General features: G+C 38.0%; 1 protein-coding gene and 1 non-coding gene across 2 annotated transcripts; one reads left to right on the plus strand and one right to left on the minus strand.

Moving 5' to 3' along the window:
* The first annotated feature begins 23,167 nt into the window (after positions 1-23,167).
* On the plus strand, positions 23,168-24,436 carry LOC130934235 (uncharacterized). Its single transcript, XM_057863822.1, has one exon. It carries the CDS (start codon positions 23,168-23,170, stop codon positions 24,434-24,436), a length of 1,269 nt encoding a protein of 422 aa, XP_057719805.1.
* Positions 24,437-57,769: 33,333 nt separating this feature from the next.
* On the minus strand, positions 57,770-57,877 carry LOC130938586 (small nucleolar RNA R71). The gene has a single exon (XR_009069746.1). It is a non-coding gene; the product is annotated as a small nucleolar RNA R71 (small nucleolar RNA).
* Positions 57,878-72,089: the final 14,212 nt, after the last annotated feature.

Raw genomic sequence — 72,089 nt, forward strand, 5'->3', positions numbered from 1 at the left:
CTAAACCTTCATGCCACGTTCTTCAGTAGATTCTCCACATGAATGGTTGTTGATAGTCCATTGGAGGTGGTTGTTGCCATGAGGGTTGAACAAATTCTTGTGGCTCCTCCCATCTTTGAGTGTCCCAACCTTGATGCATGTTCTCATTATAATCTCCTCTTCCTGCAACATAGTTGTAACCAGACTCATAGCCAAAGGGGTGAGAGTTCATAGTAGTAAGAGAAAATAAAAACAAAAACTAATAAAAAGAAAATATTTTGAAAAATATAAGATTTTGAAAAAGATAAGATAGAATTTTGAAAAAGATATGATTTTTGAAAAAGGATAAGATAAGATTTTGAAAAAGATATAATTTTTGAAAAAAGATAAGATAAGATTTTGAAAAAGATATAATTTTTGAAAAAAAAAATTTGATTTTTGAAACTTAAAACTAAGATAAGATAAGATAAAAAAAATTTTAAATAATTTTTTTTTGAAAAATATTTACAATAACCAATAATAAGGCACACGTTTGCGATTCCCCGGCAACGGCGCCATTTTAAAGAACGGATTTTCTATCGGTAAAGAAATATAAAAATATATAATCGCGTTGTAAGTATAGCTTCTAAACCAACAGAAAATCCTTTCTTACAAAAGTTTTGGTTGTCACAAGTAACAAACCCCTTTGAAATTGATAACTGAAGTATTTATACCTCGGGTCGTCTTCTCAAGGAATTGCAGGGAGGTGTTCCTATTATTGGTTATGAGTTTGTGTAAATTGGGGTTTTGGATTAAGAAGAAGAATGAATTGCAGAGAAAAATAAAATAATAACAATAAAAAGCCTTGACTAGGAGAAGATTAATCGGAAATTCTATCCTTGTTGGAATTTTCTCAAGATCAATTAATAATTAGTAGTTGTTTCTACTTAGTTAACCCCAAACGAATGAAGGAAAGTCAAGTTAAAAGTCAACTTCTATTCACAAGTCCTAATCCTCTCCCTTGGAAAAGATTAGAGATAGTGACTAACAAGCCAACCAACAACGAACCAATTACAATTGAACTCTTGAGTATCCCAACTCAAGGGTCTGCTAATATTAATCAACCCCCATGTCAAGTTGGGAGTCTACTCTATCAACATGCATACCATCTTCGTTGTTGGGAGAAGGGAGTAGAAAAGAGACATGATAATAAAATTGAAAGCAATTAAATAAATAATAAAATTAAATGAAAAAGTACTCTTTGCATTAATAATTTAAATGAACATTGAACATGTGATAAAGAAGAAATAAATCCTAAATCCTTTAAGAGGAATCCTAATCCTAAGAGAGAGGAGAGAGCCTTTCTCTCTAAAACTACATCTAAATTATGAAAAGTGAATTATGAATTGTCCGCTTCATTCCTCCACTTTGCAGCCTTTAATCTGTGTTTTCTAGGCTTGAAACTGGGCCGGAAATAGCCCAGGATTCGCTAGTTGCGAAATCTGCCACGCTGATTTTTGTCACTGCAACGCGTCCGCGTGGAGCACATGTTTGCGTCGCTTAGCTGTACGGCTACTTTGGCAGATTATATATTAAATCAAAGCCCCGGATGTTAACTTTCTAACGCAACTGGAACAGTTTCATTTAGATCTCTATAGCTCAAGTTATGACCGTTTGAGTGCAAAGAGGTCAGGCTGGACAGCTTAGCAACTTCTTCAACTTCTTGTATTTCTTCCACTTTTGCATGCTTCCTTTCCATCCTCTGAGTCATTCCTACCCTGTAATCTCTGAAATCACTTAACACACATATCAAGGCATCGAATGGTAATAAGAGAGGATTAAGATTAGTTAAATTAAGACCAAAGAAGCATGTTTTCAATCAAAGCACAAAATTAAGAAGGAAAATGTAAAATATGCAATTAGTTTGAATAAGTGTGCAAAGACATGATAAAAACCACTCAATCGAGCACAAGATAAACCATAAAATAGTGTTTTATCAACCTCCCCACACTTAAACATTAGCATGTCCTCATGCTAAGCTCAAGAGAAGCTATAAAGGAGTGAAGAGGAATGATAGAGAGTATGCAGTGCAACCTATCTATGTGAATGCAACTACATGCAAAATGTTTCTACCCACTTGCTTAAAAATAAATAATTTCTCCAAGACAAATATGAATCAAATTCCACTAATTCAAATTACACAATAAAAGACAAGTAAACTTGCAAGAAGATAGCTCATGAAAGCAGGAAACATAGAATCAAGCATTGAACCCTCACTAATAGTGTATATCACTCTAGTCTCTCAAGTGTATAGGGTACTTCACTCTAATCTTCTCTAATCATGCTTTCTAAACTTTGTTCTTCAGCTAACCAATGAACAAATATTTAGTATACCAATGCAAACATCATGAGGTCTTTTCAAGGTTGTAATGGGGCTGAGATAAAGGTAAGGATGTATATAAGGCTAAGTGAGCTAACAAAGTGAATCCTTGATTAGTCTAAGATCTCACCTAACATATACATACTTTATATAATTTAAAATGCTTTACCTAGCTACCCAAATTTTTCCCACTTTTGTATTACATGCTCATGTATCAAACTTATTTTTGAATTTTGTCCCATATGTATTGATTCTTTTTATTTTGTATTTGGGGTAATATTTTTTTTTTTGTATCCCCTTATTTAATTACTTAATAATTTTTTTATTTTTTTTATCAATACACATGGTAATTTAATTATTTTGATTTCACATGAACATGCTTTCCAAATTTTCAAATAACTTATTTAATTTAATTTCCTACTTTTTTCTATTATCCCATGTTCCCATAAAATTCCCCACACTTAAATTATACACAATATCTATCTTAAGCTAACCAAGGATTCAACTTGGGATTTTTATTTTGTTTTTCTGTTTAAGGCTAGTAATGTGGTTATAAAATGAAGGGGGATTAAAAAGCTCAAGGGGGCTAACAAGGATGGAATAAAAGGTAGGTTTATTTGGGACAAGTGAGCATAAATACAAATAATGGCCTCAATCATATGCAAGCATGTAAATATACTAAACAATGGACATATAGACTGGAACAAAATTTAGATTGCAGTTATAGAGAAGGAAAACACACAAGAATAGAATATTATGGTTAAATAATGTAACCATATAAATAAGCTCAACATCTCACGGGTTGTGTGTTCTTTGGCTCAAAGACCATGTTCCAATTTACAATCTTCAAACAAATTTGACACATAGAAAATTTTAATTTTTTTTTAATTTAAATTAGTGAAATTTTTCAAAAATAGGATCATAAAAAGAAAGTTATTATTTTTCAACCAAGTAGTACTTAAATGCAAACAATCAACTACACATGCAATCTATTATGCGATGCAACAATGAACTAATAAAGAAAATAAGACATTGGTGTTGAGAAGAGAATAACTAACCCATGGAGATCGGTATCGACCTCGCCACACTTAAAGGTTGTACCGTCCTCAGTGCATGCTAAGATGTACAAGTGGACGGGTTGCTCCAACTGATGCTTTTCTCTATAGATTGTGCAGATTGACTTGCCTGTCTCCCCATATAGAAGTTCTTCCTTTTCCCTTCCTCGGTGGCCATCCTGAAAGAAGAGAAAAAGGAAGAAAAGTAACCCAGAAATAAAGATAAGAAAATAAATAAAATATGGATTGGTTAATGCCAAATAATAAAGGTCTCAATTACATGGAAGCTATAACATGCAGTGAGAAAATAGTAGAAGCATACGGCATATCAATAGTGCAAGAATTGCAACAATTGGGAAGAGGGTGTGGGTAATACAAAATAGTATAAGTGCGTATCAATGCAAAAGGAATATCAGTATTATAAAAATTAGCATTGACTTATGAATAATAATGCCCAATTAGAATAAAACAAGTCATGAAGCACTAGAATAATACAAGAAAAGATGCAATAGTTGAAGAAGAGGATTTTAACACCAATGGAAAAAGAAAAAGAAAGTAAGAAAGAAAGAAGAAAGAAATAAGAAGGGAAAAGAAAAAAAATTAGATTTGGGGAAGAAAAGATAAGATATCTTGGCCGATCTGGATAAGCTGTGCAACGCAGGCGACGCGAACGCATAGGTCACGCGTTCGCGTGGATACTGCTTAAATGAGGTGACGCAGACCCGTCGGTCACGCGGACGCGTGACATGATTAATGCTAGTGGCGCGAGGGCAGCCTCGCGCTCGCACAACTCTCTGTGTGAAAACTCATTTTGCCAAATTTCAGGGTGGCGTGTTTGCGTGGTGGACGCGATGCGTGAATGGCCAAACTTTGAAAACGGCACGGACGCGTGGGGCACGCGTACGCGTGGTGGGGCTTGTGCGTCTAGCATGAGTTCAGCCCAACTCCAGCTCAACTTATTGCTATACACCCTTTTTACGTCGATTTTACAGGGCCACGCATTCGCGTGGGTGACGCGGACGCGTGGGAGGCATTTTTCCCACATGACGCAGATGCGTCAGTGACGCGGTCGCGTGGGTCAAATTGTGCCAAAAGAACACCTCCAGCCACACTTTCGCGTGACTCTCTGTTCAATCTTATTTTCTTCCTAACGCACATTTGACGCAGACGCGTCAGTGATGCTGTCGCATCGCGTGCGTTTTTTTTTTAAAATATGCAAAATGCAGAATGCAATGCTGCTATACGTGATTCCAGGTTCAATGAAATAAAATAAAAGTCAAAAACAAACAAAATAAAACAGAATTAAAATGAAAAAGAACGATCATACCATGGTGTGTTGTCTCCCACTAGCACTTTTAGTTAAAGTCCTTAAGTTGGACATTTGGTGAGCTCTTTGTCATGGTCGCTTATGCTTGTACTGATCCAGGAATCCCCACCAATGTTTGTACTTCCAATAGCCTCCGGGATCCCAAACTAGGCGCAGAAAGCCTTCAAGCAAGTTAAAGCAAGTGACAAGGCCCCAAGAGTGTTGATTGCCAAAATGAATTCTGGGGTCCCAAACCTTGCTTTTGCACCCGTCTTCTTGTTGATCATCATGATTCCAACCGGGTAGCAAGCAATCTGAATTCTCACCCAAGCGGCCAAACAGCTTCCTAGACCAATTCAATTGAGCTCTACACCAAACTTTGTGTTTCAACATGGAGTATACAACCATGTTGAACCTTGCTTGACAACTACAACCACTAACCATCTTCTTCTTGCTCTTTATGCCACAAAGAGCTCTAAGTTGACCATCTGTCTCTAGAAGCCCATATTCAAGTGGGAAAGTAAAGGTCAAGGATAAGAATTTTACCCACTTGAACGTTGTGTTGGATGGTAATGGCTTCGGGAGAGGTGTTTCTAATGATCTTGCAAGCTCCACTCCCTTGTGCTCTTCTTTGACAAATTCCACCTCTTTGCAATCTTCTTCAATATCAACCTCTTCCTCTTGGTGGATATCTTCCAATTCAATCTCTTTTTCATTGTTCACCAAGGGCATGGGAGGTTGTGCTTCCTCTTCTTTTATCTCCACGTCAAGTCCAATGGGAGAGGATACAAATGTAGATAAGAATTCATCAATGATCAAATCTATCTCTTGACCATCCCTTTCAAAGTCTTCAATCATGAGATGCCTTGGAGGTTGTACACCCTCCTCAACATCAGTTTCAAACGTCTTTGAAGGAGGCTCTATAACTTGACTTTCCCATGGAGGTTCAGCACGCCCTAAGTCTTGAACCACTCCTTCTTCTTCAATAATTTCGGCTTCCTCCACTTGTTCCAGTACAAAATGACGCTCCTTATTGTCCACTGGAGTTTCTAGCGTCTCCTTCATGCTACGTTCTTCATTAGATTCTGCATATGAAGCCATGGGGGTACCTTGAATGTCTGAATGCGGAAAGGTAATCGATTTATCGCTTGATCCAGGTGTTTAAGTATGAAATCGTATTCCTCCTTGATGGCTTCTTTTCTATGATAACTCCCTTCAACTACTCCGTCATCTGCAAAGGTCTCTTCTACCTTCACCTTTAGTGCCTCCTCTAGCTCCTTATGAAGTATGAATTCGCGAAGATGATCCCTTCTCTCTTGTTCCATGTCAATAGCATCAGTGGGATCATGTTGCTCTTGGATTGATGGGTGTTGGTGCTCTTCCATGGATGGTGGTGATGGGATGGGGTGATCATTCTGTCGTTGAGATGGAAGTGCATTGGAGCTTGAGGGTTGAACATTGGAGGTGGAGGGTTGGTCCATGCGGGATATAAGATTTTGAAGTGTAGAGTTGAGACTAATGAGAGAAGTAAGTGTGTTCTCCATGGAAGTTTGGGGTGGATAGGAGGGTTCATTATTTTGGTAAGCAGATTCATAATACGGAGGTGGTTCTTTTTGATAAAGATATGGAGATGGTGAATATTGAGGTGGTGGTTCTGGATATGGTTCATATGGTGGTTGGTGTGGTGGATAAGGATTAGGGTCATATGGAGGTGAATGGCGGAAAGGGACTTGTGAGTATGGTGGTCCAAAGTCATGTTGAGGAGGGGGTTCATAGGTATATGGTGGTGGTTGTTGATAATCAAAAGAGTGTTCACCATAGCCATTGCCTTGATATGCATCACAAAACGGTTGTTGATAGTCCATTGGAGGTGGTTGTTGCCATGAGGGTTGATTAAATCCTTGTGGCTCCTCCCATCTTTGATTCTTCCAACGTTGATGCCCGTTCTCATTATAGTTCACATTCCTAACAACAACATTGGAATCAAACTTGAAGTCAGAGGGGTGAGAGTTCATAGTAGTAGGAGAAAATAAAAACAAAAACTAATAAAAAGAAAATATTTTGAAAAAGATATAATTTTTAGAGAAAAAAAAAAGATAAGATAAGATTTTAAAAAAGATAAGATAAGCTTTTGAAAAAGATATGATTTTTGAAAAAAGATAAGATAAGATTTTGAAAAAAAAAAGATTTGATTTTTGAAAAATAAGATAAAATAAGATAAAAATTTAAAATCTGAATTTTTTTTAAAAATATTTACAATAATAAAATAATAAGGCACACGTTTGGAATTCCCCGGCAACGGCGCCATTTTGACGTTAGGATTTTCTATCAGTAAAGAAATTCACAAATATAATCGTGTTGTAAGTACAGCTTCAAAAACCAACAGAAAATCCTTTCGTATAAACGTTTGGTTGTCACAAGTAACAAACACCTTTGGAATTGATAACCGAAGTATTTAAACCTCGGGTCGTCTTCTCAAGGAATTGCAGGGAAGTATGATTTATTATTGGTTATGCAAAGGTTTATTTTGGGGTTTTGAAAAGGGTTGAACAAATAATTTAATTGATAAGAAAAATAAATTAATAATTAGAAAATCTCTTGGCAAGTATAAGAATTGAAAGTCCTATCCTAGTTATCCTTACCAGGTATGATGAGAATTGGATTTTGCTCCCACTTAGTTAACCCTTACTAAATAAAGGAAAGTCAAGTGGATTGAATTAATTTGACCCTCAAGTCCTAGTCAACTTCTGTGGAAAGACTAGCTTTAGAGCGATCTAAATTAATCAGCAATCTGCCGATTTCAACCACTGCTGAGTTTGATAACTCAAGTGTCACCAATTACTTAACCAAAGCCAAAAGGGAAAAATCTAAATTATTTATATAAATAAAGGAAGCAATCATAATTCTGAAATACCTCAAACTACGTTTAAACATAAATTCAGATCTAACATGGAAAGGTTTATAAGCTAAATTGAAAAGATAAATATCAATTAGAGTAATAAAATAAAAGTAGAAAATAAATTAAAGGAACATTGAACCTGTAATTAAAAAGAAGTAGCCTAAACATAATAGAAATCCTATATAGAAATCCTAAATCCTAATCCTAAGAGAGAGGAGGGAGCCTCTCTCTCTAAAAACTACATCTAAATTGTGAGAAGTGAATTATGAGCCATCCTCGAATTGTCCCCTTCATTCCTCCACTTTGCAGCTTTTAATTTGTGTTTTCTGGGCTTGAAACTGGGCCGGAAATAGCCCAGGATTCGCTGGTTGCGAAATTTGCCACGCTGATTTTCGTCACTGCGACGCGTCCGCGTGGAGTACGCGTTTGCATTGCCTAGCTGTACGGCCACTATGGCAAATTATATATCAAATCGAAGCCCAGACGTTAGCTTTCCAACGCAACTAAAACCGTGTCATTTGGATCTTTTTAGCTCATGTTATGACCGTTTGAGTGCGAAGAGGTCAGGCTGGACAACTTAGCAACTTCTTCAACTTCTTGTATTCCTTCCACTTTTGCATGCTTCCTTTCCATCCTCTGAGTCATTCCTGCCCTGTAATCTCTGAAATCACTTAACACACATATCAAGGTATCGAATGGTAATAAGAGAGGATTAAGATTAGCTAAATTAAGACCAAAGAAGCATGTTTTCAATCAAAGCACAGAATTAAGAAGGAAAATGTAAAACATGCAATTAGTATGAATAAGTGTGCAAAGACTTGATAAAAACCACTCAATTGAGCACAAGATAAACCATAAAAGAGTGGTTTTATCAGTCATGTACTCGTACGTGTTGCCATGCGACGTCACTTCTATGCGTGCGTGTCAACTGCACTTGTGCGTTGATGAGTTCATGTCAAATCTTTGATTTTCTATGATTTCTCCACTTGCATGCTTTTCCTCTTCATCCCTTTGATCCATTCCTAGCCTTTCCATCCTGAATTCACTAACAAACATATCAAGGCATCTAGTGGAATCAAAGGTGAATTAATAATGACACATTAAAGGTCTAAAGAGCATATTTTCACACTTAAGCACAAATTAGGAGACAATCACGAAACCATGCTATTTCCTTGGATAAATATGTGTACATGGTCATAAAATCCTCCAAATTAAGCATAAGATAAACCCTAAGAACGGGATTTATCACCTTTCTTGAGAACCACCTGTACAAGACTTACCCATGGGCTATCAGAGATAGGGTGAATGATCCCGTCTTCCCAGAGCTTCATCACTTCTTTCTGGACCACCTCTTTCATTGTTGGATTCAGTTGTCCCTGTGGTTGCACAACTAGTTTAGCATCATCCTCAAGTAATATCTTGTGCATGCATTTGGTTGGACTGATCCCTTTTAACTCACTGATAGTCCATCCGAGAGCCGTTTCATGACTCTTGTGTACCTGAAGTAGCACCTCCTCTTTCTCTTGTCTTAGAGAGGAATTGATGATCACCGGATAGGTGTTTTTATCTCCTAGGAATGCATACTTCAAGGATGCAGTCAAGGGCTTCAACTCAAGTTTCGGAGGCCCTTCCTTAGTGTGAGGCATGTGGCATTCCTCCCTCTGAGGTAATGACTCATCAATCTCAAGCAGATTATCCTCAGAAAGAGGTTCCAAAATATCTTCAAGCTCTTCAGCTTCAAACATCTCTTCAATTAGAGGTTTAATCATATCAATCCGCAAACATCCTTTTGAATCAACAGGGTGTCTCAAAGCCTCTAACACATTGAGAACAACTTCCTCGTCATTGACCCTTAGGGTTACTTTACCCCTCTGAACATCAATAAGGGCTCTTCTTGTGGCTAAAAAGGGTCTTCTAAGAATAATAGAGGCATTCTTGTCCACTTTCATGTCTAGTACCACAAAATCAGTAGGGAAGTTAAAGGGTTCTACTTTCACAAGCAGATTCTCTACAACTCCAAAAGGATACTTAATATAACAGTCTGTTAGTTGAAAAGACATGCATGTTGGTTTTACCTCATCAATTTGGAGCTTTTTCATCAATGAAAGAGGCCTAAGATTAACGCTAGCTCCAAGATCTAACAAGGACTTCTGAATGGTGGTGTCACCAATGGTTCAAGGAATGAGAAATCTCCCAGGGTCCTACAGCTTTTCTGGGAGATTTTTCTAGATGATTGCTCTACATTCGTTAGTTAATATCACTGTCTCAATGTCTTTCCAGTCCCTCTTGTTACTCAACTCCTTCATGAAATTGGCATAAAGAAGCATTTTCTCAAAGGCCTCTGTAAATGGAATGTTGATTTCAAGCTTCTTAAAAATTTCTAAAAATTTGGAAAATTGCTTGTCCTTATATGCTTTCTGAAGTCTCTAAGGGTATGGAATTTTAGCCTTGTACTCTGGAGCCTTGGGTAAAGGGTTATCTAGATGCCTTGTGGGGAAATTCTTTGAGTTTTTATTGGTGTCCAGCGCCCCTCTTAATGGGCATTTAGCACCCTCCCTGGTGCTCCTTGCTAGGCATTCAGCGCCCTCTCTAGCACTATCTGTCTCTGCAATTTTTCTCTCTGGTGTCACTTTTTCAATTAGCTCCTCACTACTCTTAGGTTGAGTGACTACAGTCTTGCCACTTCTCAGCTGAACAACCTGGCACTCTTCCCTGGAATTTGAAACCATGTCACTGGGTTTCTCTGGTGTTTACTTGTGCACTTGATCCATTCGCATCTCTAAATTTCAGAGTAAAGCTCTAATTTCTTGCATAAAGCTGTGTTGGCTCTTAACGAGTTCTGCAATCATGGAGGCCATGTCAGGGCCATTCTAGGGTTGAAGGGGATGAAAAGGAAGATTGTTAAATTGATTCTGATTGACCCTGCCCTGAAAATTGGTTGGTAAAGAATTCATAAATAAATTTTTGTTACAAGTATAATTTCTAAACCAACAAATAATTCTCTCGTTGTAATAAAGTGTTCTTCTTATTGGCTATGAAGTATGTTTTAGGTTTTTGAATTGAGAGACAAGAAATATAAATTGCAAAAGAAATAAACTACCACTAAGAAAGCTCTTGGCAAGGTATCAAACTAGAAGTCCTATCCTTATTAACGGCCTAAAAAAGCGTGTTTTCACACTTAAGCTCAAATTAAGGAAGAATCACAAAACCATGCTATTTCATTGAGTAAATGTGGGAAAATTTGATAAAATGCACTCAATTAAGCACAAAATGAACCACAAAATAATGGTGCATTGACGAACGAACTTTTGCCGGTAAAGAATTTCACAAAAATATAATCGCGTTGTAAGGATAGATTCTAAACTAACAAAAATCCTTTCGTACAACAGTTTGGTTGTCACAAGTAACAAAACCCAATAAAATTTATAACCGAATTATTTAAACCTCAGGTCGTCTCTCAAGAAATTGCAGGGAGGTGTATTTATTATTGGTTATGGAAAAGGTATATTTTTGGGTTTTTTTGAAATAGGGAGCAAGGAAATAAATTAACAATAAAGTAAACTAATTATTATGAAAACCATTGCAAGGGATAAGAACTGGAAATCCCATCCTAGTTATCCTTATCAGGTTAGATGAGGATTGGATTTTGCTCCCACTTTGTTAACCCTTACTAAATAAAGGAAAGTCAAGTGGACTAATCAACTTGATTCCTCAAGTCCTAGTCAACTCCTATAGAAAGACTAGCTTTAGAGGGATCCAAATCAATCAGCGATTTCTAAATTTTAATCAACCACTGAGTTTGACTACTCAAGTGTTACCAATTACTTAACCAAAGCAAAGGGGAAAAATCTAAATTAAACTAAAAGCATTAATAACATAAATTTGAAGAAAAGCTATCTTTAGATCTGAAATACCTCAATTTATATTAAATAAGAAAATCAATTCTAACATGGAAAGTTCATTAGCCAAATTGAAAAGATAAATAACAATTAAAGTAATAGAATAAATAAAGTAGAAAATAATTTAGAGGAACATTGAACCTGGAATGAAGAGATGTAGCCTAATCATAATAGAAATCCTAAATCCTAATCCTAATCCTAAATCCTAAGAGAGAGGAAAGAGCCTCCCTCTCTAAAAACTACATATAAAACCTAAAATTGTGAATTATGAATGTTGTATTGTGAATGGATGCATTCCCCCATTTTTAGCCTCTAATCTGTGATTTCTGGGTCGAAAACTGGGTCAGAAATAGCCCAGAATTCGCTGGTTGCGAATTCAAATACGCTGATTTTCGCAGATGCGACATGTCCGCGTGATGCACGCGTTTGTGTCACTTACCCTCAGAGAAAATATGACAAATTATATATCATTTCGAAGCGCTGCATGTTAGCTTTCCAACGCAACTGAAACCGCCTCATTTGGATCTCTGTAGCTCAAGTTATGATCGATTTAGTGTGAGAGGGTCAGGCTGACAGCTTTGCAGTTCCTTCAATTTCTTGTATTCCTTCCACTTTTGCATGCTTCCTTTCCGTTCTCCAAGCCATTCATGCCCTGTAATCTCTGTAATCACTTAACCCACGTATCATGACATCTAATGGTAATAAGAGAGGATTAATATTAGCAAATATAAGGCCAAAGAAGCATGTTTTCAATCATAGCACAAAATCAGAAAGGAAAACGTAAAACATGCGAATTGTATGAGAAAGTGTGAGAATAATAGATAAAATCTACTAGATTAAACACAGGATAAATTGTAAAATAGTAGTTTATCAACCTTCCCACACTTAAACATTAGCATGTCCTCATGCTAAGTTTAAGAGAAACTATAAGAGTGAAGAGGAATGGTAGACTTATTAAATGAAACCTATCTATATGAATGCAACTACATGCTAAGATGTTTCTGTCTACTTAGTTAAAAGTAAATAAGCTCTTCAAGACAAACATAAATCAGATTTCACTAATTCAAATTATACAATAAAAGACAAGTAAACTTGTAAGAAGATAGCTCATGAAAGCAGGGAACATAGAATCAAGCGTTGAACCCTCACTAGTAGTGTATATCACTCTGACTCTCTCAAGTTTCTAGGGTTAATCACTCTACTCTTCTCTAGTCATACTTTCTAAACTTTGTTCTTCATCTAACCAATCAACAAGTATTTAATGTACTAATGCAAACGTCATAAGGTCTTTTCAAGGTTGTAATGGGGCTAAGGTAAAGGTGAGGATATATATATGGCTAAGTGAGCTATGAATTAAATCTTTGACTAGTCTAAGCTCTCACCTAATATACATACACTCTATATAACTCTAGAATTATGCCTAGCTACCCATAATTCCCACTTTTGCATCATATACTCATGTATTAACTTTTCTTTTAATTTGTATCACATATGCATTGATCTTTTATTAACTTAACATTGGGGTAATTTTGTCCCCTATACATACATACATACATATATATATATATATATATATATTTCTTTTTTTTTATTAAAAATATAAAAGTAAACATAACATATCAATGCACATGGATTTTTAATTTTTCTGGTCTCACATGAGTAGGTACCCAAATTCCCAATATTTTGTCAATGAAACACTGTACACTTTCATCAACCCAAGTTCCCATAGTTCCCCACACTTAATTGATACACAATCTCTATCTTAAGCTAATCAAAGATTTAATTGGGGTATTTAATTATTTTTCTGCTTAAGGCTAGTGATGTGGTAAAATATAGAACAAATGGGGATTAAAAGGCTCAAAGTGGCTAACAAAGGTAATTGAAAGGGTAGGCTATTTGGGATAAGTGAGCAAAAACAAGTAATGGCCTCAATCATATACAAGCATGTAAATACACTAAATAGTGGACATATAGAATGGAACAAAGTAAAGTCTACAATCATAGAGGAGAAAACATACAAGAATAGAATATTATGGTTAAATAATGTAACCATGTAATTGAGCTCAAATCTCACAGGTTGTGTGTTCTTTAGCTCTAAACCATGTTCCAAATACAATCTTCAAACAAGTTTAACACAAATTTTTCAATTTAAATTAGTGAAATATTGTAAAAAATGGTCTTGAAAAGAAACTCATTACTTTAACCAAGCAAGACATACATGCAAACAAACATGCAAATGCAACGACTAACAAGGAAAATAAATGATTGGTGTTGAAAAGGAGGTAACTAACCCACGGAAGTCGGTATCGACCTCTCCACACTTAAAGATTGCACCATCCTCGGTGCATGCTAGGATGTGCAAGTGGACGGGTTGCTCCAACTGACACTTGTAGGTGGAGGTGCATTAGCTAGAGGTCTCTTGGTTCCTTTCCGTGCCGGTGTCTTGTCAGTGGCCTTCTCTTTTCCTTTCTGGGTACCCATGTCTAAAGAAGAAAGAAAAGGAAGAATATTAAATATAGAGAACGAAAGAACTGGGAGGAAGAGATTCCAAGTGATAATGAATGCCAAAGAGGGGATAATAGCTTTAAATACATGGTAGCTACAACATGTAAGTAAGATAACAATTAGGAGCAAAAAGGTAATTCATAATAATGAGATGCAGGAGTGTTTATGGCATGCAGAAATAAGCATGAGAAGCATAGCTCAAGCATCAAGTATTAAATGTGCCAATTGAAAGAACATGTGTAATGATGACAATTTGTGAATGATAATCCCAAATACAGATGGTTTGCAAGTGTTGTGAAACAGAGGTATTCAGGTAAAAGAGTTGACAAAAAATAGAATTCAGAATACCATAATAGCTTTTTTTTATTTTTTTATTTATTATTTTTTTCCCCACAAACGCTTGGTGTGCAAGTTAAAATAGGAATGAAAATAATATAAACCAAATGTATGGGAGAGCCAAATTAATATGTCAATTGTCAAATCATTCCACATAAGATCCGTAAGGTCAAATTAATAAAATAATATCCAAATGAAGCTCCAATACCAATATAATATTGCATGAAAAGGAAAGAAAAAGAAAGAAGAAGAAACAATAAATAATTAAGCTAAAAGAAAATTTAGAAGAAAGAAAAATAATTAAATGTAGTAATTAAAAAATGAATGAAAGAAAGAATGGAGGGAAGGAAGAAGAGAAGAATAAAAGAAAGAGAAAGAATGGAAAAAGATGAGAGAATAAAGAAGAAAGAAAAGAAAGAAGAAAGAGAAGAAAGAAATTAGGATTTAGAAAGATAAGATATGAAAAACAGGGTTGCGCATGGTTCAAGTGGGTCGCGCACTGAGGGGGGCGACGCGTCACAAGTACGCGTGACCATGTTTGCGCTATTCGCGCGAGGGCATCGTGGCACTTGCACAACCCTCTGTTCGTCTTGGGGTGTGTGCCAAAATGTCCTATGACGCGTGCGCGTATGGTAGTGCTTATTGTAAAAGTGACGCGCACGCGTCCACGACGCGTACGCATGACGTGATTTGTGCCTCGGGCACAGTGCCCGCACCAAGCCAGCCCAACTTTTGGCCAATACACCTTTTACGTCGATTTCGCAAGGTATTGACGCGTACGCGTGAGGTGCCAAATTCTCAGATGACGCGTACGCGTGAGGGACGCGTACGCATGGTAATGCTTGTGTGATTGGCACACTTTCTGCACTGTTCCCACACAACTTTCTGTTCGTTTTTTTATGCAATATGCAATATGCAGATGAAGATGCAAACTATATGTACTAATAATGAGAAGAGTCACTTAAAAAAGAAAACTAAGAAGAGAGAAAAGAACGATCATACAATGGTGGGTTGTCTTCCACCTAGCACTTTTAGTTATTGTCCCTAAGTTAGACATTTGGTGAGCTCCTTGTCATGGTGGCTTGTGCTTGTACTGATCCAGGAATCTCCACCAGTGTTTGTAATTCCAATAGCCTCCGGGGTCCCAAACTAGGTGCATAAAGCCTTCAAGCAAATCAAAGCAGGTGACAAGGCCCCAAGAGTGATGACTGTTGGAATGAATTCCGGGGTCCCAAACCTTGCTTTTACACCCGTCTTCTTGTGGGTCACCATTGTTCCTTCCGGGTGGCTCGCAATTTGAATTCTCACATAGACATCCAAACAACCTTCTAGACCCATTCAGTTGAGCTCTACACCAATCCTTACACTTCAATTTGGAGCATGCAACCATATTGAACCTTGCAGGACAACTCTTCCCACTGACCATCTCCCTCTTACTCTTAAAGCCACAGAGAGCTCTAAGTTGACCATCTGTCTCCAGTAGCCCATATTCAAGTGGGAAAGTAAAGGTCAAGGATAAGAATTTTACCCACTTGAAGGTTGTGTTGGACGGTAATGGCCTTGGGAGAGGTGTTTCTAATGATCTTGCAAGCTCCACTCCCTTGTGCTCTTCTCTGACAACTTCCACCTCCTTGCAAGTTTCTTCAATTTTAACCTCTTATTCTTGGTAGCTTTCTTCAAATTCAATCTCCTCTTCACTGCTTTCCAAGGGCATGGGAAGTTGTGCTTCTTCTTCTTGAATCTCCATCTCTTGATCAACCTCTTCCAAGTCTTTAGCCATGACATGCCATGGAGGTTGTACACCCTCCTCAACATCAAATGCAACCGTCTTGGAAGGAGGCTCTATGACTTGACTTTCCCATGGAGGTTCCGCATCTCCTAAGTCTTCAACCACTTCCTCTTTAACTATTGCGGCTTTATCCAGTTGTTTTAGCATAAAATCGTACTCCTCCTTGATGATTACCTTTCCATGACAACTCCCTTCATCTACTCCTTCATCTTCAAGGGGCTTCACTATCTCTACCTTTTGGGTCTCTTCTTGCTCCTCTGGAAATAAGGCTGCGTGTAACCGATTTATTGCGTCCCTAAGATGATCCCTTCTCTCTTGTTCCATGTCAATAGCATCATAGGTATCATCTTGCTCTTGGATTGATGGATGTGGGTGCTCTTCCATGGACGGTGATAATGGGATGGAGAGATCATTCTGTGGTTGAAAAGAAAGTGCACTAGAGCTTGAGGGTTTACTATTCGGGGTAGAGGATTGGTCCATGCGGGATATAAGAGCTTGAAGAGTAGAGGTGAGACTAATGATAGTGGCAAGTGTGGTATGAAGCTCTGTCTGCCCTTGGTGAATAACACCAAAGGTGTTGTCATCTAGTGGAGGTTAGGGTGGATAGAGCGGTTCATTATTTTGGAGAAAGGGTGCATGGTAGGAAGGTGGTTCTTCTTGATAAGGATATGGAGATGGTGAATATTGAGGTGGTGGTTCTGGGTGTGGTTCATGTGGTGGTTGGTGTGGTGGATGTGGGTCAGGGTCATATTGGAGTGTTTGGTGATAAGGGACTTGTGAGTTTGGTGGTTCAAAGGTATATTGTGGAGGTAGTTCATAAGCATAGGGTGGGGCTTGTTGGTAACTACAAAGGGGTCCACTATATCTATCATCTTGGCACGAACCTCGGAATGGCTCTCGACCATAGTAATTTGGTGGGTGTTGGTTGTCACGAGAAGGTCCACCATAACAATCACTTTGGTATGTATCATAGAATGGTTGTTGGTTATAGCGCATTGAAGGGGGTTGTTGCCAAGAGGTTGATCAAATACTTGTGGCTCCTCCCATATTTGATTCTTCCAACCTTGATGCCTGTTCTCATTATAGCTTCCATTTCTTACAATAACATTGGAATCAAACTTGAAGCCAGAAGGGTGAGAATTCAAAGTAGTTAATAAAAATTAAAAATAAAAACAAATAATAAGCAAAAATAAATATCTACAAAAACCAATAATAAGGCTCACGTTTGCAATTCCCCGGCTACGGCGCCATTTTGACGAACGGACTTTTGCCGATAAAGAATTTCACAAAAATATAATCGCGTTGTAAGTATAGTTTCTAAACCAACAAAAATCCTTTCACACAAATGTTTGGTTGTCACAAGTAACAAAACCCAATAAAATTTATAACCGAAGTATTTAAACCTCGGGTCGTCTCTCAAGGAATTGCAGGGAGGTGTATTTATTATTGGTTATGGAAAAAGGTATATTTTTGGGTTTTTTTGAAATAGGGATCAAGGAAATAAATTAACAATAAAGTACACTAATTATTATGAAAACCATTGCAAGGGATAAGAACTGGAAATCCCATCCTTGTTATCCTTAGCAGGTGAGATGAGGATTGGATTTTGCTCTCACTTAGTTAACCCTTAGAAAATAAAGGAAAGTCAAGTGGACTAATCAACTTGATTCCTCAAGTCCTAGTCAACTCCTATGGAAAGACTAGCTTTAGATGGATCTAAATCAATCAGTAATTTCCAATTTTGAATCAAGCGCTGAGTTTGATAACTCAAGTGTTACCAATTACTTAACCAAAGCAAAGGGGGAAAAATCTAAATTAAATTAAAAGCATGAATAACATAAATTTGAAGAAAAGCAATCTTTAGATCTGAAATATCTCAATTTATATTAAATAAGAAAATCAATTCTAACATGGAAAGTTCATAAGTCAAATTGAAAAGATAAATAACAATTAAAGTAATAGAATAAATAAGGTAGAAAATAATTTAGAGGAACATTGAACCTGGAATGAAGAGAAGTAGCCTAATCATAATAGAAATCTTAAATCCTAATCCTGATCATAAATCCTAAGAGAGAGGAGAGAGCCTCTCTCTCTAAAAACTACATTTAAAACCTAAAATTGTGAATTATGAATGTTGTATTATGAATGGATGCATTGCCCTACTTTATAGCCTCTAATCTGTGATTTATGGGCCGAAAACTGGGTCAGAAATAGCCCAGAATTCGTTGGTTGCGAATTCAAACACCCTGATTTTCGCAGATGCGATGCATCCGTGTGATGCACGCGTTCGTGTCACTTATCCTCAGAGCAACTATAGCAAATTATATATCATTTCGAAGTCCCGGATGTTAGCTTTCTAACGCAACTAGAACCGCCTCATTTGGACCTCTGTAGCTCAAGTTATGATCAATTTAGTGCGAGACGGTCAGGCTGACAGCTTTGTAGCTCCATCAATTTCTTGTATTCCTTCCACTTTTGCATGCTTCCTTTCTGTTCTCCAAGCCATTCCTGCCATGTAATCCCTGTATTCACTTAACGCACATATCACGGTATCTAATGGTAATAAGAGAGGATTAATATTAGCAAATATAAGGCCAAAGAAGCATGTTTTCAATCATAGCACAAAATCAGGAAGGAAAATATAAAACATGCGAATTGTATGAATAAATGTGAGAATAATGGATAAAATCCACTATGTTAAGCACAGGATAAACCGTAAAATAGTAGTTTATCATGCATCACTCTCCCCACCCAAAGTCTAAGTGATTCTTCCATCCTTGATTAAAAGTCTGAGGATAAGTGGAATCATTAAGAGTTCTGGAGAAATTCCCCATGTAATTGACTTGCCCGGGTATGTACTAGCTATAACTGCATGTCTCACCTTGAGGGAATCCATCACTCATATCATAAGAAGTATCTGGAGGAACATGTTGAACATTAGCAACTGAACTTTGCATCCCACTTAAATGTTGAGTAATGAGGATCATTTGTTGAGATAAGAGCTTGATTTGAGAAAAAAGTGCGTCTACAGCATCCACCTCTGATGCCAGGGCATCTTGGCCAGTTTCACTGAACTTTTCTTTATTGTTTTTAGGGTAGTTTCATGCATTTCCTTAGGAAATAAGCTATTTTGGATAGATATTCACTTACACCTTGATTCAAGCATACATTGTGCATTTTACATGATTTCATGAGGATTTTGCATGAGTTTAGTGACAAATTGTATGTTGCATTACCCATGACTTGGATTAGAACTTTGATGCACTCTATTGCTTGATTTCAGGACCAAAGGAAGCAAGGAAGAACCACTTAGCAGTCACGTTAATCTAATTAACGTTACCACTAACGTGGAATGGGAGGTAACTTACAAAGTTAATGAGAAAAGTGATTGCCAATAACGCTCTCGAAGCCATCATTGCCCACGTTAAGAGTCACGTTAACTAAGTTAACGTGAACCCTAACGTGAAGAAGGGACTTTGAGCCAACATTAGTGACACTTAACATTATCACTAACGTTGGCCAATGATCATAAGTGGCCACGTTAGAGTCCACGTTAACTTAGTTAACGTGGCCTCTAACGTTAAAAGGGGGAAGGAAGCCAACGTTAGTGACACTCAACATTGTCACTAACGTTGGCCTAAGGTGAAATGTACCACGTTAACTCCCACGTTAACTTGGTTAACGTGGGAGCTAACGTAAGAGGCAAAGGAGGTCGACAACGTTAGTGACACCCAACATTTTCACTAACGTTGGAAGCACCTACAAAACCCCCAAGGAGCCACGTTAACTTCCACGTTAACTTAGTTAACGTGGAAGCTAATGTTGATGAGTGAAAGATGAGCCAACGCTAGTGACACTCAACATTGTCACTAACGTTGGGGATGGCTAAGAATGGCCACGTTAGAAGCCACGTTAACCTAGTTAACGCGGACTCTAACGTGAGACATAGGGGCACATTGGAACGTTAGTGACAATGTTGAGTGTCACTAACGTTCTCGAAGATTGGCAAGGCCACGTTAGAAGCCACGTTAACCTAGTTAACGTGGACTCTAACGTGAGACATAGGGGCACACTAGAACGTTAGTGACAATGTTAAGTGTCACTAACGTTCTCGAAGGTTGGCAAGGCCACGTTAGAAGCCACGTTAACCTAGTTAACGTGGGCTCTAACGTGAGGCAAAGGGGTACATTGGAACGTTAGTGACAATGTTGAGTGTCACTAACGTTCTCGAACTCATGCTTTCACTAAACGTTAACACCCCTAACGTCCTGAGCTAAAGTCTCTGCCCACTTCACACTTTCTCTCTGCAAGTAAAGCCAAGCCCAAATAAAGAAGAGAACTACTTCAAACTCAAGATCCAAAGGCCCAAGATTTGAAGAGCCAACTAGAAGCTGAGAAGAGTAGTAGATATAGGAGTAGCTTTGAATTATTTGAGGAGTTCTGGAAGTTGGAAAGTAACACTACTCTCTGTATTTTACTTTCACTGCTCTTCTAGTTCCATGATGTATTCTCCATCTTTGTTTTCATTTTCTAGAGCTATGAACAACTAAACCCCTTTCATTGGGTTAGGGAGCTCTGTTGTAAATTGATGGATCAATACTAGTTTTCATTATTCTTCTTCTATCTTCTCTCTTGATTGTACTTGAAACTTTCGATCTTCATCCAATTGGGTAGTTATCTTGGAAAAGAAACTATTCAATCTTGGATCTCTTTTGAACTTTGAAAGAGGAATGAAGAGATCAAGCTAGAAATGCTTTCTCATGCTGGACCAAATTGGGTTTTGATGGATATGTGACTATAATCCTCTCAATACTTGATTTGGGAAATACATGTGGTATAATCAGTGACCACACTTCATCTCTTCTCATGAGCAATTGACCAAGGAATTCGCTATTTATCAAAATTTGAGAGATTAAATTGCAAGAAATTGTAATTCAATCAATTAAGATTGCCAAGGAGATCAATGAGTGCATTGATTGAGGAAGAGATGAAAATGAACTTGATCCAGAGAATTGCAACATCTCCTGCGCCCAATGAACTCCCCAATTCCGATCTCACCCATTCTCTTTAATTTCTGCCTTTACTTTCATGAGCAAACACCCCATTCCCATTTACAATTCTACAATTTACTTTCAGTCATTTACTTTCAGCCCTTTAATTCTAGCATTTACTTTTTCTGTCATTTACGTTCCCGCCATTTTATTTTCTGCAAATCTCAACCCAATTTCTGAATTCGCTCAACTAGAACATTCTTCTAATTAAAGTTTCTTGATCAATCAATCCCTGTGGGATTCGACCTCACTCTATTGTGAGTTTTTACTTGACGACAAATTCGGTACACTTGCCGAAGGAAATTTGTTGAGAGACAGTTTCTACTTGCATCAAGTTTATGGTGCCGTTGTCGGAGACTGATTGTGCGTCAACAATGATTAAATTAGGAGATCACTAGATTGAGCATTTTTTTGTTTGTTTGTTGATTTAATTTTCTGTTTGAGTAATTTACTTTCTGTCTTAGTTAACTTCTTCCCTTCCCCCTCTACTCTTTCGTGTTCTTTGTTATTTACCATTCATTTCACTAACCCACTAACTGTTTGATATATTGCACCACTCACAACTAATAGTAATTCTGACAGCAATACTATCTGCACATATTGTTACTTGCTTGTACTTGTTGGTTGTATGACAGAGAGAAGAAGCGGGGCTTTAACTTCCTTCGATTCTGAACCAGAGAGGACCCTCCTTAATCTTGGAAATTGTGGGAGCAGCATTCAGAAGCCCACCATACATGCCAACAATTTCGAGCTAAAACCTCAGCTCATCACTCTTGTGCAAAATAATTGCTCATTTGGAGGAGGTGCTCAAGAAGATCCGAATCAACACTTGACCACCTTCTTGAGGATTTGTGACACAGTGAAGTCCAATGGAGTCCACCAGGATGTCTATAGGCTGCTCTTGTTCCCTTTTTCACTCAGGGACAAGGCATTCAAATGGCTTGAATCATTCCCAAAAGAAAGCCTGACAAATTGGGAGGTGGTGGTGAATAAGTTTTTGGCAAGGTTTTAACCCCCTCAAAGGATCAATAGGCTGAGAACTGAAGTGTAGACATTCAGACAGCAAGATGGGGAGACACTTTATGAAGCTTGGGAAAGGTTCAAAGACTAACAAGGAGATGCCCACCAGAGATGTTCAATGAGTGGGTCCAACTTCACATCTTCTATGAAGGTCTTTCCTATGAGTCAAAGAAGGCTGTGGATCATTCATCAGGAGGCTCTTTGAACAAGAAGAAAACCATTGAAGAAGCCATAGATGTCATCAAAACAGTTGCTGAGAATGACTACTTCTATGCCTCTGAAAGAAGTAACACTAGAGGAGTAATGGAGCTAAACCACATGGATGCACTGTTAGCCCAAAACAAGATGATCACCAAGCAGCTAGCTGACCTCACCAAGAAGATGGAGAGGAACTAAGTGCCAGCCATCACCACTTCACCAACAACCCAAGAAGGAATGGATGAAGAGGCAGAGGGCAATCTTGAGCAAGCCAACTATATTGGGAATTAACCTAGACAGAACCATGATCCATACTCCAAAACCTACAACTTTGGATGGAGGAACCACCCAAACTTTGGGTGGGGGAATCAGCAAGATCAAATCCAAGACCAGAGACGTTACAACTCCAACAACAATGCAGCTCATCAATAATTCATACAGAGGACATATCAGCATCCCCACAACAACACTTCTCCACACCCATATCAAAACCAAAACAACACCTCTACTCCCAATCCACCATCATTTGATGACAAACTCTCTAAGATTGAAACATTACTTGAAGGAATATGCCAAGAGATTCAAGAAAACAAGGTGTTCAAAGAGGAGGTACGAGCCAATATTAAGAACCAGGGAGAAACCATCAAGAAGCTCGAATTCCAAGTGGGATGCTTAGCTGAGAAGATTCCCAAATCTACTGATGGCTTCCCAAGTGATACAGAGAAAAACCCAAGAGGAAAAGCAAAGAAAGTAAGATGGGAAGATTGCAAAATGATCACTACGAGTGATCAAGAGGATGAAGACAAGCAAAGCAAACTCTCCCAACAGCCTGAAGACAACTCAACAGAGAAGGAGGATAGAGATCACCAAGAACCAGAAATCTCACAACAGGAGTTGCTTAAGCTCTATGCACCATTTCCCCAACTGCTCAATGGTGCTGTGGGAAAGAGAATATACTCAAGGTTCCTAGACTTGTTTGCATCTCTGCATGTGAACATACCATTCATCAAGGCCATCCAACAAATGCCTGCATTCATCAAGTATATGAAGGAACTTCTTCCCAGGAAAAGCTCACTCAAAGGAGGCCAAACTATAGTGTTGAACAAGGAATGTAGTGCCCTTATTCAACCTGAGTTGCCTGCAAAAAGAAAAGACCCAGGGAGTTTTCACATCCGCTGTGCCATAGGAGAAACAATGTTCGATAGAGCACTCTGTGATTTGGGGGCAAGCATCAACTTACTGCCATTATCCTTGGTAAAGAGGCTGCAAATCAATGAGATAATGCCCACAGATGTGGTCATCAGACTGGCTGACAAGACTCAAAAGCAAGCAATAGGAGTGGTGGAAAATGTGTTGCTAAAGGTTGGGAAATACTTTCTCCCAACAGACTTTGTCATCCTGGACATGGAAGAGAGTCACACTCACCCAATCATATTGGGGAGACCCTTCCTAGCTACAGCCAGAGCACTCATAGATGTGAAGCAAGGGGAGCTAATATTGAGGATCCATGATGAACGACTCAGCTTTAATATCTTCAAATTCTCACAAGAAGCAGACCAAGAGCACAAGGAACCAAGCAAAGATCATAATGAGATATTGAAGGAGGAAGCAAGCACTGAAGTACACCCAACCTATCTGGAGACCCCTTTGGTTGATAAACAAGGGAAACAGCAACCATCACAGCTCAAGGAAAAGTTGGAGGAACCTAAACCTCTAGAGGGATGTGAAGACAACATCAAAACCACCTTAGAGGAAGAAGTCATCAAGAGCAAGGCAATATCAAAAGACACAAGGAGGAAGGTACCAAGGAGGTGGAGGAACAAAAAGATCCCTACGGAAGACTTTTCTCCAGGGGATAGAGTGATCTCAGCTTACTTCCCAGATATCCCCCCTAATCTCCCCACTGTACCATCTCAGTTACCTAAAGTCTTCACAATCAACAGAGTTCTTTCCCTGGAACATGTAGAGATCATTGATACAACCAATGGATACAAGTCCACAGTAAGAGGGGATGACTTCAAGCATTACCAACCACCCTGATGAGGGAGAAACGTCAAGCTAGTGACGCTAAAGAAGCGCTTCATGGGAGGCAACCCATGTTTTATATGCTTTTAGAAGATAGTGAATAAGTCAACATTTATGAATTCCAACCCAACCTTGACAAACACTTGGTTAAAACCTTCTTGTGCAGCATATAGTGAGGAACAAGTTTGGTGTTCAAAGCAAACCAAGATGCATCCTAGTCTTGGGAGCTTTGAACAAAAACTTTTCATCACAGTGCTCCAAACTAAGTTTGGTGTCACCCCATGGTGCCACCAAAATGCACATAAGGACCCACCAATAGTTAGTTAGTTAGTTGAAATTCATAAATAAACAATCTAATCTTTTCTTTTCTTTATTAGTTATAGCCGTAAAGGCTAAATTGTCTTTTTAAATATTATGTTTTACTTTTCTTATTTCATCTTTATAGGGAAAAGAAAAGGAGCATTGATGGGGATTGATTGGACAATTAAATGGGGGAGGTTCGGCCACTTCATGAAGAGAACTACACACTTGTCTCAAGAAGGAACACATGGGGAAACGTTGCCATGCAACATTGAAGAAAGGAGACCCTTGAAGACCTAACCATTCACTCTCATTAAGTGATGATCCTTGTCCTTCCTTCATGCACAACCCCAACCGTCCATCAAGCAACCATTCTTGCAATCCACACCTTTCGTTCTCTCATGATCTCCCAATATAAGGGAACCTTAGTGCAGCCTCACTCCTCACATTCAAATCCCCACTCTCCACACTTCATACTTTTGGCGTGCTAAACCCCTTCATCACAATTTGTCCTAGCCAACCCATTCTTCACCTATCCGTATCCTCAAATCACCTCAAAACAGCAACTCAAATTCATGGCATGATCAAGCTCAAAGAGGCAAAAGAGAAAGGTACCCATGGAGAGTGTTCCATTCGATGAGAAGAGATTCAAAATTGCCTTTCATGAACGTGAATTTGAGCGGATAAGGGTCAGAAAGATATTGCCAGAATTAATCTTCCAAATCAATGCAAATGAGTCACCACAGATTCGGGAAAAAATCGAAGAGAGAGGGTGGCAATTGCTCACAAGTCCAGAGGGGAAGATTAATAGAAACCTCATCAAAGAATTCTATGCAAATGTAGTGAGAGAAGACAAGACCAAGGCCCCAACCTTCAAAAGCTATGTGAGAGGAAAGGATGTGGATTTCAGCCCAAATGCCATAACAAGAGCTCTTCACCTGAAATCACCTCATTTTGATGAGGCCAGCTATCAGGAAAGAATAAGTAAAAGCCCTGACAGTGATGAGATCACAGAGATAGTGACGGACATCTGTGTTATAGCAGCTGATTGGGAGAGGTACGCAGATGGGAGACCTAAGTTCATCAAGAGGGGAGACCTTAGCCCTGAAGCCAAGGGGTGGTTTGAACTCGTAAGGAGGTCCATTCTACTAGCTGCAAATAATTAAGAGGTAAACATCAATCGAGCTACTATGGTGCATTGCTTAGTACAGGGTGGGGAGATCAATGTGCATGAACTCATCACTGAGGGGATTCAAGATTCAGCTGAGAAGGCTGATTCAGGTGCAAGGCTCTGGTACCCTAGCACCATTCTCAGGTTGTGCAACAAGGCCAAGGTAGTATTTGAGGACAGCAATCCAGACTGGGTGAACCCAGGGAGGCCAGTTACACTCGAGCGATTGGTCTATACCACACCTGCTCAGCAACAAAGAAGGCCACATATAGGAAAGCAAAAAGCCAAGGAAGGAACTCATCAAGAGGAATATCACCAGGAAGAATATCAACAAGAAGAGCATCATGACCCAGCCAACCTAAATATGACTCACCTTCTAAGAGCCATTGAGGATTTGGGAATGAGACATATGGAGGGACAAGAGCAAATACTTCACATTCAGTCCAACTGGATGAAACAACAAGAAGAGTGGCAGAAATAACACATGGAGCAGCAACAGGAGCAGTACTCGCAACTCACTCAATCCATCCACCAAGTTACTGAGAGGCAAGAGCGTCAAGATAAACGCCTTTAAGAACTTAACCAGCGGCAACTAGCTCAAATGAAATCATTCAATGAGTTCAATGTGCTAAATGAAGGAAGGCAGTTACATAGGGAGGAGTTCAACGTAAACACTCAGGCCAGGTTGAACTACATGTCCAGCAATATGAATCATCTACATTATGCCATTCCCGCATATGATGAGGTCCAAAAAGAGTTTGTTGAACAAGAAGAAAGGAAGGTGAAACAGCAGAAGGACACACTAAAGAAGAAAATGGAAGATGCTGGCTTCTGGAAGAAACTGCTTGGGAAAGGCAAAGGAAGTGGGAGCACAAGCACTCAAGAAAAACACCAAGAGGACAAGCAAGAAGGAGAGCATGGACGGCCACAAGAGTAAAAGGTGGCGAAGTTCCTTCTTTACTCCATCGTTTTCTATGCTTAAATAAGGAAGATCTTGTATGAAATAGAACATGCTTCCATGATTAGTTTAAACCTTTTCAATTCTGCATTTTAAGTTTTATTGCTTAGGTCTTTGATTTCTGGCTTAAATGTTACTGCATCATACCATTACTTATTGCTAAGGTGGGATGACAACTATCTGGCCTGAATACTATACTTTGAATATACCCATGAGACTAAGTAAATAACAAGATCCTAATAAGAGAAAGGGAAAGAACACTTAAAGTGAAAAACAAAAGAAAAAGAGTAAGCAATAAGGCTAGGCACCAATGGTTTTAATCTTGAGGCATGTGTCTGTGGTGTTCCTGTGTGAGGGATTTACTTGGATGAATAAGCTCTTAGGGGTGCCTTATCACTTGGTAACTTGGGTTAACTAACTCGGGATTATCAGCTGAAAGTCCACTATCAAGAGTAACCCTCACTACAGAGCATTTAGTAACACAAAGAGGTTCTGGACACTAAGGTCTCAAGAAGGAAAATAAATGAACCAGATGCCTGTGGTGTGTATGTATGGGGGAGAGACTTGAGGGAGTAAGTCCTTAGGGGTGTCTCAACACCTAGCACCTTGAACCAACTGGTTCAGGAGTGTTGGTTGAAAGCTTATCTTAAAGAGTTGCCCCCTTACAGAGCACTTAGCTTGAAGAACACAAATAAGCCCTGGAATGACAATAAAAGGATCAATAAAAGTCTCATGGGATGTAAGCAACGTCAGTGTTTTAGGACATGATAAAGGTCTGAAAGCCAGAAATGGAATGAACCTAAGTTGCTATGCATGAAACCACCATAAAATCAGTGACATGACTTCCACAAGAATGACTCATTTCTCTTGGCATTCCATTCATCATTCTCTTGTTCCAGTACTTGCTTAGGGACAAGCAAGCTTTAAGTTTGGTGTTGTGATGCCAGGGCATCTTGGCCAGTTTCACTGACCTTTTCTTTACTGTTTTTAGGGTAGTTTCATGCATTTTCTTAGGAAATAAGCTATTTTGGATAGATATTTACTTACACCTTGATTCAAGCATACATTGTGCATTTTACATGATTTCATGAGGATTTTGCATGAGTTTAGTGACAAATTGTATGTTGCATTACCCATGACTTGGATTAGAACTTTGATGCATTCTATTGCTTGATTTCAGGACCAAAGGAAGCAAGGAAGAACCACTTAGCAGCCACGTTAATCTAATTAACGTTACCACTAACGTGGAATGGGAGGTAACTTGCAAAGTTAATGAGAAAAGTGATTGCCAATAACGCTCTCGAAGCCATCATTGCCCACGTTAAGAGTCACGTTAACTAAGTTAACGTGAACTCTAAGGTGAAGAAGGGACTTTGAGCCAACGTTAGTGACACTTAACATTATCACTAACATTGGCCAATGATCATAAGTGGCCACGTTAGAGTCCACGTTAACTTGTCCATGTTAACTTAGTTAACGTTGCCTCTAACGTTAAAAGGGGGAAGGAAGCCAACGTTAGTGACACTCAACATTGTCACTAACGTTGGCCTAAGGTGAAATGTACCACGTTAACTCCCACGTTAACTTGGTTAACGTGGGAGCTAACGTAAGAGGCAAAGGAGGTCGACAACGTTAGTGACACCCAACATTGTCACTAACGTTGGAAGCACCCACAAAACCCCCAAGGAGCCACGTTAACTTCCACGTTAACTTAGTTCACATGGAAGCTAACGTTGATGAGTGAAAGATGAGCCAACGTTAGTGACATTCAACATTGTTACTAACGTTGGGGATGGCTAAGAATGGCCACGTTAGAAGCCACGTTAACCTAGTTAACGTAGACTCTAACGTGAGACATAGGGGCACATTGGAACGTTAGTGACAATGTTGAGTGTCACTAACGTTCTCGAAGGTTGGCAAGGCCACGTTAGAAGCCACGTTAACCTAGTTAACGTGGACTCTAATGTGAGACATAGGGGCACACTAGAACGTTGGTGACAATGTTAAGTGTCACTAACGTTCTCGAAGGTTGGCAAGGCCACGTTAGAAGCCACGTTAACCTAGTTAACGTGGGCTCTAATGTAAGGCAAAGGGGTACATTGGAATGTTAGTGACAATGTTGAGTGTCACTAACGTTCTCGAACTCATGCTTTCACTAAACGTTAACACCCCTAACGTCCTGAGCTAAAGTCTCTGCCCACTTCACACTTTCTCTCTGCAAGTAAAGCCAATCCCAAATAAAGAAGAGAACTGCTTCAAACTCAAGATCCAAAGGCCCAAGATTTGAAGAGCCAACTAGAAGCTGAGAAGAGTAGTATATATAGGAGTAGCTTTGAATTATTTGAGGAGTTCTGGAAGTTGGAAAGTAACACTACTCTCTGTATTTTACTTTCACTGCTCTTCTAGTTCCATGATGTATTCTCCATCTTTATTTTCATTTTCTAGAGCTATGAACAACTAAACCCCTTTCATTGGGTTAGGGAGCTCTGTTGTAAATTGATGGATCAATACTAGTTTTCATTATTCTTCTTCTATCTTCTCTCTTGATTTTACTTGAAAGCTTTCGATCTTCATCCAATTGGGTAGTTATCTTGGAAAAGAAACTATTCAAACTTGGATCTCTTTTGAACCTTGAAAGAGGAATGAAGAGATCAAGCTAGAAATGCTTTCTCATGCTGGACCAAATTGGGTTTGGATGGATATGTGACTATAATCCTCTCAATACTTGATTTGGGAAATGCATGTGGTATAGTCAGTGACCACACTTCATGTCTTCTCATGAGCAATTGACCAAGGAATTGGCTATTGATCAAGATTTGAGAGATTGAATTGCAAGAAATTGTAATTCAATCAATTAAGATTGCCAAGGAGATCAATGAGTGCATTGATTGAGGAAGAGATGAAAATGAACTTGATCCGGAGAATTGCAACATCTTCTGCGCCCAATGAACTCCCCAATTATGATCTCACCCATTCTCTTTAATTTCTGCGTTTACTTTCATGAGCAAACACCCTAATGACAGGTCATCATATACCCATTTTTCAAGCTAATTTCACTTGTTTTACTAACCTTTATGCACTTTCTTGCATCCTAAGTAAGTGATTTGGAATGAAAATGAATAATTTCTTTAAATCAAACAACCACCATTAAATTGATGCTAAATCATGAGGTTTGAGCAAGAATTAATTGATTTTTAATGAATTATAAACCTTATGAATTTAGAGATGCTTTGATTGGTTGATTTGGTTTTGTGTAGGTGAAGAAAAGAAGAAAAGAGGAAGCGTGGCCCAAGAGACAAGAAGTGTGGCGCATGGAAGGGAGGAAGCAAACATTGCCCTCCACAAGGGCACACTGCCCTCCAGGAGGGCAACATAATGAACCAAGCTTTGAGAGGCAACACTGCCCTGCCCACAACAAGGGCGGAACACAATTTGATGCTAAGGATCAAGGAGAGCAAAAACTCTGCCCTGCCCTCCTCAAGAGCAATATCGGGCTCATCAAAGAAATAAATTCAAGGAAAAAGCCTACCAATGCTTGCCACAAGGTTCGAACTCATGAGCAAGAGGAAAGGAGTAGCGCTCAAGCACAATAAAATCAAGCAAAAATTAGCTTGCTTTCATTCTCCCAGGATCGAACACGGCACCATGAGAAAACAAGGAACTAAGCATTACTTTAGTGCCAAGAAAACCAAAGAAAAAGAAGCAGCGTGTGCCTCCACCAAGTTTCGAACTTGGAACTTCACCTTTGGCACATTGCCCTACCCTCCATAAGGGCAGGGCAGCATCCTGCAGCACCACACACACCCAACCCGCACGCACAAGGCCGCACGCACCATTTTCTGTCCTGCCCTCCACAAGGACAGGGCAGCCTCCTGGGAGCTACTTTCTAATGGGCTGAAATTGGATTAAAAATCCAATTAAATTCAATTCTTCACCAAATCAAAAGCCCATCCAAATTCCAAAATCCAAGAATAGAAAGTGTATAAATAAGAGATAGTTTCATGTAATTAGGATCTTCTTTTGGACTTTTGTTTTTTAAACCTTCTTTTGATTTTTGAATTTGGAGACTTCATTGAGAGCTAGGAACTGAGATTTCAGAGAATTGGGGAGGAGAATTGATCTCTCTTCTTCCTCATTCTTGCTGGAGCATTTTTACTTTTCTTGTTTGAGTCTTGGGTGTGAAGAATTGAGAAATTTCTGTCTCAATCTCCATTCAAGATCTCTTTAATTCATCTTCTACAAAATTGAGTTCAATTACATTTCCTTACTGCTTCCTCTTAAATTCCGTGTTAATTGCTTTGTGAACTTGGATCTGGGAAGGCAATTGAGATCTAGACTTTGCTATCTAGTCTCTGGAGTCCTGAGATCCCATTTCCCTTTTGGTTCTTCTGTGAACCCCTGCTGCAATTCAATTTCCTTCCTGTTTGAATTCTAGTTACTTCTAATTCAACTTCTGCTTTATTAATTGTTGCAATTTAATTTCCCTTTGCTTAAATTCTGAATTCCCAATCCTCAACTCCCTTTTTCATTCAAGCAATTTATATTTCTTGCACTTTAAGTTACTGCAATTTACATTTCTTGCACTTTAAGTTTCAGTCATTTAATTTCTTATTCTTTAAGATTCAGCTCTTTTACATTCAGTTCTCTTAAATTTCTGCAATTCACCCTTCCCCTTTACATTTTATGTCATTTATTTACTGTTGGATACAAAATCACTCAACCAATACTTGATTCGCTTGACTAAATCAACCACTGAACTAAAATTGCTCAATCCCTCAATCCCTGTGGGATCGACCTCACTCCTGTGAGTTTTATTACTTGATGCGACCCGGTACACTTGCCGGTGAGTTTTGTGTTGGATCATTTTCCACACATCAAGTTTTTGGCGCCGTTGCCGGGGATTGAAATAGATTGACAATGATTAAGTGAAGTGGATGTCTAGATCAAGCACTTTTTCTTTATTTCTTTTAACTAACACGCTAACTGTTTGAATTTTTGCTTAAACTAACTAAAACTTCATTCTAGCAATAGATTGAAGTTTCACTGGTTTTCTGGATCTGTGTGTTTCTTATTGTGTGTTTGTATGTCAGGTACAGGAAGAGCTTCCCCTATTCTCTCTGAACTTGACCAAAGAACTCTTCGAAGAATAAGAAGAGCTGAAAGAGGGAAGAACGTTATTGGAGAGGAAGAATCTGAGGAGGAATTCCAAGAAATGGAAGGAGATCCATCAAATCCCAATCAACCAGAAGGAGGGGCCAATAATAACCCACAACAAAGAAGAGTACTGGCTTCCTACACATTTGCAAATGCTAGACATTGTGGGAGTAGCATTCTTACCCCTAATGTCAATGCAAACAACTTTGAACTAAAGCCACAACTCATCACATTGGTCCAAAATAATTGCTCCTTTAGAGGAGGGCCCTTGGAGGACCCGAATCAATATTTATCTACCTTCTTGAGAATTTGTGACACTGTCAAAACCAATGGTGTACCTCCTGACAGTTACAAGTTGCTGCTCTTTCCATTCTCTCTCAGGGACAAAGCTACTCAATGGCTAGAAACATTTCCAAAGGAAAGCATCAACACTTGGGATGATTTGGTGAGCAAATTTCTAGCCAAATTTTACCCCCCTCAAAGGATCATAAGATTGAAGACTGAGGTGCAAACATTCACTCAAATGGAGGCTGAGAATTTATATGAAGCATGGGAAAGATATAAGGCTCTGCTAAGGAAATGTCCACCAGAAATATTTACTGAGTGGGATAAGTTGCAGAACTTCTATGAAGGACTTACTCTGAAAGCTCAAGAGGCACTTGATCACTCAGCTGGAGGATCATTGCAATTGATGAAAACTGCAGAGGAAGCTTAGAGCCTCATTGATATGGTGGCTAACAACCAATATTTCTTTGCTCACCAAAGGCAACACCAACCATCGCAAAGGAGAGGAGTAATGGAGTTGGAAGGAGTGGATTCAATCTTAGCTCAGAACAAGATGATGCAGCAGCAAATTCAACAACAGTTTGAGCAAATGGCCAAAAGAATTGATAGCCTTCAAGTTGCATCAGTGAGTGCCACAAGCCAACCACCAACTGCTTGGGGGCAAAATGAAGAAAATCAAGAGGAGCAACAGCAAGAGCAAGTCCAATACATGCACAACCAAAATCCTGGAACAAATGAAGTCTTTGGTGATACTTACAATCCCTCTTGGAAAAACCATCCCAACCTCAGATGGGGAGACAACCACAATCAAACTCAGCAGCCATGGCAAAGGAACTCAACTTAAAACAATTGGAAAAACTCAAATCACAACAACCAGCCAAACACTAACCAAAACACATACAGAAAACCACAAAACACTTATCCCAACTCTAACCATTACCCACCCAATAACCACCCAACTAACCAAAACACCTACCATCATCCATCAACACCCCAAATCCAACCAATCTCACAAGACTCTCAAAGGATTACTAATCTAGAGATGCTCATGGAGAAGATGATGAAGAACCAAGAATTGACAACAAAGAACCAAGAAGCTTCCATGAAGAGCCTAGAAAGGCAGATTGGACAAATCTCCAAGTAGATTTTTGTTGAAAAACCATCAAACTCACTACCAAGTGACACCATTCCTAATCCAAAAGAGGAATGCAAGGCAATACAGTTAAGGAGTGGAAAAATCCTGCTGAAAGATGAAGAAGCCACCAAGAAGCCCAAGGAAAGTGACAAGAAACAAGTTAAAAAAGAGGAAGCCAATGATGAAGATGCAACAGCAAGCAAGCAGCCTCAGAATCAACCTCAAGAAAAAGAAAACAGACCACAAAAAGAAAAGAAGATCATGGAAGAACCAAATCCAAGACAACATCAAGTGGAGAAAAGCTTGACACCTCCACTACCGTATCCCCAAAGATTCCACAAAGAGGTTAAGGACCAACACTTTTCTAAATTCCTTGAGATTTTCAAGAAGCTGGAAATCAACATACCTTTGGCTGAGGCATTGGAACAAATGCCTCTATATGCCAAGTTCTTAAAGGAGCTCATCAATAAGAAAAGAGACTGGAACGAGAAGGAGACGGTAATGCTCAGTGAGGAATGTAGCACTGTGCTCCAAAAAGGAATTCCACCAAAGCTTAAAGATCCAGGGAGTTTTGTAGTATCATGCACCATAGGCAAACTAACCTTGGACAAAGCTCTCTGTGATCTTGGAGCTAGTATCAACTTAATGCCCCTGTCCATGATGAAGAAGCTTGCTATAGAAGAACTCAAACCCACCAGGATGTCACTAGTCATGGCCGACAGATCAATCAAGACACCCAATGGAATTGTGGAAAATCTGTTAGTGAAGGTTGGAAAGTTTATCTTCCCTGCGGATTTTGTGATCCTAGACACCGACGAGGAAGGAAACAATTCAATCATCTTGGGAAGACCATTTCTAGCAACTGCAAGAGCCATTATAGATGTGGAAAAAGGAGAAATGATCTTCAGAGTACACAATGAGCAAATGATCATAAATGTTTTCAAGTCAATGCAACACCCTCCTGAGCAAGAAGATTACTTGAGAGTGGATATGATAGAGAGCCTGGTGGAAGAAATGTTAGACACTAATCAGCATGAGCAAGAAGAAGAAATTAATCAAGAAACAGTAGAGGAACGCGCAGCTGAGATCTCTATTGACAAGGAGGTAGAACCAAGCAAAAAAGAAGAAGTGCAAAAACAAGAACTGAAGCCATTGCCTACCCATCTCAAATATGCATTCCTTGGCACGTCAGAGAGCTTCCCAGTAATCATCAATTCATCCCTGACAAAGAAAGAAGAAGGAGAGCTTCTTGATGTACTCAGAGCTCACAAGGATGCTTTAGGATGGACCATTGATGATCTGAAAGGTATTAGCCCTGCAGTGTGTATGCATAAAATTCTCCTGGAGGACAATTCCAAAGCAGTAGTTCAACCTCAGAGAAGGTTAAATCCTGCAATGAAGGAAGTTGTCCAGAAGGAAGTAATGAAATTGTGGAATGCAGGGATAATATATCCTATCTCCGATAGCTCATGGATAAGCCCAGTCCAAGTGGTACCAAAGAAGGGTGGAATGACAGTCATTATTAATGAGAAAAATGAACTCATTCCCACAAGGACTGTGACAGGATGGAGGATGTGTATTGACTATAGGAGGCTGAATGATGCCACACGCAAAGATCATTTCCCACTTCCTTTCATTGATTAGATGCTTGAAAGGTTGGCCGGCCATGCTTACTATTGCTTCCTGGATGGCTATTCTGGGTATAATCAGATAGTGGTAGATCCAAAGGACCAAGAAAAGACTTCATTCACATGTCCAGTTGGAGTTTTTGCTTATAGAAGAATGCCATTTGGACTATGCAATGCCCCAGCCACTTTTCAAAGGTGTATACTCTCCATTTTTTCAGATATGGTCGAAAAGTTTTTGGAGGTTTTCATGGACGACTTTTCTGTTTTTGGTGACAATTTCAATACTTGCCTGAAACATCTAACCCTTGTTTTGAAACGGTGCCAAGAAACTAATTTGGTTTTGAACTGGGAGAAGTGCCATTTCATGGTGCCTGAGGGGATTGTTCTTGGTCATAAAGTTTCAAGAAAAGGGATAGAGGTTGACAAGGCAAAGGTGGAAATTATAGAAAAGCTCCCTCCACCAACTAATGTGAAATCTGTTAGAAGTTTCTTGGGGCATGCAGGATTTTATAGAAGGTTTATCAAGGATTCTTCAAAAATAGCCAAACCTTTGAGTAATCTGTTAATGATTGATAATCCTTTTGTTTTTGATGAAAATTGCCAGCATGCCTTTGAAACTTTAAAACACAAACTCACAACAGCACCAATTATCACACCTCCGGATTGGGAACTATCCTTTGAACTCATGTGTGATGCAAGTGATATTGCAATTGGTGCTGTACTTGGACAAAAGAAGGGAAACTTGCATCATGTCATATATTATGCAAGTAAGGTATTGAATGAGGCTCAAAAAAATTACACCACAACAGAGAATGAATTGTTAGCTATAGTTTATGCATTAGATAAGTTTAGATCATACTTGATAGGATCTAAAATTGTGGTTTATACTGACCATGCTGCCCTCAAGTATTTGATGTCAAAGCAGGATGCTAAACCAAGACTTATCAGGTGGATACTACTCCTACAAGAGTTTGACATTGAGGTAAGGGACAGGAAAGGCACTGAAAACCGAGTTGCCGATCATTTGTCAAGGCTACCACATGAAACAATTCAAGAAGCCTCACAACCTGTGAATGAAAGCTTCCCAGATGAACACCTATTGCAGATCCAACAAACACCTTGGTTTGCTGACATAGCAAACTACAAAGTGGGGAAGAAGATACCTCAAGAATTCACAAAGCAACAAGTGAAGAAGCTAATCAATGAAGCAAGGAAGTTCTTGTGGGATGAACCTTTTCTGTTCAAAAGATGTCCTGATGGAGTGATTAGGAGATGTGTCCCTGAAAGTGAAACAAGAGATATATTGTGGCATTGCCATGGCTCAGCTTATGGTGGACATTTTGGTCCAGAAAGAACAGCTGCAAAGATATTACAAAGTGGTTTCTATTGGCCAACTATTTTCAAAGATACCAGAGAGTTTGTTCACCAATGTAATGAATGCCAGAGAGCAGGAGGATTGACAAGAAGGAATGAGATGCCGCAGAATTTTATTTTGGAATTAGAATTATTTGATCTATGGGGCATTGATTTCATGGGACCCTTTCCCCCTTCCTATTCTTTCAGATATATCTTGGTAGCAGTGGAGTATGTCTCAAAATGGGTGGAAGCCATAGCCACAACTACCTGTGATGCACAAATTGTCCTTCAATTCCTCAAGAAGCATATCTTCACTAGATATGGAGTACCCAAGGGTTTTATTAGTGATGGTGGTGGTCATTTTTGTAACAGACAAATGGAGAAACTTCTTCATAAATATGGAGTTATTCATAAAGTAGCCGCACCATATCACCCTCAGACTAATGGGCAGGCTGAATTGGCAAACAGAGAATTAAAGAAAATCTTAGAGAAAATAGTAGGAAGCACAAGAAAGGATTGGGCTAGGAAGTTGGAAGATGCACTCTGGGCGTACAGGACAGCTTTCAAAACTCCTATTGGGAAGTCCCCCTTTCAGCTATTATATGGCAAATCTTGTCACCTCCCTGTAGAGCTTGAACACAAAGCCTTTTGGGCTACTAAACTCCTAAACCCTGACTCTGAAGCAGCAGGGGAGAAAAGGCTGTTGTAGCTAAATGAGCTGGATGAATTTAGACTAGAAGCCTATGAAAATACCAAGATATACAAGGAAAAAGCCAAGAGGTGGCATGACAGGAAGATCTTGAAGAAAGAATTCAAACCTGGGCAACAAGTACTCTTGTACAACTCATGACTCAAGATATTCCCTGGCAAGCTTAAATCTAAGTGGACTGGTCCATATTTGGTAACTAAGGTCTTTCCTTATGGGAGTATTGAATTGCTAGACGAAGCAACAAAGAGTCGATTCACAGCCAATGGTCACAGAGCAAAGCTATACCTAGGAGGACAATGGGACAAGGAAAAAGAGGTTCAGAATCTAAATCCTTCTTGAAGTGAAAACAAAAGATGTCAAGCTAGTGACAATAAAAAAGCGCTTGTTGGGAGGCAACCCAACCTGAGGTAGTTTTATTTTCATAGCTTTTTCAATAAAATGTTGAATAATTGGTATGCATTGCAAGGAGCTAAGTTTGGTGTTGCACACCAAAACAATTTAAGGGAGAATGAAAGATTCTAAGTTTGGTGTTTCACCAAAAATCTCATTTAAAAACACATTTTCACCTCTTGCATAATGCTAGCTCCAAGCAATCAAACAAATTATTCAACTATTTAACTGCTTTCTAGCTTTAATTCCATAACCTTTAGCAAGGACACAAGGTTTCACATATGGTTAACTTGTTGCATAAGAGGCAGTGGCAAGCAATTAAGTTTGGTGTCTCCAACACCTAAATAAATCCAAAAGCCACACTCAATTTATGCGTACTAACCATGCACTTAAGGGCTTGAGAAGCAAGCAACTTTGAGAATTATGCAGGACATGAGTCAACAATTGAAGATATGGTGCATCTTAACTCAAAGAAAACATAACAGAAGGAAGAACCAAAGGGCTACAACTTCAAAGGTTGTATCTAAACTTAATCCTTGCTGTTGTGTATTGTTTTGAACATGGGAACCATTATATATCCTGCTAAAGTGTTTATCTAGTTGCAGGTGAAGTTGTTTGATTACGTATGCTAATCTGCATAATGCTTGTCATTCATCACTTAGCTTGAATTTTGTTTTGTCTCCCATATGCTTGAATAAAAGAGAATTGTTTGAATTGAAAAGTAAATATCCAATGTTGCATAAGTAGAATGGAAGTTAATGGTGGTATATGTGTCTGATTAAATGCATAACTCATGAAATAATTGCTGCATAGTATCATTTTCATTGAAGCGTAAGCTAGCTTGCTATTATAAAGGTCCTTATCAGTAAAGAAAAAGCCCTCGAGAACAAAAAAAAACAGAAAGAAAAGGAAGAAGAAAAAGCCAATGTGGCAAGAAAAATAAAGAATAAAGGCTGGACACCAATAGCTTGGACCCTAGGACACATGCCTGTGGTGTTCTTGTACTAGGATATGCTTGGATAAGTAAATTCTGAGGGGTATTTCAAAACCCGGTCACTTAGATCAACTGATTTGGGATGGCCAATTGAAAGTCCACAATAAACAGCAACCTAGATACAGAACATTTAGTTATCCAAAGAGATGCTGGGCATCAATGATCCTAGGAAGAAATAGTGAGCCATGTGTCTGTGGTGGAAAGATGTTGAGTAAAAATAAAGCCAAAGGCTACTACTTCAACATTAGACACCAAGCCTTCAAAGAATAATAAGCTTGATAAGCAACATGAGAAAAGAAAAGTTAGCAAGGGAGCAAAGAAAGAATAAACCTTATAACAGCAAGTTTAGTAAGCCTTTGAGGAAAAATGTATATTATGTAACAGCAACAATAATTGAGTTATCATTGTCTGCATAAAAACTCCATGAATCAAGTTCTGCTATATGCCTAATAAGGATATGTTTTCTTTTCTTGTTCATTTCATTTTCTCTTAGCTTTGATGCTTGCTTGGGGACAAGCAAGAATTAAGTTTCGTGTTGTGATGACAGGTCATCATATACCCATTTTTCAAGCTAATTTCACTTGTTTTACTAACCTTTATACACTTTCTTGCATCCTAAGTAAGTGATTTGGAATGAAAATGCATAATTTCTTTAAATCAAATAACCACCATTAAATTGATGCTAAATCATGAGGTTTGAGCAAGAATTAATTGATTTTTAATGAATTATAAACCTTATGAATTTAGAGATACTTTGATTGGTTGTTTTGGTTTCGTGTAGGTGAAGAAAAGAAGAAAAGAGGAAGCATGGCTTAAGAAAGCGTGGCCTAAGAGACAAGAAGTGTGGCGCATGGAAGGGAGGAAGCAAACATTGCCCTCCACAAGGGCACACTGCCCTCCAGGAGGGCAACATAATGAACCAAGCTTTGAGAGGCAACACTGCCCTGCCCACAACAAAGGCGGAGCACAATTTGATGCTAAGGATCAAGGAGAGCAAAAACTCTGCCCTGCCCTCCTCAAGAGAAATATTGGGCTCATCAAAGAAATAAATTCAAGGAAAAAGCCTACCAATGCTTGCGACAAGGTTCGAACTCATGAGCAAGAGGAAAGGAGTAGCGCTCAAGCACAATAAAATCAAGCAAAAATTAGCTTGCTTTCATTCTCCCAGGATCGAACACGGCACCATGAGGAAACAAGGAACTAAGCATTACTTTAGTGCCAAGAAAACCAAAGAAAAAGAAGCAGCGTGTGCCTCCACCAAGTTTCGAACTTGGAACCTCACCTTTGGCACATTGCCCTGCCCTCCACAAGGACAGGGCAGCATCCTGCAGCACCACACACACCCAACCCGCACGCACAAGGCCGCACGCACCATTTCCTGCCCTGCCCTCTACAAGGGCAGGGCAGCCTCCTGGGAGCTACTTTCTAATGGGCTGAAATTGGATTAAAAATCCAATTAAATTCAATTCTTCACCAAATCAAAAGCCCATCCAAATTCCAAAATCCAAGAATAGAAAGTGTATAGATAGGAGATAGTTTGATGTAATTAGGATCTTCTTTTGGACTTTTGATTTTTAAACCTTCTTTTGATTTTTGAATTTGGAGACTTCATTGAGAGCTAGGAACTGAGATTTCAGAGAATTGGGGAGGAGAATTGATCTCTCTTCTTCCTCATTCTTGTTGGAGCATTTTTACTTTTCTTGTTTGAGTCTTGGGTGTGAAGAATTGAGGAATTTCTGTCTCAATCTCCATTCAAGATCTCTTTAATTCATCTTTTGCAAAATTGAGTTCAATTACATTTCCTTTACTGCTTCCTCTTAAATTTCGTGTTAATTGCTTTGTGAACTTGATTCTGGGAAGGCAATTGAGATCTAGACTTTGCTATCTAGTCTCTGGAGTCCTGAGATCCCATTTCTCTTTTGGTTCTTCTGTGAACCCCTGCTGCAATTCAATTTCCTTCCTGTTTGAATTCTAGTTACTTCTAATTTAACTTCTGCTTTATTAATTGTTGCAATTTAATTTCCCTTTGCTTAAATTCTGAATTCCCAATCCTCAACTCCCTTTTTCATTCAAGCAATTTATATTTCTTTCACTTTAAGTTACTGCAATTTACATTTCTTGCACTTTAAGTTTCAGTCATTTAATTTCTTGTTCTTTAAGATTCAGCTCTTTTACTTTCAGTTCTCTTTAATTTCTGCAATTCACCCTTCCCCTTTACATTTTTTGTCATTTATTTACTGTTGGATACAAAATCACTCAACCAATACTTGATTCGCTTGGCTAAATCAACCACTGAACTAAAATTGCTCAATCCCTCAATCCCTGTGGGATCGACCTCACTCCCGTGAGTTTTATTACTTGATGCGACCCGGTAAACTTGCCGGTGAGTTTTGTGTTGGATCGTTTTCCACACATCACACCCCATTCCCATTTACAATTCTGCAATTTACTTTCCCTCATTTACTTTCAGCCCTTTAATTCTAGCATTTACTTTTTCTGTCATTTACATTTCTGCCATTTTATTTTCTGCAAATCTCAACCCAATTTCTGAATTCGCTCAACTAGAATATTCTTCTAATTAAAGTTGCTTGATCAATCAATCCCTGTGGGATTCGACCTCACTCTATTGTGAGTTTTTACTTGACGACAAATTCGGTAAACTTGCCGAAGGAAATTCGTTGAGAGACAGTTTACACTTGCATCAACCTCCATGACTCATGTCTTCGTTAAAGTCCTCTTAAAAGAGTATAAGTACTGGTTATTGACAACCATCTCAATAAGCTCATTAGCCTCTTCAGGCATCTTCTTCATGTGCAAATAACCATCTGCAGAACTGTCCAAAGACATCTTGGCTATATCAGAGAGTCCTTCATAGGAAACATGCACCTTGATCCAGTCTGTGAACATGTCAGGAGAACATTTTTTGAGTATCAACTTGTACCTCTCACAGTGTTTATAGAAGGACTCATTTTCTCCTTACATGAAGGTTTAAGCGTCTGTCCTTAGCTTGGTCAACCTCTGAGGAGGGAAGAACTTGTGCAAAAACTTGTTAACCACCATATCTCAAGTGTCCACGCTTTCCTTGAGTTGTGCATCAAGCCACTGCTTTGCTCTGTCCCTCACAGCAAAGGGGAAGTGCACGAGCTTGTAGACATTAGGATTCACTCCATTAGTCTTCACGGTGTTACAAATCTGTAGGAAGTTGGAAATGAAAAGACTGGGATCTTCCTGAAGGAGCCCGTGAAACTGTTAGTTTTGTTACACCAGAGTAATCAGCTATGGCTTTAGCTCAAAATCATTTTCTCCAATAGAGGGTACAACAATACTTTTCCCATAAAAATCAGGGGTGAGAGCAGTATATGACCCCAGGGTCCTTCTAGGCTGTCCATTTCCATGCAAATCCATGATGAACGTCCGCCTATTTCTGCACACACAAATAGTAAACAAAGCAAAGTTAGAGTCTCTTTGTCAGAGTATAGAGAACTCTCAATGAGACATCCTATGTAAAAAGAAATAAAATAAAATAAAGCGATTAAATAAACAAAAATTTTTGAAAAATTAAAAAGGGAAATAAACTTAGAAGTTCGAAAACTACACATGGAAGATTACTAAGGTTTTTGAAAATTGTAGAAAATGAAAATTACTAAGGGGATACCAAACTTAATTTTAGAAATTAATGAAAAATAAATAAGACCTAATTCGAAAGTTAAAAGAGAAATAAACAAATAGAACTAAGAAAGATACCTAATCTAAGCAACTAGACAACTGGTAGTTGTCAATTACCGTCAGTCCCAGACAACTGTGCCAAAAAATTAGCGTGAATTTTTGAATACCCACAAACTAACTGGCAAGTGCACCGGGTCGTCTAAGTAATACCTCAGGTAAGTGAGGGTCAATTCCACGAAGACTGAGGAACTGAGCAATAATGGTCAGCTGATTGGCTTAGTCAGACAGATAGAAAAGTTGATTTGGTGGGTTTTAAAATGCATTAAACAGTAGAACAAGAATAAAGGAAGCAAATAATGAGTTTGGTGTGAAAATAGTGAGAGAAAATAGGATGTTTACTTTTTCTGGATTACGTTTTCTTGCCAACTATTTTAACAATGCAAGATTCATATCATGGCAAACTATAATTGACTAAACTCTAATGTCTTAGTGACTTAGTCTCCTCTAACCTTCATCAACCACCACCGTCGTGGTCACTTGATTCTGATTAGAGGGTTAAGTTCAAAATTATTTTATGGCTACAAAAACCCTAATTGCCCAAAGCTAACAAGATTATATGTCACAAATCCCAATAAGTTCATGTAATTTGTGATTTAGGAGGAATTTACTTTCAAGTTATTGTTCAAGCAAGATAACTCTTTTAAGAATCACAAGAATGCATATAAAAAAGGGTCATACTTTCGTTTCACATAGATTCATAGAATAAAGTATGAAAGTGATCCTTGAAACTAAATAAATACATTAATTAAAATAGAAAAGCAATAGTCTTAATCCGTAGAAGATAAACAGAGCTCCTAACCTTAACCAAAGAGGTTTACTGGCTCATGACTTATAGAGAAAAACTAGGGTTTTGAAAAGTATGCCAAAAACCAAAAGGGTTCGAATCCTCTAAAAGGGAGAATCTTTTTCCTTTCATATTTAACCTAATTTGATGTGCAAATAAAATAAAATATTAAATTCTAAAACATAAAGATACTATTTTTAAATAAAAATTACAAAAATAAAATAAAAGATAACAACTAAAAGCTAAATCCACTAAACATGATCCAAGAGCGTGGATTCGGGTTGGGCTTGCTAGCGCTAAATGCCAGCTTAGCGTTTAGCGCCCAAAGGGGGAAAGTCTAGCTCCATTCCTTTTTGCTTCAAACTCTGCCAAATTGCTCCGAATTTCACCTGAAATCATAAAAATACTAAAACAACTCCAAGTAACATCCAAAGAGGATTTTACACTAAAATATAATAAAACTTAATAATTACTAACTGAAAATGACTAGAAAACAAGTGGAAAAAGCGTACAAGATGCTCACGCATTAAGAGGAGAGCCGAGGGGAGGATCTTCGGATCCTTCACATGTCTCTCTTTTTCTTCTTTTCATTTGCTTTATTTTTCAGTTCACCATGACTCATCAATTTCCCTGTCAAAGGATTAGGAGCTCTATTTATGTTTCTATGTATTATTAATCTAAGTTTTCTTCTATTTTGAAGTATTGCATTGATCTATGTTATGATTGAGTGTTTCATTTTTCATCCTTAAAGGATTAGTAGTGTCAACAGGCATGCTAATTCCGTTTTGAATTTTTTTATTGCTTCGACAGAACTAATATCCGAATTATGTTTGAAAACTCATTTACATAACTTTTTGAATCAACTAGACATAGTGGATTTTAAAGTGTTCGATACGATACATGATTTTCAATCACTCTATTTTGAATATATGACATATAATTCAGATTAGGACAACTTTTGAAAATTCTATTTTCTCATAAGATTCAATCAGAATAGACTAGCTTAGATACGTTACATATAATCCGATCTAAGAACTAATTTTGAATCTTAAGAGGAACTGAATCGATTTTTGCACTTAACGTCTTCGATTAATCAATTGACCAAAACATTGGCGGTTGGTTAATTGAAGAGAAACCGATGAGCCAAGACATTGAAAATCGGTTAATTAAGATTCGTTGTGAAAAGATCTTTACTTGCTTTGGAAAAGGGAAACAAAGTTTGATTTTTCTAAGGACTTAAACATCTCAGAAATCTTTGACTTCTCCATTATATATTCTCTTTCAATTAACTACACGTTCACTACCCTCAAGGAATCCAATGTTTAAGCCTTTTATGTTTTTAGAAAGTTTCAACCCTAATCATTCTAGGTTTCGTTGATCTAATTGGTTATTTAACTCGATATTTGCATACACAATCCTTTAATTCTCATAGAAACGATATCAACTTACCATGGTATTACTTGAACGATCCGGTACACTTACTGGTATCTATGAGCTTTACCTTTCACTCATCAAAGTACGCAACATCACAAGAGAGCTACACTCAAATATCACTTCCTCTTCACCATTTCTTATCACCCTATTCAGATAAACAACCACAAAGAAAATGAGTTTAGCGAGAAGAGAATATAATGTATGAATAGAATGTGATAACTTACGAGGCATGAAGCTACTCATATCTTGGTGTTTGTGAACCCAAGATTGGCACATGTCACCCAAAAATAATTGATCACAGGTGCGGCCGAAATATTTTTTTCAAACGTGTTACACATCTCGAAGTTACAATATCTAAGATATTAGTTTAATTTTCTTCTACCCTATGTATCCGAGATGTGTAATAGCTATCTAAGATATTGGTAAATAAATTATAAATTTGTCAATTTCTGTATGTTTTTAATGCATTGAAGGATATGTTTTAAGAAAAGTTTTGCTAACTAGTATCATTAAAATATTCTTTGGCTAAATTATTTTTTTACATGGTGACCAATTTTACAAATCAGTACAAGGGATTGAAAGTGAACTTTTGCAGTAGCACTCAAGAAAATTCAAGCATGAAATTATTATATTTTAATACTTATTATCCTCAGACTGATGATCAAATTAAAGTGAACGTTAGGGACCTTATTACATGATGTTGTTGGTAAGAATTTCAAAAGCTAAAAAAATGTCTTACCTTTTATTGAGTTTGCTTATAATTGGAGTATTCATTCTTTCACATATTTTTCTTCTTTTCAACTTGTGAATGTTTTTAGTTCTTTAACTATTTTGGACTTGTTACTTTTGCCTTTGAGTGATCTTGTTAACTTAGATGTAGAAGGTAAAGCTGAAAAGGTCAAGGTAATGCACTTGAAGGCACGTGAGTTGATTGAAAAGAAAAATAGGTTGACAGCTCAAAGAGTGAATAAAGGTCGAAGAGATGTCTTTAAACCTGGTGATTGGGTTTGGGTTCATTTGAAGAGGGAATGGTTTTCTACTCAAAGAAAATCCAAATTAGACCCAGGGGGTTATGGTCCATTTCAGGTGCTAGAAATGATCAATTACAATGCTTACAAGATTGACCTCCCAGGTGAGTATAATGTATGAGCTACTTTTAGTGTCTCTAATATATCTCTTTTTGATTGTGATGTAGATTTAAGGATGAATCTTTTTCAAGAGGGAGGAAATAATACGAGCTCTGCAAGACAAACTAAGAATTGTCATATGCCAATCGGTCCAATTTCAATAGCAACATCTAAGAGAATAAATGATGATTTTGTAAACATGAAAAAATTATTTGTTCAAGATATGCATCAAGAATTAGTCAAGACAGTGGTCAATGATCATGCAAAACTAAACATCTTACTATTTTCAAGTTACATTGAAGGCTCTAATTGGTCAAGTTTAATCAAATAGCATCACCTTATTAGTATTTATTTTAAGACTTATTTTATATTTATTTTATTTTATTTTATTTTTAATATTTTAGACCCAATTATGATTTGACCCATTTTATTTTAGTGGACTTATGCATTAGGGTTTTGGAACTAAGAGTTATGAAAACCTTTAAACTTTGTGTCTATTTTTTTTCTCAATTTTTTTATGAATGAAAATTTTGAGTTTCTTCAAGAAAATTAGGTGTTAACAGGAGAGGTAGAATAATTTTCTTAATGGTTGTATCAGAAAATCAAATTTAGGTAGATGAGTCCCATTCTTTGATTTTCATCTTATTTTGGGTTCCGTTTTATAACCTAAATTCTTATTTTCTTTTGAATAAATTATCATTTGTACCCCGGTGACAAATATACCCATATAAAAATAAAACGATAATTGTAAACACGGCAGATGACCTCCGTGTGCCATGTGCCAAGAGTACCAAGACGTTGGTTACGTAATTGATCCGTTAGGGTACTCTTGGCACATGGAAGCCATCTTCCGTGGTTACAATTGTTATTTTATTCTTATATAAGTACATTTGTCAATATCTGTATCTTTCATAGGTACAAATGATAATTTATTTATTTTTTTTGTGTTTGTTTGTTTGGTGCCTGAAATTTTTTTCAGGGCCGAATATGATGGCAAGCAAAGCCCATAACAGAAATGGGCTGAAACATACTATATCGAAAAACAATAGAGTCCTTTATCTTTTGAATAGGTAAGATAATAACAGGTACACTATCAAGACGGGATATCATGTTGCTAGGAATGAAAGGAGCTTGCAGAACAATAATCCATCCACTAGTAAAGACTTAAAATTCTTTTGGCAAGAGATTTGGAAATTAAGAGTTCCTTAAAAAATTAGAACCTTTCTATGGCGGGCTTCACTTTGGAAATCTTTTTGATAAAAGAATCACTAATACCCCTATGTGTCCTATTTGTTTGCAGGAACTAGAGACCACTGAGCACGCACTACTACTATGTCCCTGGACAAGAGCGGCTTGGTTTGGAGAACAAATTCAATACTGTCCTACGGCCCCAACAGTCTCTTCTTTTGGGAAGTGGATAAAGGAACTTCTACGAAAAATGAGGCTGAATGCAGGAACTAATTATGATCTTTGCAGCAGTAAAGTTGGTTTTCTAGTATGGGAGGTGTGGAAAGCGAGGAATCTAGCAATATATCAAAAGATCAGTCCTAATCCTATAATGGTGATTCACAAAGCTAAACTAATGGAACTAGAATTTGCAGAAATGATAGAGGAACCAGCAAAGCATGCAACTACTAGTACGAGATTAGGCAGCAGGGTTACCTGGAGACCGCCTTTGCAAAGTTGGATCAAATGCAACGTTGATGGAGCTTTCATGGGAGCACAATCTGTGGGTACTATGGCCACAGTATTCAGAGACCATAATGGAACTCTTCTCTCAGGAATTAACTCCAACATTGTTGCGGCCTCGCCATTGGATGTGGAGGCATTAGCGGTTAGGGCAGCTTTAATTATGTCACAAAATTTCCTAATGTAGAAGGTTATCATATCAGACAATCAAATACTCATTCAAGCTTTAAAGTCACATGCATAGTTGAAGAAATTCAAGTTGTACTAGATGACATACATCATTTAGGAAGAGGCATTCCAAACTGTGGTTTTACCTGGGTGCCCAGAGAAGCAAACTCATTAGCGTATGATGTGGCGAAGCTCACATGCCAAGGAACTCTCCACCAAAATTGGATCTCGCATAAGCCAAATTCCATCACAAACATCCTTCGTAAGGATAACTTGGCTGTGTCAATTTTGGGAAATAGATCATGACTGAAGATAGGAGCTTTTTGGAAGGACAGAAGGTCTAATGAGGCTGCTCTGGTGGACAATTTGTTGCTTCAGATGTTAATACAGACAGTAGCGGCAGAGATCAGAGCTGAAGCAGAGGAGGGTACGACAGTTGCTGCATTACCGGAGGAGTTAGCTAGGATGTGTTACTTCACATTGATCTACGGGTTTCAGGTGTGTTGATAGTTTGGAGGGATGTGGTAGGTGCATGTGCGGCTACTATTCTGAAGGAATGCATGTAATCGGAAGGAAGATAATATAGGACACCATGTGACCAGGCTCGGTCATCTTCTGTGATAGTTTACTCCTCTTTTAGGTTTGGTCTTGTGGCTCCTCTTCATCTAATGATGGCTATGAACAAGATCTCTGAAGTGGTGGATATACATGAAAACACTTGCAGCTCTCAATCTGATGATTTGTAGATGGAATCTCTGAAATATGAATTGAAGCTAATGGCGCACTAGTTCTCAGTTCCTTTGGCATCATTGGCCACATTAGGAGCAATATGAAGAACGGCGCAGAAGAATTTGATGGGGATTACTCTCTGGGTCGGGTGGGGCTTGGGTGGTTAACTGCTTGTTGTCCTTTGGGCCCTTAGTAGGCCTATCCAAAAAAAAAAAAAAAGTAGGTAAGATAATATAATCCGTGTTTATTCATTATCTATTATCAATCAAAATAGAAAGATCCCTATCAGACCTAAAAAATAAAAGTAAAATAAAAAAAATAAAAAAAACCAGAGAAACTAACCTAGTGGGTTAGACAAAAGAGATGAAATTATTAAATGTTTTTTTCTGATTCTCTTACCACATCATTGTTAATTTGTTATTTTTTCTTTAATGAATTGCTAACTTGTTACCACTCTTGGATAACATATTAAACTTAAAATCATACATATATAATTAAGTAAGGCTTTTTTTGTCGTCGTAAATTTGAATTTTATTTAAGGATCTTCTACTAATTAATAGGTTGGTATTTAAATAACACAAAATTTAAATTTTCAAAATTTACTTAAGCAGATGAATGAATTGAGCAACTCAAGTTAGTTATATAATTAAGCAAATAAAAATAAACGTTAGTCGGTCCTAAGATGAAATGCTTCTGAATGAATATGTGCACAATTAAATAATTCAAATATTGAGTGTGTACTTGGAACTGCTTTCTTAATGTTCAAATCCAAACAAAAGAGTTGTCATTCTGAATCCTTACGAATAATCCTTAATCTGCAAAGGGACGTAGCTTCTTCCTTCAAACTTCCTATTTCCGATTTTAGGAGAACAATAAAGATAACGTATTAAAAGTAAAACGTATATATAGGTCCATGTTCGTGATTTTCAAAAACAGTTAGTTGGGTAGACTCTCTACCTCAGAAGAAATGACATGATTATATTATGGACATTATTAGGGTTACAATCATCTCAACATCAATCATTTATTAATATCATTAATTACGATACAATGCGTCAACCTTATCTCTTGCTCGTGCAGAGATTGTCTCCTTCATCTTTTGATTTTGGATTACTGAAGATTTCATTTGATTATTCACATCATTCGCTCTATATTTCACTTTCTTTAGATATACGCATTAATAAAAATTTAAAAGAGAAATATTGAAAATTAACAAAATTTATTATTTTTAGTCGGAGTTAACTATTAACGTATAAAAATATGGGTTAAAAATATACTATCAAATTAATAAGTTAAAAAAATTAAATTAATAACTAAAAATATTAACTAAAATTAATAAATTTTGTTAGCTCTTAATTTTTTTTCAATTTGAAATTCAAGATGTTGTAGTAACTATATATATATATATATTAAATAATTGCAACTAAACTTTCTTACTTTCTTGAGTCAACATTGTTTTCAATTGAATCGTTTACTTTTGATTATTATGGGACCTGACTTTGTCAATATATTATTTTGGTAAAGATGCAGAATTTTTCCATAGTTCCACTTACAAGATGTGCCCCAGCCGTCAAGTGTGTTGCCTCATCCCTCACAGCTGCGCCCGTGATAACGGAAAATTTTTTTATATATAAATAAATTAAATATTTTATTTATCAATATATGTAATTTATGAAGTATTTATTAATTTAGGTAATATTATTTATTTTTTTTACAGCGTAAACGAGATAATTATGAAATATATCTCGTTTACTGTGTAAACGAGATATTTAATGTTTTTATTTGGCTTTATCTCGTTTGCAAACGAGATAAGTGGAGTTTTAGAAAATACACATATTTCGTTTACAGTGTAAATTAGATATGTTCTTAATTATCTCGTTTACAGTATATACTATTATAAAAAATGTTATTAATTTAATCTTTTAGCAATTATTAATATCTTGATATGGTTATCAATACTAATATCTTGAAATCGTTACACAACGTATTTAATATAATTTAATTTTAAACTCAAAAGGGTATATAATCCAAAACTATTGTGTAGTTTTTCTTTTTTTTTACCGAAAATAAGGAGACTCGAATCCGCGACCTCTTAAGTAAGTATAGGGAGACTATACTATTTGAGTTATAGCTCGTTGGCAAAACTATCGTATTCTTGTTCCTTGAATTAATATCTCAATTAATTTTTAAGAGAGTACAAAAAAAATTTTGTTATATATCTTTCAAATTTTTTTGTTATATGACTGATGCGGATTTTACAAACCACAAACTATTGGCAAGTGCACCAAATCATTTTAGGTAATATCACGGGAGTGGGTTATCATTCCCACAAAGATTAACAGGTTAAGCAAGAAATAATCAATTGATTATTTTAGTTAGACAATCAAAATCAAGGGTTTCAAGAGCAATTACATAAAAACAATGAATTAAACAAAAGCAAGTAGCGAATAATGAGAAAGTAATATGATTCAAAAGAGTTAAGGTTTAGACTTATAGAAAAATGCTTTTTACTCTCTACTTTGATTATGCAAAGATGTACTTATGGAAAATCATAAATGATCAAACTCCAATTCCTTAGAAATTTAATTTCTCTAATCCTAATTAATTATTAGTTCCATAATTAATCAACTGTGACAAGAGGTTAAGAGCGTTCACTAATTAAAAACCACACAATTCTCAAGAACCAAACTTGATTGATTCGATGCCACTTATCAAATCCAAGTTCAAAACCTAAGAATCATGAGAAGAAGTTTTCAAGCTTAATTTAATTAATTACCTTTTTAAGATATTAAGAGAATTCAAGTCAGAAAAATTGTATTCCAACACATTTAAATCCTTTAGATGAAGAACGAAAACTCTTTCTTAAGAAAATATCAATGCATTAGTCAAAGTAGAAAAGCTATAACATTAGTCTGTAGGAATCAAGGTACAGAGCTCCTAACCTTAACTGAGGAGATTAGTTACTCATGCTAAACTCCAAAATCAAAAACTCATAATAAAAAAGGCCAAAAAGGACTTGAAGGTAGGTTCTTAGAAACCTTATATACTCCACTAAAAGAAATCTAATCATTAAATTCAAACTTAATTACAACCAAAACAAAACCAAACCAAATCAAATCTTCCATATTTAATCTTCAACTTTCAATTGTGATTCAGGTTCAAGGCTTTTAGTGATTCAACTTCTCGTCATCCAATGTGGGCTTGCCTTTGAATGGAGGCTTGCACTTGCTTGGGTCAATGGCGTATTGCATGCCCCATATATGAGGTGTTGCACGCCAACCATTTTCTTCACAATTGGTGTCTTGAAGGCATTCCAAAATGGCATGCCCTTGTACTCAGGCGTGTTGCATACCCAAAGTTTGGGTCACCTGGGAGCTGCTTCTCTAACAAGTTGCACGTCCTATGCATGACGTGATTCATGCCAGCCTCTGGATATCTCTGGAGCTTCATTCTTTTTGGCGTGTGACACGCCCTTTGTTGTTGCGTGTTACACATCCTTGCTGCAGCGTGTTACATCCCACTTTGTGCTTGTAATGCTTTATTTTAGAGCCTCTATAGAGTTGGCCTGGCATGCCACGCCTTGCACCTGGCAAGTGGCACATCAAACTTTCTTCAATCCTGGGAGGTGGGGTATTGGGTGTGTGGCACGCCCTATGTATGGTGTGTTGCACGCCAACTGTGTGCATTATAGAGGCTTCAAAGGCGTGCCAAAATGGCATGCCCTGGTATATGGGCGTGTTACACGCTGCTTTGTGGAAATGGGGCCATATGTACGCATGGGAGATGCATACGCATGAATGGGTAAAATTCCTTATTCGTGTGTATGCATGGAGGATGCGTACGCATGATCCATAAAACTTTCAATCCTTGCATGTACGTAGCAAATTTCAGGTCATATGTGTACGCATGGGGATGTGTATGCATGATGCTCCTTTGAAGGCGTTCTAAAATGACACGCCCATTGAACTTGGCGTGTTACACACCACGCTTCTTGGCCTCCTAGAGCACGCTTTTTGGGCGTGTGACATGCCCTTCCTTTGGCATGTTGCATACGCACCTTTTTGCACATATACCATAGACTATTATATATTGTTAGAAAGCTCTGGATGTTATCTTTCCAACGCTTCTAAAAGAACTTCATTTAGACCTATATAACGCAAGTTATTTTCCTTGGAGTATGAAGAGGTCAGGATTGCACGCCCACTTTGTGCACAAAATTATCCCTGGACCTTTGGCCCGGCGTGCCACGCCCTCATATTGGAATGTGACACACCAAGTCTCTCTTTTTGGTTGCCTAGGCGTGTGGGATGCCCTCCTTTTTGGCATGTGGCATGCCCTCTCCTATGCTTCCTTGGGAGTGCTTTCCTGGTTGTTTTCATTTGTTTGTGCTTTACTCTTTTTTTGCTATCATTTATCTACAATTAACAAGAATTCTAAGCACTCAAAGTACTAATAAAATATCATATAAAAGCACATGGTTATCTAGCAAAAAGTCATCAATTTCACCTAAGAAACACCTAAGAAAAGCACATAAGATGCTCATGCATCACAACATCAAACTTAAGCTCTTGCTTGTCCTCAAGCAAGCAAAGAATCATGCCTTAATCATCAAAGTTTTTAAAGATTAAAAGGAAAGGGTGAATGGTAACAATTCAAGTGGTTTTGGTTATCCATTTCACTTATGCCCAATTCAACACAATTTATAGTCTTTCAAAGCCTCTATCCGGATTAGATTATAAAAACCCTTCCTTGATTCATCACCTCGAAGCAAGCTTATTTACTTTCTTTTCATAGCTTATTTTTGTGGGGTGCTTTGCACCTTGAGCCTAGCCATGACTCTAAATATTTTATTTCAAGCTTTGCTCGATATAGAAACACCACAAGCACTTGATCGGGGAGCTCTATGACTTTACAATGTCCTTTTAACATTCCCCATCAGTGGTGCTCAGAGCCTTTAGCTTTCTCTTTCTTTGGGGAGGGTGCTTTGCACCTTTGAGCTTAGTTGTGACTCTAAATGCTTTGTTTTCAAGCTTTTGCTTGATACATAAGCACCATAAACACTTGACTTAGGAGGCTCTTTGAGCTCATTTTTCTTTTAATTTCCTTAGTCAGTGGTGCTTAGAGTCTTTGGCTTCTCTTTCAACCCTTTTTGTATTAATTATTTTTTGTTTTGCTTCTTCAAGGCTTTCTCAATGATAAGGATCCCAGAATAGTCTTCTAGACTAAAGCCCCAAACAATTTTTGCTCAGTAGGTGTTGAATATTTTAGTTAGATTGGCCTTCCAAACTCACATTGTCATACTCTCTACATTCAACACCTTGTTTCTTTTGTTTCCTTCTTAGCACATGATCCTTGCTTGCTTTATGTAGCAAGCACAATTATAATTGTGGTTTGTGATGGACAAGTCATGATAAGCACTTGAGAGATAGGAATCATAATTGCATTATATAAGATAGAACAGGATAACATACATACACATAATTAAAAAGAAAGGAGGCAAATAGAATTTAACAAGCTTAGTTGTCATCTTCATTATCTTCCTCATCGTCATCTTTATCACATTTTAGGCTATTTAGTGCATAGAACCAACACCAAACTTAGAATGGTTGCTTGTCCTCAAACAACAAAGAAAAATAATGGTGATGGACTAAGGAATAATCATGATTATGTAGTAAAAGTAACTAAGTGACGCGAAAGCTTATTCAAGTAAAACAAACGAAATTAAAAACAAAATGAAAGATAACATAAAACTTGATGTGATAACACCATACTTAGTGTGGACCTTGCATAGTTGAAGTATGACAATACCAAACTTGGTGTGAGAACACTGATGAGCGGATAATTTATACGCTTTTTGGCATTGTTTTTAGGTAGTTTTTAGTATGTTTTAGTTACTTTTTTGTATATTTTTATTAGTTTTTATGCAAAACTCACATTTCTGGTCTTTACTACGAGTTTGTGTATTTTTCTATAATTTTAGGTATTTTCTGGCTGAAATTGAGGGACCTGAGCAAAAGTCTGATTCAGAGGCTAAGAAAGGACTGCAGATGCTGTTGGATTCTGACCCTCCTGCACTTGAAGTGGATTTTCTGGAGCTACAGAAACCCAATTGGCGCGCTCTCAATTGCATTGGAAATTGGACATCTTGGACTTTCCAACAATATATAATAGTTTATACTTTGCTCGAGATTTGACGGCCCAAATGCCCACCAGAGACTCTTTCTAGCATTAAACGCCAGAACTGGCACCAGAACTGGAGTTAAACATCCAAACTGGCATCCAAGCTGGCATTTAACTCCAAGAATGGTCTATGCACGTGAAAGCTTCAAAGCTCAGCCCAAGAACACCCCAAGTGGGCCCCGGAAGTGGATTTCTGCACTATCTGCACTTAGTTACTTATTTTCTATAATTCCTAGTAACTAGTTTAGTATAAATAGCACTTTTAACTGTTGTATTTTATCTTTAAATCATCTATTGATCACTTTGAGGGAGGCTGGACATTTGGCCATGCCTAGAGCTTTCTCTCTTATATATTTTCCAACGGTGGAGTTTCTACACCTCATAAATTAAGGTACGGAGCTCTGCTGTTTTCTTCATGAATTAATGCAAGTAATATTGTTTCTCTTTCAATTCACGCCTACTTTTTCTCCAAGATATACTCTCATTCTTAATTCAGTTAAGTCATAATGAATGGGTGACCCATGACAGTCACCCACTATCTTCGTTACTCACTTAGCCAAGATCTGTGTGCCTAACAATCACAAGCGGTCTACATGATGTTTAGCGTAGTCATTGGACGACAGCCGGAGTATAATCTCTTGGGTCTCTAATCCACGAATTTGACTTGCCTCTCCTGACAACAGAGCATTTGAATCTGTGAGATTAGAACCTTCGTGGTATAGGCTAGAACCAATTAGCAGCATTCATGAGATTTGCAAAGTCTAAACCTTGTCTGTGGTATTTTGAGTAGGATCTGGGATGGGATGACTGTGACAAGCTTTAAACTCGCAAATGTTGGGCGTAGTGACAGTGTGCAAAAGGATAGAGAGATCCTATTCCAACACAAGTGAGAACCGAAAGATGATTAGCCATGCGGAAACCGTACCTGGACCATTTTCACTGAGAGGACGGATGGTAGCCATTGACAACGGTGATCCACCAACATACAGCTTGCCATGGAAGGGAGCACGCATGATTGGATGAAGACAACAGGAAAGAAGAGGTTCAGAAGCAACAAAGCATCTCCAAATGCTTATCTGAAATTCCCACCAATGAATTACATAAGTATCTTTATTTTATTTTATATTTTATTTATCTTTCAATTATCAAAACCTCATAACCATTTGAATCCGCCTGACTAAGATTTATAGTATGACCATAGCTTGCTACAAGCCAACAATCTCTGTGGGATGGACCTTTACTCGTGTAAGGTTTTATTACTTGGACGACCTAGTGCACTTGCTGGTTAGTTGTGCGGAGTTGCAAAAGTGTGATTGCAATTTTGTGCACCAAATTTTTGGCGCCGTTGCCGGGGATTGTTCGAGTTTGGACAACTGACGGTTCATCTTGTTGCTTAGATTGGGTAATTCTATGTTATGTTTAAGCTTTTTATTTTTATTTTCGAAAAATACAAAAAAAGTTAATAAAATCATAAAAATAAAAAAAAATTGTGTTTCTTGTTGGAGTCTAGTGTCAAATTTTAAGTTTGGTGTCATGCATGTCTTTCTTTTCTTAAAAAAAATTTCAAAAAAAAATATGTTCTTGATGCTCATCATGATCTTCAAAGTGTTCTTGGTGTTCATCTTAACATTCAAAGTGTTCTTGCATGCATTATTGGTTTTGATCTTAAATTTTTATGTTTTGATTCATTTTGTTGTTTTTCTCTCTCCTCATTAAAAATTTAAAAATAAAAAATATATATCTGTTCAAGTAAATAATACAGAGAAACGAAGGATCAGAACATAAAGCAGAAGAATCACAGAGAAAAAGAAGTCACTGGTGTTAAAACGCCAGTAAATAGGCGTTTTGGGCGTTAAACGCTAGAATGGCTATCATTCTGGGCGTTTAACACCGGTAAAGGTATCATTCTGGGCGTTAAACGCCAGAATGGGCAGCATTCTGGGCGTTTAACACCTGAAATGGTAGCATTCCGGGCGTTTAGAAAAACGCCCAGTATAGAAGGATTCCTGGCATTTAACGCCAGTCAGGGTATCTGGCTGGGCGTTAAACGCCCAAAGAGGCAGCCAAGTGGGCGTAAAACGCCAGAATGGATAGCATTCTGGGCGTTTAACGCCAAGATGACACAAGGGAGGTAATTTTGTTTCCAATTCGATTTTTTTTTTAATTTTTCATGCTTTAATTCATAACTTTTTGCATCAAACATATTTTAAATGTTCATCTTTCAATTTTTTTATGTTTTTGAAAATTTTCAAACTAATTTTTCAAAAAAATTTTTCTTAATCTTATCTCATATTTTTGAAAATCCTTGCTAACAATTAATGTTTTGATTCAAAATTTCAAGCTTGTTACTTTCTTGTTAAGAAAGGTTCAATATTTGAATTTTAGAATCATACCTTTTAGTTTCTTGTTGGTCAAGTCATCAACTTTAATTTTAATAATAAAATCTTTTTAACTCTTTTTTCAAAATAAATTTCAATCGTATCTTTTTAAAATTTTCATTTCAAAATATTTTTCTAACTTCTTATCTTTTCAAAATTATTTTCAAATCCTTTTCAACTAATTACTATTTCTTATCTTCTTCAAAACCACCTAACCACCTTTTCACCTCCAATTTTCGAAAATCACTAACCAACTTTTTCAAAAATCTTTTTAATTAACTAATTGTTTTAGTTTTAATTTTTGAATACTCTCTCTCTCATCTCTTTCTATTTATTTGCTAACACTTCTCTTCTACTTATAATTCGAACCCTCTCTCTCCCTCTGTGTTCGAATTATTCCTATTCTCTCTCTACCTCATTCCTCTATTCTTCTTTTCTTCTGACACCTCAAGAAATCTCTATACTTTGACATAGAGAATTCCACTACTCTTTTTGTTCTCTTTTTTTTCATATGAGCAGAAACAGGGATAAAAACATTCTTGTTGAAGCTGATCCTGAACCTGAAAGGACTCTGAAGAGGAAGCTAAGAGAAACTAAAGCACAACACTTCAGAGAGGACCTTATAGAAAATTTTGAAAAAGAAGTAGACATGGCAGCTGAACCCAATAACAATGCCAGAGATGCAAGAAAGATGCTTAGTGACTATACTGCACCAACTTCCAACTTCTATGGAAGAAGCATCTCAATTCCTGCCATTGGAGCAAACAACTTTGAGCTTAAGCCTCAACTAGTTTCTCTAATGTAGTAGAATTGCAAGTTTCATGGACTTCCATTGGAAGATCCTCATCAGTTCTTAGCTAAATTCTTACAGATCTGTGATACTGTTAAGACCAATGGGGTTGATCCTGAGGTCTACAGACTTATGCTTTTCCCTTTTGCTATAAGAGACAGAGCTAGGATATGGTTGGACTCACAACCTAGAGAAAGCCTGAATCTTAGGACAAGTTGGTCAATGCTTTCTTGACCAAATTCTTTCCACCTCAGAAGATGAACAAGCTTAGAGTAGAAGTCCAAACCTTCAAACAGAAGGAAGGTGAATCTCTCTATGAAGCTTTGGAAAGATACAAGCAATTAACCAAAAGGTGTCCTTCTGACATGCTTCCAGAATGGAGCGTCATATGTATATTCTATGATGGTCTATCTGAATTGTCCAAGATGTCATTGGCCCATTCTGCTAGTGGATCCTTTCATCTGAAAACACCTGTAGAAGCCTAGGAACTCATTGAGATGGTTGCAAATAACCAGTTTATGTACACTTCTGAAAGAAATCCTGTGAATAATGGGATGACTCAAAAGAAAGGAGTTCTTGAGATTGATACTCTAAATGCCATATTGGCTCAGAACAAAATATTGACTCAACAAGTCAATATAATTTCTCAGAATCTGACTGAATTACAAGCTGCATCTGGCAATACTAAAGAAGCCTCCTCTGAAGGAGAAGCTTATGACCCTGAGAATCCTACAATGGAAAAGGTGAATTACATGGGAGAACCCTATGGAAACACCTATAATCCTTCATAGAGAAATCATCCAAATTTTTCATGGAAGGATCAACAGAAGCCTCAACAAGGCTTCAATAATAATAATAGTGGGAGAAATAGGTTTGGCAATAGCAAGCCTTTTCCATCATCTTCTCAGCAATAGACATGGAATTCTGAGCAGACCCCCTTTGGCTTAGTAAACATAGTCTCTGATCTATCTAAGGCCACTCTCAGTTTTATGACTGAAACAAGGTCCTCCATAAAAAATTTGGAGGCACAAGTGGGTAAGCTAAGTAAAAGAGTTACTAAAACTCCTCCTAGTACTCTCCCAAGCAATACAGAAGAGAATCCAAAGAGAGAGTGCAAGGCCATCAAAATAACCAAAATGGCCGAACCTATGGAGGAGAAAGAGACAGTGATTTCCAGTGAGGAAGACCTCAATGGACGCCCACTAGCCAATAAGGAAGTCCCTAATGAGAAACCAAAGGAATCTGAGGCTCATACAGAGACCATAGAGATTCCACTGAACCTCCTATTATCATTCATGAGCTCTGATGAGTATTCTTCCTCTGAATAAGATGACGATATTATAGAAGAGCAAGTTGTTCGATACCTAGGAGCAATCATGAAGCTGAATGCCAAGTTATTTGGTAATGAGACTTGGGAGGAGGGATCTCCATTGCTCATCAGTGAACAAAATGCCTGGGTTTAGCAGACATTACCTCAAAAGAAACCGGATCCCATAAGGTTCTTAATACCTTGTACCATAGGCATCATGACCTTTGAGAAGACTCTGTATGACCTGGGGTCAGGTATAAACCTCATGCCACTCTCTGTAATGGAGACACTAGGGATCTTTGAGGTACAAGCTGCAAGCATCTCACTAGAGATGGCAGACAAATCAATGAAACAGACTTATGAACTTGTAGAGGATGTCTTAGTGAAGGTTGAAGGCCTCTACATCCCTGCTAACTTCATAATCCTAGACACTGGGAAGGAAGAGGATCAATCCATCATCCTTGGAAGACCCTTCCTAGCCACAGCAAGGGTTGTAATTAATGTGGACAGAGGAGAGTTAGTCCTTCAATTGAATGAGGACTACTTTGTGTTTAAGGCTGAAGGATCTTCATCTGTAACCATGGAGAGGAAGCATGAAAAGCTTCTCTAAATACAGAGTCACGCAGAGCCCCCATACTCAAACTCTAAGTTTGGTGTTGGGAGGCCACAATCATGCTCTGAGCATCTGTGAAGCTCTATAAGAGCTTCCTATCAAGCTATTGACATTAAAGAAGCGCTTATTGGGAGGCAACCCAATCTTATTTATCTATTTAATTACTTTTTTATTTTATTTTCCAGTGTTAGTCTATGTTTTCTTTAGGTTGATGATCATGTAGAGTCATAAAGACAGCTGCAGAATTAAAGCAAAATAAAAAAAATAGCATAAAAAATAGCACACCCTAAAGGACAGGCTTACTGGCATTTAAATGCCACTAAGGATAGCAGAATGGGCGTTTAACACCCAAAATGGCAGGTGACAATGCCCAAGAGCATGGGTTTGGATTTTCGCACTAAAAATAGGATTGACATTGCAAGTATAGTCCAAACCCAACAATTGAACATCAATCAAATGTTAAATTGAAATTAAAGTAACCGAGATCAAGAGTAATTCAACCTCGGGTCGTTCTCTCTAGGAGTTGCAATGAAATATATAATTATGGGCTATGAAGGAACATGGGGAATTGGAAAAGCAAGCAAGAGAGCAAGAGACGTAAATAGTAAGAATGTAAATGATCATGAAGTATGAAAAATAGCAAGGGAAACCAAACATGCAAGAAACCTCTTGGCAAGTAAATTGAGAGCTAAGGTTATCTATCCTAGACATTGACCACAAACATATGATGATTATGAAGAGTTAATCCTACTTAGTCAACCTTACACCAAAGATAAGTCAAATAGGCATAGTTGATTTCAATCCATAAGTCCTATTTCAACACTAAGGGTCACATAGAGTCAATAGAAACCAAATTAACTAACTACTCTAATGTATCAAACAAGAATGGACATCAATGACTCAAGGATCACCAAAGTCATCAATTTCAAGCCAAGAGTGGAGAAAAACTAAGTGAAAACAAAGCCAAGTATTTCATCAAATACTTGGTGTGCATGAAAATAAAATAATATTAAATTGCATTAAAAATAAAATTCTAACTACCAAAAGCAAGACAATCATAATAACAACTAAAGAAAGCAATGAATGAACTTAAACATAAATTGCATTAATTAAAAGTAAAATTAACAAAGAGTGTTCATAACATAAAAATGGCAAAAATAAAAGAAATAACAAGAGAAATGAACTACATAATTGATGAGCGGATAATTTATACGCTTTTTGGCATTGTTTTTAGTATGTTTTTAGTATGTTTTAGTTAGTTTTTATTATATTTTTATTAGTTTTTATTTAAAATTCACTTTTCTGAACTTCACTATGAGTATGTGTGTTTTTCTGTGCTTTTTGGTATTTTCTGGCTGAAATTGAGGGACCTGAGCAAAAATCTGATTCAGAGGCTGAAAAAGGACTGCAGATGCTGTTGGATTCTGACCTCCCTGCACTCAGAGTGGATTTTCTGCAGCTACAGAAGCCCAATTGGCGCGCTCTCAATTGCGTTGGAAAGTAGACATTCTGAACTTTCCAGCAATATATAATAGTCCATACTTTGCCCGAGATTTGATGGCCCAAAATGGCGTTCCAAATCAGCTCAAGAATTCCCGGCGTTTAACGCCGGAACTGGCACAAAAGCTGGAGTTAAACGCCCAAACTGGCACAAAAGCTGGCGTTTAACTCCAAGAAAAGTCTCTACACCTGAAAGCTTCAATGCTCAGCCCAAGCACACACCAAGTGGGCCCGGAAGTGGATTTTTACGTCATTTACTCACTTTTGTAAACCCTAAGCTACTAGTTCTCTATAAATAGGACCTTTTGCTATTGTATTTTTATCTTTGATCAGTCCTATGCTATCTAAGATCATATCTTTGGACGTCTAGTTCTTAGATCATGGGGGCTGGCCATTCGGCCATGCCTAGACCTTGTTCTTATGTATTTTCAACGGTGGAGTTTCTACACACCATAGATTAAGGTGTGGAGTTCTGCTGTACCTCGAGTATCAATGCAGTTACTACTATTTTCCATACAATTCATCTTATTCTTGTTCTAAGATATTCATTCGCACCCAAGAACATGATGAATGTGATGATTATGTGACGCTCATCATCATTCTCACTTATGAACACGTGCCTGACAACCACTTCCGTTCTACATGCAAACAAGGCTTGAATGGATATCTCTTGGATTCCTTAATCAGAATCTTCGTGGTATAAGCTAGAATCCATTAACGGCCATTCTTGAGAATCCGGAAGGTCTAAACCTTATCTGTGGTATTCTGAGTAGAATTCAGGGATTGAATGACTGTGATGAGCTTCAAACTCGCGATTGTGGGGCGTTAGTGACAAACGCAAAAGAATCACTGGATTCTATTCCGACATGATCGAGAACCGACAGATGAATAGTCGTGCTGTGACAGAGCGCGTTGAACATTTTCACTGAGAGGACGGGACTGTAGCCATTGACAACGGTGATGCCCAACATACAGCTTGCCATGGAAAGGAGTAAGAAGGATTGGATGAAGAAAGTAGGAAAGCAGAGAGACGGAAGGGACAAAGCATCTCCATACGCTTATCTGAAATTCTCACCAATGAATTACATAAGTATCTCTATCTTTATTTTATGTTTTATTTATCTTTTAATCATTAATCCTCCATAACCATTTGAATCCGCCTGACTGAGATTTACAAGATGACCATAGCTTGCTTCATACCAACAATCTCCATGGGATCGACCCTTACTCGCGTAAGGTTTATTACTTGGACGACCCAGTGCACTTGCTAGTTAGTTGTGCGAAGTTGTGATAAAGAGTTGAGATTGTAATTGAGCGTACCATGTTGATGGCGCCATTGATGATCACAATTTCGTGCACCAAGTTTTTGGCGCTGTTACCGGGGATTGTTTGAGTTTGGACAACTGACGGTTCATCTTGTTGCTTAGATTAGGTAATTTTATTTTATTTTGTTCTTCAGAGTTCTTGAGAATGAATTCTAGAGTTTCAGATGATGTTTTTATCATCACCAAAGCTGATTGATTCTCATCAATTTAGCTCTTGAATGTAATGTCCTGTTGAAGCTGGGCTAGCCATGTCTAATCTTTTTAGACTGCAACTTTAGACTAACATTGCATGATTCCTGGAAATTCTTATTAAGAATTTTGATATCCTTATTTTCTTTTCCACTCAATTTTTGAAAAATCCAAAAAAATTATAAAATCTTAAAACCAAAAATAATTTTATGTTTCTTGTTTGAGTCTAGTGTCTAATTTTAAGTTTGGTGTCAATTGTATGTCTTTATTCTTCTAATTTTCGAAATAACATGCATTATGTTCTTCATTGATCTTCAAGTTGTTCTTGATGATTTCCTTGCTCTGATCTTTAAATTCTCTTGTCTTGCATGCATTGTTTATTTGATCTTAGTTTCATTTTGATTAGTCCTCCTCATTAAAAATTCAAAAATAATTTTTTAATTTGTGTCTTTTCAAGTCAATAATACAGAGAATTGAAGATTCAGAACATGCAGCAGAGAAATTACACAGAAAAAGCTGGGCGTTCAAAACGCCCAGTGAAGAAGGAAAACTGGCGTTTAAACGCCAGCCAGGATACCTGGCTGGGCGTTTAACGCCCAAAAAGGTAGAGTTTTGGGCGTTAAACGCCATAATGGATACCATTCTGGGCGTTTAACGCCAGGATGACACTAGAGGGAAGATTTTGTTTTTAATTCAATTTTTTTTTTAAGTTTTCATAATTTTTCAAAATCAAATCTTTTTCAAATCATATCTTTTCAATCATATATTTTCAAAATCAATTTATTTCCATTTTCAAAAATACTTGCTAACAATTAATGATTTGATTCAAACATTTCAAGTATGTTGCCTTTTCTGTTGAGAAAGGTTTAATGTCTGAATCATATCTTCTAAATTTCTTGTTAGCCAAGTCATTAATTTTAAAAATCAAATCTTTTTAAATTGTTTTCATATCTTTTCAATCATATCTCTTTAAACCATAACTTTTCAATCATATCCTTTTGATTTCTAATTTCAAAATCTTTTTCAAAATCACTTTATTTCTTTCCCAACTTTAATTTTCGAAAATCATCAATCAAATTTTCAAAATTTCTTTTAATTATTTTAAAATCTTTTACTTTAATTTCAAAAATTCTTCCCCTCTTCTCACATCCTTCTATTTATGGACAAACACTCCTCCTCAATGCATAATTCGGACTCTATCCCTCTTGATAAGTTCAAATTCTTCTACCTCCTCCTTCTATTCTTCTTTTCCTCTAACACCTCAAGGAATCTCTATCCTGTGACATAGAGGATTCCATACTTTCTTGTTCTCTTCTCTTTCATATGAGCAGGAGCAAGGACAAAGCATTCTTGTTGAGGCTGATCCTGAACCTGAAAGGACCTTAAAGCGGAAACTAAGAGAAGCTAAAGCACTACTCTCTGGAGAGGACCTAACAGAAATCTTCAAACAAGAAGAAGACATGGCAGCCGAAAACAACAACAATGCCAACAATGTAAGGAAAGTGCTTGGTAACTTTACTGCACCTACTCCCGACTTCTATGGGAGAAGCATCTCTATCCCTGCCATTGGAGCAAACAACTTTGAGCTTAAGCCTCAATTAGTTTCTCTAATGCAACAGAACTGCAAGTTTCATGGACTTCTATTGGAAGATCCTCATCGGTTTTTAGCTGAATTCTTGCAAATCTGTGACACTGTTAAGACCAATGGAGTTGACCCTGAGGTCTACAGACTTATGCTATTCTCTTTTGCTGTAAGAGACAGAGCTAGGATATGGTTGGACTTACAACTTAAAGAAAGCCTGAACTCTTGGAAAAAGCTAGTCAATGCCTTCTTGACAAAGTTCTTTCCACCTCAAAAATTGAGTAAGCTTAGAGTGAAAGTCCAAACCTTCAGACAGAAGGAAGGTGAATCCCTCTATGAAGCTTTGGAAAGATACAAACAATTGATAAGAAAGTGTCCTTCTGACATGCTTTCTGAATGGAGCATCATAGGTATCTTCTATGATGGTCTGTCTGAACTGTCCAAGATGTCATTGGACAGCTCTGCTGGAGGATCTCTTCATCTGAAGAAGACGCCTGCAGAAGCTCAACAACTCATTGAAATGGTTGCAAATAACCAATTCATGTACACTTCTGAAAGGAATCCTGTGAACAATGGGACGAATCAGAAGAAAGGAGTTCTTGAGATTGATACACTGAATGCCATATTGGCTCAGAACAAAATATTGACTCAGCAAGTCAATATGATTTCTCAAAGTCTGTCTAGAATGCAAGCTGCACTAGGCAGTACTAAGGACACTTCATCTGAAGAAGAAGCTTATGATCCTGAGAACCCATCAATGGAAGAGGTGAATTACATGGGAGAACCCTATGGAAACACCTATAATCCTTCATGGAGAAATCATCCAAATTTCTCATGGAAGGATCAACAGAGACCTCAACAAGGTTTCAACAACAATTATGGTGTAAGAAACAGGTTTAGCAATGGCAAGCCTTTTCCATCATCTTCTCAGCAACAGACGGAGAATTCTAAGCAGAGCCACTCTGACTTAGCAACCATGGTCTCTGATCTAATCAAAACCACTCAAAGTTTCATGACTGAAACAAGGTCCTCCATTAGAAACTTGGAGGCACAAGTGGGTCAACTGAGTAAGAAAGTTAATGAACTCCCTCCTAATACTCTTCCAAGCGATACAGAAGAGAATCCAAAAGGAGAGTGTAAGGCCATCAACATGGCCGAAATTGGAGAGGAGGAAGAGGCAGTGATCACCACTGAGAAAGACCTCAATGGACGTCCACTGGCCTCCAATGAGTTCCCTAATGAGGAACCATGGGAATCTAAGGCTCACACTGAGACCATATAGATTCCCTTGGATTTACTTCTGCCATTCATGAGCTCTGATGAGTATTCTTCCTCTGAAGAGGACGAAGATGTCACTGAAGAGCAAGTTGCTAAGTACCTTGGAGCAATCATGAAGCTAAATGACAAGTTATTTGGTAATGAGACTTGGGAGGACGAACCCCCTTTGCTCACCAAAGAACTGGATGACTTGACTATGCAGAGATTACCTCAAAAGAGACAGGACCCTGGGAAGTTCTCAATACATTGTACATTAGGCACCATGACCTTCAAGAAGGCTCTGTGTGACCTAGGGTCAAGCATAAACCTCATGCCTTTCTCTGTAATGGAGAAGCTAGGGATCTTTGAGGTACAAGCTGCAAGAATCTCACTAGAGATGGTAGACAATTCAAGAAAACAAGCTTATGGACTTGTAGAGGATGTTCTGGTAAAGCTTGAAGACCATTACATCCCTACTAATTTCATAGTCCAAGAGACTGGGAAGTGCATGGATGAATCCATCATCCTTGGCAGATCCTTCCTAGCCACAGCAAAGGCTGTGATTGATGTTGACAGAAGAGAATTGATCATTCAAGTAAATAAAGACTCCTTTGTGTTTAAGACTCAAGGATATCCCTCTGTAACCATGGAGAGGAAGCATGAAGAGCTTCTCTCAAAACAGAGTCAAACAGAGCCCCCATAGTCAAACTCTAAGTTTGGTGTTGGGAGGCCACAACCAAATTCTAAGTTTGGTGTTGAACCCCCACATTCAAACTCTAAGTTTGGTGTTGGGAGGTTCCAACATTGCTCTGAACATCTGTGAGGCTCCCTGAGGGCCCACTGTCAAGCTATTGACATTAAAGAAGCGCTTGTTGGGAGGCAACCCAATGTTATATTTATCTATTTTCCTTTGTTATTTTATGTTATCTGTAGGTTGATGATCATGTGAAGTCACAAAATCAATTGAAAAAGTAAAAACAGAATGAAAAACAGAAAGAAAAATAGCACACCCTGTAGGAAAACTTGCTGGCGTTTAAACGCCAGTGAAGACAGCATAATGGGCGTTTAACGCCTAGTCTGGCACCATTCTGGGCGTTTAACGCCAGAAAAGGGCACCAGACTGGCGTTTAACGCCAGGAATTGGCAAGCAGCTGGCGTTAAACGCTAGAAAAGGGCAGCAGCCCGGCGTTTAACACCAGGATTGGCAGAAAGGGCATTTTGCACGCCATTTGGTGCAGGGATGAGCTATCCTTGACACCTCAGGATCTGTAGACCCCACAGGATCCCCACCTACCCCACCACTCTCTCTCTTCTTCACCCATTCACCAATCACCTCAATACCTCTTCCCCAAAAAACCCCTCACCTATCAAATCCCACCATTCTCTTCACCACTCACATCCATCCTTCATAAAACCTCACCTACCCCACCATCCAAATTCAAACCACTTTTCCTCCCAAACCCACCCATAATGGCCGAACCATACCCCCCTCTCCACTCCTATATAAACCCATCTTCACTCCTTCATTTTCACACAACCTAAACACAAAGCCCCCTCCATCTCCTCTATTTCCTCTTCTTCTACTCTTTTCTTTCCTCTTTTGCTCGAGGACGAGAAAAGCTTCTAAGTTTGGTGTGGTAAAAGCGTTGCTTTTTGTTTTTCCATAACCATTTATGGCACCTAAGGCCGGAGAAACCTCTAGAAAGAGGAAAGGGAAGGCAAAAGCTTCCACCTTCGAGTCATGAGAGATGGAGAAATTCATCTCAAGGGTGCATCAAGACCACTTCTATGAAGTTGTGGCCATGAAGAAGGTGATCCCCGAGGTCCCTTTCAAACTAAAAAAGAGTGAATATCCGGATATCCGACATGAGATCCAAAGAAGAGGTTGGGAAGTTCTTACCAACCCCATTCAACAAGTCAAAATCTTAATGGTTCAAGAGTTCTATGCCAATGCATGGATCACCAAGAACCATGATTAAAGTGTGAACCCGGACCCAAAGAATTGGCTTACAATGGTTCGGGGGAAATGCTTAGATTTTAGTCCGGAAAATGTAAGGTTGGCATTCAACTTACCCATGATGCAAGGAGATGAACACCCCTACACTAGAAGGGTTAACTTTGATCAAAGGTTGGACCAAGTCCTCAAAGACATTTGTGAAGAGGGCACTCAATGGAAGATAGATTCAAGAGGGAAGTCGGTTCAACTGAGAAGGCATGACCTCAAGCCCGTGGCTAGGGGATGGTTGGAGTTTATCCAACGCTCAATCATTCCCACTAGCAACCGGTCCGAAGCTACTATAGACCGGGCTATCATGATTCATAGTATCATGATTGGAGAGGAAGTGGAAGTTCATGAGGTTATATCCCAAGAACTTTATAAGGTGGCGGACAAGTCCTCTACCTTGGCAAGGTTAGCCTTCCCTCATCTCATTTGTCACCTCTGTAATTCAGTTGGAATTAACATAGAGGGAGACATCCTCATTGATGAGGACAAGCCCATCATTAAGAAGAGGATGGAGCAAACAAGAGATCCCACTCATGGACATGAGGAAATTCCTCATCATGAAATCCCTGAGATGCCTCAAGGGATGCACTTTCCTCCACAAAACTATTGGGAGCAAATCAACACCTCCCTAGGAGAATTGGGTTCCAACATGGGACAACTAAGGGTGGAGCACCAAGAACATTCCATCCTCCACCATGAAATTAGAGAAGATCAAAGAATCATGAGAGAGGAACAACAAAGGCAAGGAAGAGACATTGAGGAGCTCAAGCACTCCATAAGATCTTCAAGAGGAAGAACAAGCCGCCATCACTAAGGTGGACCCGTTCTTTAATCTCCTTGTTCTTTATTTTTCTGTTTTTCGAAAATTATGCTTTATGTTTTATTTATGTTTGTGTCTTATGATCATTAGTGTCTTAGTGTCTATGCCTTAAAGTTATGAATGTCCTATGAATCCATCACCTTTCTTAAATGAAAAAGAGAAGAATTGCATGAATTTCGAATTTTATAACAGATTAATTATTTTGATGTGGTGGCAATACTTTTGATTTCTGAATGTATGCTTGAACAGTGCATATGTCTTTTGAATTTGTTGTTCATGAATGTTAAAATTGTTGGCTCTTGAAAGAATGATGAAAAAGGAGACATGTTACTGAGGATCTGAAAAATCATAAAAATGATTCTTGAAGCAAGAACAAGCAGTGAAGTCAAAAAAAAAAAAAGAGAGCAAGCAGAAAAAGCCAATAGCCCTTTAAAAGGCAAGGATAATAAAAAGGATCCAAGGCTTTGAGCATCAGTGGATAGGAGGGCCTACAGGAATAACATACTGGCCTAAGCGGCTAAAACAAGCTGTCCCTAACCATGTGCTTGTGACGTGAAGGTGTCAAGTGAAAACTTGAGACTGAGCGGTTAAAGTCGTGATCCAAAGCAAAAAGAGAGTGCTTAAGAACCCTGGACACCTCTAGCTGGGGACTCTAGCAAAGTTGAGTCACAATCTGAAAAGGTTCACCCAGTTATGTGTCTTTGGCATGGATGTATCCGGTGGTAATACTGGAAAACAGAGTGCTTTGGGCGACGGCCAAGACTCATAAAGTAGCTGTGTTCAAGAATCATCATACTTAACTAGGAGAATCAATAACACTATCTGGATTCTGAGTTCTTATAGAAGCCAATCATTCTGAACTTCAAAGGATAAAGTGAGATGCCAAAACTGTTTAGAGGCAAAAAGCTAAAAGCCCCGCTCATCTAATTAATACTGATCTTCATAGATGTTTTTGGAATTCATTGTATATTCTCTTCTTTTGTTCCTATTGATTTTCAGTTGCTTGAGGACAAGCAACAATTTAAGTTTGGTGTTGTGATGAGCGGATAATTTATACGCTTTTTGGCATTGTTTTTAGTATGTTTTAGTTAGTTTTTATTATATTTTTATTAGTTTTTATTTAAAATTCACTTTTCCGGACTTTACTATGAGTTTGTGTGTTTTTCTGTGATTTCAGATATTTTCTGGCTGAAATTGAGGGACCTGAGCAAAAATCTGATTCAGAGGTTGAAAAAGGACTGCAGATGCTGTTAGATTCTGACCTCCTTGCACTCGAAGTGGATTTTCTGGAGCTACAGAAGCCCGATTGGAGCTCTCTCAATTGCGTTGGAAAGTAGACATCCTGGGCTTTCCAGCAATATATAATAGTCCATACTTTACACGAGATTTTATGGCCCAAACTGGCGTTCCAAATCAGCTCAAGAATTCCCGGCGTTTAACGCCGGAACTGGCACAAAAGCTGGAGTTAAACGCCCAAACTGGCACAAAAGCTGGCGTTTAACTCCAAGAAAAGTCTCTACACATGAAAGCTTCAATGCTCAGCCCAAGCACACACCAATTGGGCCCGAAAGTGGATTTTTACATCATTTACTCATTTTTGTAAACCCTAAGCTACTAGTTCTCTATAAATAGGACCTTTTGCTATTGTATTTTTATCTTTGATCAGTCTTATGCTATCTTAGATCATATCATTGGACGTCTAGTTCTTAGATCATGGGGGCTGGCCATTCAGCCATGCCTAGACCTTGTTCTTATGTATTTTCAACGGTGGAGTGGTGGACGAAATTGTGATCCATGCTCTTTGTACTTGTATGAAATTTAATAATTGGCTCTATTTGAATTCACAACTCCGTTCAACTAACCAGCAAGTGTACTGGGTCGTCCAAGTAATAAACCTTACGCGAGTAAGGGTCGATCCCACAGAGATTGTTGGTATGAAGCAAGCTATGGTCACCTTGTAAATCTCAGTTAGGCAGATTAAATAGTTTTGGTTTTCGAAAATCAATAGTAAAAAGAAAATAAAAGGGATAGACATACTTATGTAAATCAACAGTGGGAATTTCAGATAGGCGTATGGAGATGCTGTGCTCCTCTTGAAACTCTACTTCACTATTCGCTCTTCCAATCCTTCTTACTCTTTTCCATGGCAAGCTGTATATAGGGCATCACCATCATCAATGGCTACTTTTAATCCTCTCGGGAAAATGGTCCTATGCGCTGTCACTGCATGGCTAATCGTCTGGAGGCATCACCCTTGTTGATAGCTACATCCCATCCTCTCAGTGAAAATGGTTCAAATGCTCTGTCACAGTACGGCTAATCATCTGTCGGTTCTCAATCTGGTTGGAGTAGAATCCATTGATTCTTTTGCGTCTGTCACTAACGCCCAGCCTTCAGGAGTTTGAAGCTCATCACAGTCATTCAATACCGGAATCCTACTCGGAATACCATAGACAAGGTTAGACCTTCCGGATTCCCGGAATCCTACTCGGAATACCACAGACAAGGTTAGACTTTCCGGATCCCCATGAATGCCGCCATCTATCTAACTTATACCACGAAGATTCTGTTGGAGAATCTAAGAGATATGCGCCCGGCCTAGAGTAGAACGGAAGTGGTTGTCAATCACGCGCGTTCATAGGTGAGAATGATGATGAGTGTCACAGATCATCACATTCATCAAAGTGTTGTGCAACGTATATCTTGGAATAAGAATAAAAGAGAATTGAATAGAAAGTAATAGTAATTGTCTTGAAACTTGAGGTACAGCAGAGCTCCACACCCTTAATCTATGGTGTGCAGAAACTCCACTGTTGAATACATAAGTGAAGGTTCAGGCATGGCCGAATGGCCAGCCCCATGATCTGAGAACTAAACGTCCCAAGAGTCTAATACACTAGTAAAAAGTCCTATTTATAACTAGCTACTAGGGTTTACATGAGTAAGTAATTGATGCATAAATCCACTTCCGGGGCCCACTTGGTGTATGTTTGGGCTGAGCTTGATCTATCCACGAGCTGAGGCTTTTCTTGGAGTTGAACTCCAAGTTATAACGTGTTTTGTGCGTTCAACTCCGGATCATGACGTGTTTCTGGCGTTTAACTCCAGACAGTAGTATGTACTTGGTGTTCAACGCCAAGTTACGTCGTCAATTTCCAAATAAAGTATGGACTATTATATATTGCTGGAAAGCTCTGGATGTCTTCTTTCCAACGCCATTGAGAGCGCGCCATTTGGAGTTCTGTATCTCCAAATAATCCATTTTGAGTGCAGGGAGGTCAGATTCCAACAGCATCAGCAGTCCTTTTGTCAGCCTTTTCAGAGTTTTGCTCAAGTCCCTCAATTTCAGCCAGAAATTACCTGAAATCACAGAAAACACACAACTCATAGTAAATTCCAGAAAATATGAATTTAACATAAAAACTAATGAAAACATCCCTAAAAGTAGCTTGAACTTACTAAAAACTACCTAAAAACAATGCCAAAAAGCGTATAAATTATCCGCTCATCACAACACCAAACTTAACTTGTTGCTTGTCCCCAAGCAACTGAAAATCAATTAGGATAAAAAGAAGAGAATATACTATAAATTTCAGAATATCAATGAATATTAGTTCTAATTAGATGAGCGGGACTTGTAGCTTTTTGCTTCTGAACAGTTTTGGCATCTCACTCTTTTCTTTGAAGTTAGAATGATTGGCTTCTCTAGGAACTTAGAATTTCGGATAGTGTTATTGATTCTCCTAGTTAAGTATGGTTGATTATTGAACACAGCTATATGAGTCTTGGCCGTGGCCCTAAGCACTTTGTTTTCCAGTATTACCACCGGATACATAAATGCCACAGACACATAACTGGGTGTGAACCTTTCAGATTGTGACTCAGCTTTGCTAGAGTCCCCGTTAGTGGTGTTCAGAGCTCTTAAGCACACTCTTTTTTTGCTTTGGATCACGACTTTAACCACTTAGTCTCAAGCTTTTTAC

Source organism: Arachis stenosperma, chromosome 6 (genome assembly GCF_014773155.1).
Source record: "Arachis stenosperma cultivar V10309 chromosome 6, arast.V10309.gnm1.PFL2, whole genome shotgun sequence".
NCBI classification, from domain to species: domain Eukaryota; kingdom Viridiplantae; phylum Streptophyta; class Magnoliopsida; order Fabales; family Fabaceae; genus Arachis; species Arachis stenosperma.

Bases quoted from the DNA above. Each gene is read 5' to 3' on its own strand.
- LOC130934235 (XM_057863822.1), top strand. From the start codon at position 23,168: ATGATCACTACGAGTGATCAAGAGGATGAAGACAAGCAAAGCAAACTC.